Source organism: Gossypium hirsutum, chromosome A13, assembly GCF_007990345.1.
Source record: "Gossypium hirsutum isolate 1008001.06 chromosome A13, Gossypium_hirsutum_v2.1, whole genome shotgun sequence".
Classification (NCBI taxonomy): Eukaryota; Viridiplantae; Streptophyta; class Magnoliopsida; order Malvales; family Malvaceae; genus Gossypium; species Gossypium hirsutum.
The window spans coordinates 82181009-82253097 of NC_053436.1; the positions used below are offsets into that span (position 1 = coordinate 82181009).

A 72089-nucleotide genomic window follows, 5' to 3' on the forward strand; every position below is an offset into this window, starting at 1 on the left:
TTACATGCGATGTGAATCAAACATGCCTATTTCCAACTAGTCCTCCTTAAACTTAAGTGAGGTCAGTATCAAAATAAGAAAACAGAGTGAATAAACTGAATAATTCATTTCTGATCAGAAAATAACTAAATACATAAATGTCTGAAAACAAACATAAAGTAAATAAAATATAAACTCTCATTAAACCATGATGTCTTCAATTAATAAAACACTCATACAAGCAGTGTGCTCGTGAAAGACCTTGGGTGGTAAACCTTTTGTGAGCGAATTCGCTATCATGGAGTTTTTCTCAATGTGTTCTATTGATATTTATCCACTTTGCACTCTTTCTTTCACAACTAGGAAATTTAGTCAATATACTTTGACTCAAATAAGCTCCTTTTGTTGTTGGGATACAACACTGCTGACTTATTATCACAAAATAATTTGAGTGGTCTTTCTACATTCTCCAAAATGCGTAGCTCGTGACAAAATTTTGCAATCGTATTCCATTGTTGCCTCATAGTATGCTACAAGCTCTGTTTCCATACATAACTTTCAATTTAAAGCCTAGGATTACAGTCCGATTTCACCAAAACTCATTAGGGACCTTCAATTTCTATTCTTACCAACAATTCATGAAATTTTTGCATTTTATTCAATTTGGTCCCTAATGTATGAAACTAATAACTAAGCTTTACAATTTAGTCATTTTCTTATACTAAGCTTAATTTCTAACAATTTCACACTAATTTCACTCAATTTTCAATAATCACAACTTCAAAAAACTTTAACAGTTTTACAAATTGGTACATGAGTTAGCTAAATCAAGCTCCCATGACCTCAAATCTATAAAAATAATGAAAATGGCTAGGGACTTACTTGGAATTAAGGCTGAAAGCTTTAAACCTAAGTTCATCATAAACGTGATTTTTCAAATAATTATAAAAATATAGAAAATTATTTTAAAAAAATTAAGAATGAAAAGATATTGTAGAAAAATATTAAACTTATTAAAAATTAATAAAAATTATTTAAAATTAAAATAAATATTCAAATTGTAAATTCATTATAATCGAGTTACAATTTATTTAAATATTTAATAATTATTATGATGACTTACTATAAATGTAAAAAAGTTGAAATGAAAAATAACTAGAAAAATAATGTAAAATTTAATGGAAGTGAAAAGTTTTGTTTTAAGCAGTCATTTGTCCCATATCTTATCCATTGTTAAGCTACGGATGACAATAGACCGAAGCAGAAGAGGGGCAAATATTGCTAAATTCACCGTTTCACAGTTAGTACGTTCAGCTTCACTACTCGTCCTGCTCTATTATGAATGTATAATTTTGAAAATCACTACCAGTTCCATGGACGTTAGATGCATCCATCCAGGCCCTATCCTACACCACTTCAATTTATGATTTACTACTTATTTTTAATATTTTCAATATTACATTATTACATTTTTGCCTTTTTAAAAGTTTATATATATAATGATAAAATGATACTTTCATATAATGGAGTGAGTCGAGGTGGGGTAAGTAATTACCATAACTGCTTTATACTCACTATCCAAAAGAAAAAAATCCACCCCACATCCACTTTTCAAAAGAAAAAAATTTGTTTGAAGCGGATCGGTTTGGAATCTATTTATCGATTCGAGTTTTGCAATCCATATGCTAAGTGGATCAATTTGATAAAATATGTTACAGATTTGGATAAAAAAATGAACATTTAAGGAAATATGGTCAAAATAAATGAGGTGAAATATAAATACGACTCACTGAAAAATAAAAAAGTAATAGATTTTATTATTTTGGATTTGGGTTTTGTGAGTGTTATTTTAATTTTAGGTTAAGATTAAAATTTAATATAAATAAATTTTTAATAATTTAATAATTTTTCAAAAAATTATCATTCTTATTAAATTTTAAATAATTATCTAAATATAAAAGAAATAAAATACTATCAGACTCCTCCATAATATTTAAAAAAAAAACACAAACTTAAAATTAAAATTCTAAAACTAAAATTTAAATTTCAAAAAATACAAGCCTCCGTAAATTTAAACCTAATCAATTTTCTAACCAGTGTCCTGCAGCACCCACCCGACCCACAACCCAACCCTACCGACCGCCCATACTCAAAATCTCCAAAATTATCTTCCATTCTCCGTTTCTTCCTGAAACTTCAAATAACTTCTCTTTCACAATTAACAGCCCGCCCAGCATTACAACATCGAATCCTTTTTCTTTCCATGGAAGATCAATCATCACTGAACTTTAACGACCTATCAGGTTTCTTACTTGTTCTTTTATTGTTTTCTCTTTTTTGCTTCTTTTTCTTTCCCACTGCACTCCACTTTAGTTGCTACTCATCTTGAATCTGTTTAAATTTTCTTCACATTTCAGATATGAGGTACTTTCCAATTTACTTGAAAAAAGAAGAAACAACTTGGATTCCCCTTTTGTCAATTCTGCGTAATTGTAGTGCTTTCAGAAACAGCATTTTGCTTCGCTTTATCGTTCTATGATTGACTCGCCAGTCTTGGTTTTCCTTTTGGATTTAAATCATGACAGTAATGGGCCATTTGCCCATTCGGTTTATGTACTTTCTAGCAGTGTGCTTATTAGACAACTGGTCAATTGTGAAGTGGAAATTACATATCCCCTTTCACTTATAATTGAACCTTTTTTATTTGTAAATGTTTCGCTAGCAAGGGATTATGATAAATCCTAGTGAATATGCATTCAAGCTTCAATGATTCGGTAGTTTCAGACTTGAATTCACAATAGTTGATTCCATTAGGAATGCAGTAAGCTACTGGGGTGGAATATCTCTTTGTGAGCTTGGTCTTATCGGTTTGTCATTTGAATTTTGAACAAAAATATCTTGATTACCTGATGTGCTTTGTTTTGTTTATGCAGGCAAAGGGATGAAAAAAGTGACCATTTTGGCACAAAATGGAAAGGTCGAATTGGGTTAAAAATTTCCTACCCTAGTTGATTTAGGAGAGAAAAATGATCTCATTATTGCAAATGATGAAATCTAGTCAACTTCTTCAACTTCCAAGAACAAATCTATGCCGTTTTCTCTCCGTTGCCTGCAAATCTTCCAGCCTCTCTCCTTTTGCCTCTGAAATAAAAACTGAAGTTGACAGAATCACTAGAATTATCAATGACCATTCGTTTCCAGATGAACCACTTGAACCGACCCTTCTCCGGCATATCCCACCTGTTTCTCTTTCCTCATATTTTGTGGAGAGTGTTCTTGGTCGTCTTTTTGCGGCACACTCAAATGGATTGAAAGCCTTAGAGTTCTTTAAGTACTCCATCCACCATTCTCAGCATGCTCCAAGTGTGGGTGCTTTTGAAAAAACACTCCATATCCTCACACGTATGCGCTATTTTGATAAAGCTTGGGAATTGATGATGGATATGCAGTGTTCGCACCCTTCCCTGCTTAGCCTTAAATCAATGAGCATCATGTTAGCAAAAATTGCTAAATTTCAATCCTATGAAGACACCCTTGAAGCATTCAAAAGGATGGAGACTGAAGTTTTTGCTGGGAGGAATTTTAGTACTGATGAGTTCAATGTTCTGCTTCGAGCTTTTTGCTCGCAGAGGGAGATGAAAGAGGCCAGATCAGTATTCCTGAAGATGCATTCTCGATTTCCAACTAATACCAAGACCATGAATATTCTGCTTTTGGGATTCAAGGAATCGGGCAATGTTACTGCAATGGAACTTTTTTACCATGAGATGATTCGAAGAGGTTTCAAGCCTAACAGTATGACATATAACATCCGAATCGATGCTTACTGTAAGAAGGGATGCTTGGGGGATGGTCTGCGGCTTCTTGAAGAAATGGAACGGGTCCACTGCTTGCCTACACTTGAAACAATCACTACTTTGATTCATGGAGCTGGTGTTGCTCGAAATATTCCAAAGGCGAGGCAGTTGTTTGATGAAATTCCTAAAAGAAATTTACAGCTTGATGTTGGAGCTTATAATGCTATGATCAGTTCCCTTATTAGGTCCAAAGATATACATTCTGCCATTGAATTGATGGATGAGATGGAGAGAAAGCAGATTGAGTATGATGGTGTGACGTATCATACAATGTTTTTAGGAATGATGAAGTTGAGTGGCATTGAAGGAGTTAGTGAGCTTTACTGTAAAATGCTAGAGAGAAATTTCATTCCTAGGACCCGGACAGTGGTGATGCTAATGAAATTTTTTTGTGGAAACCAGCATTTGCATTTTGCTTTAAATTTATGGGATTATTTATTACAGAAAGGGCATTGTCCTCATAGCCATGCACTGGATCTTTTGGCAACAGGTTTGTGTTCTCGGGGACGGTGGCAAGAAGCATATCAATGCTGCAAACAAATCTTGGAGAGAGGAAGGCATATGAGTGAATCAGTTAATCATATGATGCAGAGAATTCTAAAGCAGTATGATGAAATGGAGAAGTTGATGGAGCTCAACAGGATGAAAATGAAACTGCAATCTGTTCTGCCATAATCTGGCAAGGAACCAATCTGCTCTACATGCTGAGTTATGGAAGTAACAATATTTCTTGCAAAATATATAGAAGCTGGATTCATTTTATCCAAGTGGATTTTGGACCTTTTTGACATTGAATTTGATGATAAAAATTTCTTTAAAGATGCTATGTGAGTCCTATTTGATAAGGTTACTCCCAAGTCCTATTATGGTAATTGGACAGGCAAGTGCCCAGACTCAGCAATGCAGAAAGGTGTGCTGGGAGAGGCAAAAAGACATCACTCCAGTGAGAAGAGCGCAAGGAGATTCACCGGACCTCCCTAATCACCAAGTTGATTTTGACATCATGTTTGGTTGGTTAGGAGGGAGAATGGGTGCAGTATAGCTTGGCAAATTCGGAGAATGGATGGCGGATTATTGTCACGAGATGCACTAGAATTGTTACTGATGATAAGCACTTCATTGAGCCTTTTATGATTAGGGAGATTCCTTTAGAGACAATTGTCAGGAATCTGTGTGTATTCTGGGGTGAGGGGAAGTGGACCCTTAGCTTGGTTAAAAGACCAATGAATAAATCAAACTGGAGGTTTGAGCCCATGATATATGACTTTAGATCACTTGCAGGAAGGATGCCAGGATTGGGGTTTAGTGAATGACAATGTTAAACGCAGAGAAGGCTTAACAACCTGGCAAGGATGATAACTTTGAATGACAAGTATCGAGTTTAAAATGGCTCTTTCTTTTACTTTTGCTTATGCTTATAAGTTGATCTGCTGTTTAGTTTCTTGTTTTCAGAGTGTGACCCAGTGAAAAAGAGTTATTGAAATTTAAAAGAAGAATTCCTATCATATGTTACTAGTTTCAAAATAATTATCATTCCCTTATCTGTTTTCCTTTCCTGCACACATTTTCACCTCATCTGCTTTAATCATGATCAACACTGAGTTCCTTTGGCCATTTGCCGTATCTAAGGATAAATTTTGTTATTGGAGGACATAAATGCAGTTCAGTTGAGTGGTGAAGTTCTTTTCACTCGAGTTCTCTTTGTTATTTTCTGTTTTTGCCCGTCTGCAAAATCACTGTAATCCTGAGTTCCATCCTCACCATTTTGGTGTTTCCTCCTACAGAGGCAAAATTTGTAGAATTGATGCTGTTTGTTTTTTTCCTTATTTGCTGATGTTTCTGTTGCTAATTTCCTATGATTTTGGAATAGGAAAGCTAACAAAATTGTTATATTAGTTGATGCTGGTTATGGAGTCAAGGCTTTTGTCATAAAATGGCTGGTGCTGACATTTCTATAGAAAATGTCAAATGCTATAAAAAATTTTTAGGATATTAATGTACCATTGCAAGAGATTTGGTTCCCAAGGATTTGTCATAGGATTAGATTTTGAGGAGTATGCAACGATGCGAATCCTGCTGTTGGAAGGACTTTTGGAGGTATTTGTTGAATGGGTGGTAGTTTATTTTATTTGAAAGACGTTTTGGTGTATAAGAATTAAGATAAATTTGCTATTGTGGATGGAAATTTGATTAAGCTATTAACTGCACTTATTTTTAATATTCAATACCTTTATTATAACCTTTAACCATATCTTAGATACGTGTATGATTGGAGGGTTTCTTTAGGGATGACAATGCATCAAATATAAATAGTACTGTCCATTAAATACCTGCAATTATTAAGTAATAAAAAATAAAAAATTTATATTCGAATTTGTAAATTTGTTTTAAGATTTGAATCCATTTTTTTCGCATTAAATCTAAATTGTATTGTACATGAAATATCTGCAATTATTAAGTAAAAAAGTAAAAAAAATTAAAAAGTATTTCAGATATTCAAATTCGAACAAATAAAGAGGATTTATATATCCATTATCTAAATTTGTATTTGTTATCTGCAAAAAAAAAAAAAAAACAAAAAACAAAATAGATTTACATAATGGATATCCAAAGGTTAATATTCATATTTTCTTTGAATCCCTTATTACTAATAATTTGAATATCTAAATCTAAATATTATCCAAATTTATAAATATATGAATTTGTACTATTTATTTCCATCCCCATGTTTTCCTTGAATTACTGTATATTGAATTGGTTAAATGCTCAAATTTAATATTAAGGTTTTCAAATAAGTACTTTTTTTTAAACAATGTTTTGTGAAAAAAATGAAATGATTAATAAAGCCTTTAGGGAGGGTAATAATGACACCCTTAATACACTTACTCCTAACATGTTTGAATTAGTTCTTTAGTACACCAAGACTTTTAGTGGCCCATGGAAATGAAACTTTATGTTGGAATCTAAATCCTATAAATAGTTTCACTATGGCTAGTGCTAACACTTCTATTGTGAATAGAAGGAATCCTAGTGTTGAAAACCACTTTAACTCTTTACCCTAGTGAAAGCTTATTGGGAAATCTAAAGTCTTTCCTAAAATACGAATCTTTCTTTGGAAATGTTTCCTTTAAATTGTCCCAACCAGAGCATTCTTTGGTAGTAGGGGAATAAATATAGAGGACAAGAGTTCATTATGCCTAACACACTAGAAACACTTAGCCACTTACTAAGAGACTATGCAGTTATAAAACAATGATAGAATTGAATTTGGCCAAGGGAGACTAACTAAAGCGTAAATAATATTATGCTTCACGAATGATTAGAGAAAAATGACAAGAATTGGCATCATCTCTATAGAATTTCTTAGAAAGTGATTTTTGCTTCTATGTTATGATAAATTTAATTGTCTCAAAATGTCGTCATTTTTCATGAAAGAGTCGAGACAAATCAAGTAGCTCCATAACTCTTTCTAAAGTTGTAGAATTTCATGCTCTATCTACACCTCTTCATAGATATAAACTACTTACAATAATAGATATCAAATAATAACCATCCCTCTCAAGATGATTTAAACTAAACACAGATAGTTTTGTTCTTGCTAATCTTGGAAAGGCAAAAACACATATGATCATTGGAGATAATATAATAAATTAGGTTATTAGAGTTTATAGTTATATCTCACATGTTATGAGTGTTCAAGCGGAGTTTTAAACTTTTAAAAGTAGTCTAATGCTTGTTAGGGACAAGAAGATAGCTAATATTATTGTAGAGCTTGATGGTTCGGTTGTTATTAGTTTGATTTGTAACAAAAATTTGATGAATCCCTTTTTGTATACCCTTAAGTAGCCTAGTTAATATCCTCTAATCGTGGACTTTTCACTTTTGTTGTCGACAGCCACCGAACTATTTATTACCCATTATGCGTGCCGAGTCCATCAGAGTTATGTTTAATTAATCTATCAATGTTCTTTATGACAATAAAAAAAGCGAAGAAAATCCTGAGCCTGAGGGGTTGGTTTACTGTTAAGTTTTAACCGACAAATCTTACCATAGCTGACGAGCATCCCGCATACCTGCCCAAGTCGTAACATAGTCTACTGTGTCTAACAAAAATAAAGGGAAAAAAGAAGAAAAAAAAAGCGTATCTGAACGCTTGTTTATGTCTTGACTCTGTGGTGATCTTGTTAGGCTCAGGCTTTACTGCACTGATCCGCCGGATCTCGTGGCCGAGTCTCTTTCTCTCTCCATCGTCCCACCGAAAACCTTTATTATCCAGTTGTAGATCAAACATTCAACGCCAAAGGGTTTCTTAAGTGAATCCGAGCAAGAAAGAAAGAGTAGATGAAAGGGCACGAGAAATTGACTCTGCTTCTATGCCTAATATGGACTGCAACCATCCTTTACGGCGAGATGTTCTCCTTTTACATGCCCTTTCTCTTCTCTTGCTCTTGGCCTCACCTTTCCTCATCCTCTTCTTCCGATTCCACTGTAATTTTCTTGTCGTCTCTTTTCACTAATTTGATCTTCATTTTTCTTTTTGTTTTATTGATATTTGAATTGATCTCATTTCCATTACTATTATTAACATGTTCCAAGCTGAGAATATGTTGATTTTAGAAGATGCAATTATAAAAGCAAATTTACTTTTGAAAGGGTTGAAATATGCAGAAATTTGAGTTCTATTTAGCCACAACAACAACAAAAAAAGACTGAAAGCAATCAGTGGTGGGGTTTAGTATCTTTTTAATAAAATTTACGTTTTAACTTTCAGCATTGGGATATTTTTGGTATTAACAATTGTGCTGTCGATTCCTGAGGCTTTTTGCTTTCAGAAGATATGTTGAAACCCAAACTTCAATGATTCAAAGCTAATTCCCTATATTTGATTAAATTTTAATTACCCTAAAAGATTACTTATTTATGTGTGAAATGCTCTACTCATTTTTATCTTTCCGAATGAAAGAAAGTAGCAAAAGCATCAAATTAACATTTGTTATCAGATCATTTTTCTTTTGGTTATTTACTTAGATAAACTGGAATGATGCTTATTTAGTGCTAATCTGTTACACCTAGTACAAAGGAATCTAGTGTTTGAACTATACTCATTATACATTTCAGGAATTCTTGGCACCTGTTTAAGTTCCTTAAAACTATAGTGTGCTCAATTAATGATTCTCTGGGTGTGATTATGGATGATAACACTGTATAACTCAAATAGAACACATTGATGCAGTTTATTGCGCATTTTATCATGCTCATGAGCGAATCAACAGAGGAACTAACAGTTTTTGTTTTGCAAGTTTAGATGAATGGAAAAGGTTATGCGGCTGATTATGTCAAAGTGGCTGTTATTGCTGATCCACAGGTACTCTTGTCCTCGTCCTGTTATTCATCCTTGTTGCATTCTAACATATATTTGTTGTCTTTAACAGATCATGGACAAAACCTCCCTTCGCCTGCCGTCTAAATCACTTGCTTTGGAGTTTGTACAATTCTATACAGATTTGTTCATGCGCAGAGCCTTTTTCTCATCCATCCTTCCTTTCAAACCAGAAGTGATTTTGTTTTTGGGTGATTATTTTGATGGAGGTCCTTATTTATCAGATGATGAGTAAGGCTTGTAACTATCTGTTTTTACTTAAAACTTCATTTTAGCTACTTTGTTTGAAGTTAAATCATCCATGGAAGTATGCCTTTTCTGGATCTGGCAAGCTTTTCCAGATGAAATTACGTAACATCTTTATTTCAAAATGAAATTCAAGGCATTAAACACATTCTGGTAAATAAAAAATTTTAAGTGTAACATCATGTTGTCTCACATGGATGCTTTACAATAAAATTTTCTTCTTCTTTTTTCCCCCAAATTTCTGTTTGGGAGTTTGAATATTTCCACCATGCTTATGCTTTTATATGCATAGTATGAGGCATTACTAGTACTACTACTAACACCATCAAGATCACCTCTTCGTATCTTTGCTTCACTATTTTCTTTGTCTAATGAGGAACAGGTTTTGCTTTGAAACTCTTCAGTTACCTTTCTAATTTAGAGTGCCCTTGACATTGTTTAGTTGATCAGATGGCAGGAATCGTTAAGCCGTCTGAAGCATATGTTTGGTCTAAATACAGAAGAAATACATTCCACTGTTAAAGTTTACCACCTTCCTGGAAACCATGATATTGGTTATGCAACTCTTCAGTCTCATAAACCAGAGGTATTTACTCGTGTTAATATTAAAAATGAGGTTTACGTTTTTAGAACTAAGCATGATTTAGTTTCAGTACTTTTATTTGCATTATGTGCATGGAATGACTGTGATATGGAAAAGAAAGAATTGAAGCAAGAAAAAGATTAAAACTAAAGGAGGGCCAAAATGATAAATTTCTGAGTAATTTTGGCAGCATTCATTTAAGTTAAAGGAATGGCTCAGAGGGTCCAAATATGATTGATGTTAAATGTATCTAGCTTACTGCTGTGATAGAATATGATAAAGAGAGAATTGGAGTGTGGAAGTGACTGAAAATGAATGGAGATCTTAGGTCAGGCTAAGTTAAGTGTTACATTTAATAGGAAGTGTACGTCTAATAGAGAGTTAAATTGTTATAGATGTGACCTTTACACTTTTCACTTTGAAATTTTCTGAATATGCAGTTCTAATTTGCTTCAAGTTGTTGGGTTAAGGGATTTCTTGGGTTCAGTTGAGTAAAATTCATTGTCTGTGACTCTTTATGTTATTCATGAAAATTATATGTTGCTTTTTTGACAAATATGGTTGCTCCACTGTCTTATGCTTTTGGTCCTTTTTTCTTCAGAAATAGATTAGCTTATAGTTTTACATCCATGTAGGTGGTTAGACGGTATGAAAAAGAATTTGGGAGCAGAAATTATCAATTCATGGTTGGAAAAGTGGAGTTTGTAGCTATTGATGCTCAAACTGTGGATGGTAAACAAGAAGGCATCTGATTCTTGCCTATCTATTGTAATTTTTTGTGCTAGGGATCTGATAGCATAAAACTTGAATTTCTTTGATCTTCTCCTCATTTTTCACTTTCTCCTTTTTTCCCTAACATATAACTATACGAATGCCTGTAATTCTACTAGGAAGTTGTTTTATCTTCCAAGTTGAACGAGACTGTTTCTCAAGACAAGAAGTAATGCTTCTGCAATATTGCATGTTTTATGCCTTAGTATGTCCGTCATAAATTGTCTTGTGTGTTCTCTTTAGTTGCTATCACTTATGAAGTAATTGAGTCATTAATATGTTATCAAATGTCTCAAATGAAATTTATAGACAAATATATTGCGTTCTAATTGAGACACTAAAAATATAGGGACATTTAATTTTCTGGGTTGATATATGTCCCCTCGTGTTTGAAAAAGGCTCTCTAACTTTGCACCCTTTGCCGCGAATCAAGAAGGAAGTGTTGCTTCAGCAACTTGGAATTTTGTTAGCAACGTCTCATCAGGTTTATGACATTGACATTTGACTTGCATTCCCATGTTTTGTCAAGTTTGGACTCAACTGTATAAATGATTTTTATCCATTTATCACATTTCTTTAGATCGTCAATTACACCCAAGAGTTTTGTTGAGCCATATTCCATTATATCGGCGGGATTGGACTGATTGTGGACCACATCGTGGCTCTCCAATTATCAATCAGGTATTCTGGTTTATTATTATCATCATCATCATCATCATCATCACCATCATCACCATATCTGCGTTTTGTTGAATGAACATTTTTTTTTTGTTGTATGCGTTTTATACAATTCAAGAGGTATTATTTGTCCCTCTGTAGTGTTTCTCAAATTTGAATCTAATTGGTATTAAAACTTACGTATTCCTACACTTTTCATTCTCAGCGAATACGGCATAATATTTATGATAAAGAAGTAAGGTAAGCCTCTTCCTCTTTTCTTCTTCCTATAACAGGAATCTACTGGCTTTTGAAGGTTATACTCTCTTGATGGTTGAAATCATAATGCAGTTATCAGAACTACATCACTGAGGAATCATCTAACCAATTGCTAAACTTAATCAGACCAGTATGTTTAATCCTTTCCTGAGCTGATCTTGTACGTGGGCATGCTCATTCATGGATATAAATTCGTATGTATGAATGCTTGCATGTATGTACATAATGCTTGCACGTATATATATATGTTTGTGTGCGCATATACATATATGTATGCATGCACACACACTTACATGCATATATGCATACATATGTACATAGAGAGAATTTTTTCGGACTTGCATTAGAAAACTAATGTTTTAAGCCATTTCCAACAACTTGCCTGAGACATTTTTGTGGTTTTGGCAGGTTATTGTTTTATCTGGTCATGATCATGATCAGTGTACAGTGACTCATGAGTCAAAGGGTGGACCTGTAACAGAGGTGAGCATATGATGTCTAACATATTTACCTTTTATTCAGGACTTGACATGTTTAGCTGATAACATGCAGCACACTTTAGGGACTATAAGCTGGCAGCAAGGGAACCTCTATCCATCTTTCATGCTGTTATCTGCTAGAAAAACTCCACTCTCAGATACATCTTTGCCAGAAGAAGCTGTACTTACTCGTCTGTGCTTTCTTCCAATGCAAACACACATTTACATATGGTAACTATTTTATAAGGAATAAATGGTTGTAGTTTCCACTTATGAGCTTTAATATAGGTCTGAGTAATATTTCTTTGAAAATTTCAAATTTCAGGTATATAGTACTATTTGTTTTGACCATCCTTTCTCTCCTTCTGTGGCCAACAAGTGGTCTGAGCTTTTGTCATCATCAATTTGATGATATGGTGGAATGTGTCAGAAAGTTGATAAACATCTATAGAGATGGGACAAAAGAGAAAAATGAAGACGAAAATTACGAGTATGAGATGATTTGGGGTGCAGATGGATCGATGCATCTTGTCAAAAAAGTTTTAGCCCAACCTGTCACACGCACAAATAATATAGGTCCAGTAGAGAGGTGCTTCAGATCAATATCTCCATATTTTTCAGTCCCATTAATAAGTACCTTTAGATGAAAACTGTAGCATTACTGTATTAGTATATTTTGGCTTTTATTCGATTAGTTTTATGTTACTCATTGCATACCGCCATTTGTAAATTTACTAGGTATTCCCTTTTGAGATTGATATTTTCAGAACTCTTATTCTTTCTGATTCCTTCTCTTTGTTTCCATTGTTACAGGGGCAATGCTGTGATGAGAGCAACTGCTAAGAAGAGTGTTAATCAGCTGACAGAGGTCTGCTTGAGTATGGAAACAAATGCAGATTCTGAGGTTGATCCAAAGAAGCTACCACCTAGAGCAAGCAAATCAAAGGCGAAGATGGTAATACAGAGGTTTGTTCGCACATTCCGAATGCTTATTCTCATTGCTGCGGTGAACGTTCCTCTATACATGATGTTCTTGTTCAAAGATTGGATTGACAAATAATCGTATCAAACATAGTGATATTCTGCAAAACTGAGTTTGTCCTTTATACAGTTAGGCATATCAGGCTAGTAGTAAGCTTCAATTTGAATTGCAAGTTGATCTTTTGTTTTTCTCTAATATTCTAACTAGTAGCTAGAAGCGAGTCCTCTTTTTTGCATTATGTGGTTTATAATTTAAAGCTTGAGAATGTGAAGATAATTTCTTAATGCTTCAATTTTATTAGGGAAAATCCCAAAATTACACATGGATTTTGGATATGCAATTTGATATAGAAATTTGATTTTGATTTAACTTTTGGATATTAACATAGTTAAATATGTGCACTTATGACATAAAAAGAAGGTTTTATTCACAATTTAGCTTTCAAAATTTACATATTTTTTCATATTGGTATTAAATTTTTTTATCCTATATTAGTATCCAAACTTTGTTTTAGTCATACATTTTGGTCCAAAATTGAAATTGGACCTTACAGAAAGGACCCAAGCAGAAATTAACATGTGGATGATATTATCCTATGTCATGATAATTATTTTGTCAATGAACAAATTAAAAATGGAAATGCTTATTTTTGGAAAAGCTTTCTTATTGGTTGGACTTCTATGGATCCACTACACCTACTTTGATTAGGCCTTCGGGCCTATTCTTTTGTCCAGTCTTACAGTTTTATTTTTGATAAGACAAAATCCATATGCCTGCTTGATTTGGATAGAGCCTCTGATCTTCTCAACAAAATGATATCCATCCAAGGTGGATATGATAGGATTTGTCTGGATATTGAATTTCAATGTCCTTTTCTCGGTTAAAAATGCTTATAAGCATTTTTATCAAATAAATTACAGTACTTTTATGCGGGATCTTCAACAAGCTCCATGGAAAATTTTTTGGCATTTCAAGATCCTCTTTAAGATGAAAAATGGAAGATATGTAAAAATAACCTTCCCACTAAAGATCCTCTACCCAGGAGGCTCTCAACCAACGACTCCTTTTGTCCCCTATGTAAAGAAAATGGAAAAATCGTTGATCATCTTTACCTAAGTTGCACCTTTGCAAGACTAGTTTGGTTCGGATCCCCACTTGTTCTCCACACGAATTCCTTGAATGGCACTTTTATTTTCAACTGGATACTTTAGTGGCTTCAAGATAATGATATTTCAACTGAGTTCTTAAGAAGTTTCTGCACGAATATGTCTTGCACCCTTTGCATTATTTGGAAGTCAAGAAACCACCTCATCCTTCAAGGTACAAGTCCTTGCCCCTTCGTTGTGACAAAAAAACTCTCATATATGTTTCAATCAATCCTCAATTTCTTGTCACAGAACGTCAGCCATTCTCAATAGCAGGGACTTCAATTAACCCACCCTTTAGATGCCATTAACATTCAATGGTCGTTTTCTCTCATCATTGTTCACAGCAGACAAAATAATTTAATTGGAGGATTAACAATTGCTTAGAATACCAATAGATTTCAACTCATATTTGTTCATAGTTTCAGATTTGCCAACAAGCTTCTTGCCCATATCCTCATCCTTTGCACTATACTCCTGCTTTTTAGAACTCATAACATCAAATCTTGTAGGTTGTTGAGTATTGACAAGAAATAGAGTAACATAATCCTTGGACGCTCTAAAGTAAGATGGAAACTTCAACCTGCCTTTAAAGATATTAATCTCTCATTTAGGACATAACATTGTTTTGCATCTAGTGAACACATGTCAATTAAAGAGCGAGGCTTTCCATTGGGCTAAGATCCGCTTCTTAATCTTTCATTAGCAATTACTTGACCTTAATTATTCTTGTCCTTATACAAAAAAAAATCCTAAACTTGTTTTCATCCATGGTAAAAACTTCTCCAAAAAAAAAAAAATCGAAGTTATTTTAGGCTAAATCATTCACCACTCAACAATTTATATTTGATTTGCCGTAATTTGGTGTAACAGATTAAATTAGTTTTCGCATTTGAAGAGCTTGAATACAAGCATTTTTATTATGTTTTAATCAAGTTTCTTAGTTTCGTTTACATTCAATAAAAAGTGTAATTTCAGTCTTTTATTGACCTTAAGGGCTGAATGAGGCCTAAAGGTGAGCTAACATACTTTGTGAGTGTGTGTAAGATCATTAGAAGGTGTACCAACTCAATATTGGTCACTATGTTGGAACACGGGGAGTTTGATGTCGCAACTTAGGGAGCAGAGAGCAAGAATTCCAAGACTGCCTTTAGTGTCGTGACACCACCAAGGGATGTCACAACATACCCCTGAAGCAACCTTGAATAAGAGCATACTACCTTCGATGTCGCGACGCAGGCACTAGGGTGTCACAACACCAGTCTTGTATGAAAAATACTTACAAGCCAAGGGCATTTTGGTCTGCACAATCAAATATTAAACACGAGAGCGTTGGCTAACCTAGGGTTGAGGACGATGACAACCCTAAATCTATAAATAGGCTCATTTAACACTTGTTATGGACAACTTTTCATACTGTATAATTTTCTTTATAGTTTCAGTTTTTAGTTTTTCCCTTTTCTTAGGTTTTAGGCTATTTTCAGTTTTGCACTTGTTGGAAGATCTGATTTGTGGAACTCAATGAACTCTTTTTGGATTTCGTGCTTCAATTAAATACAATTCAGGCTTTTCTTAAACTTTCATCTCTTGATTTTCTATTAATATTCATCTTTTATATCAAGGTTATTATGTTTTTGAGATCCATGAGGAACTAATCTTCTTATGGGCAATTAGCGAGTAGATGTATGATTAATTGATTGTTGTACAGAGTTTTCTTAGCAGATCAACTATTTGGGAGAGGAAGAAATTAAACTCTAGGTTTGATGACCCTAGGAAGTCATCTAGGTGAGAATTAACCTAAAATTGGTATGGCCTATCCGTGAACACCGTAACCCTAAATTAGTTTGGACTGTGAGGTTGAGAGATAAGTAGTTCTTGATAACTTGTAATTCTAGTGGAAGATCGAGAGATCCTGTTAGGGTAACGACTAGTTGGTTGAACAAGGAACATGAAGAAACAATTAGTTATTACTACTGAAGTGAGTTAGTCATCTATGCTTAGATTTGATTAAGTTTCCATAGCAAATTTCCCAAAGTTTTTCCATTTATATTATTTTATTTGTTTAGTTATTAAAAACTCTCTCTTTATTTAAAATACTAATTAGCTCTATTTGTGCTTAGGTTAGGATTAATTTAATGCTCGTCTCCCTTGGGTACGATCCTAAGAGTGCTCACTTACTTTGTTATAGCTATATTACAACCTGACCTGTATACTTATGTATACCACTTATTTAACAAAATTTGTGTAGGATTTCTACTCTAGATGTTGGTAGGTCCGGAGGCAGTCAAGTTGTTAGTACCGTTGCCGAGGAGGCAACATTACTAGATTAATTTTAATTTATGCAATTAATAGGATAATTAGGAAATTCTTAAATTATAGATACAATTTTATTTTTTTCTTTTCTAATTTTTGTTAACATATTGTATTCCCTCGTTAGGTTTAAAGTATGACTCACAGTAGGGGAGCACCTATAGAGCCAACCACAAATCTAGAAAGAATAATTTGTAGGAATCATCGACAACAACAACAATAACAGCAACAATAGATGCAGAACCCACCACCTGTTGTGGGCAATATACCTCGTGAGAACCCACTGTTCAACGAAGCTAACGGTAACCCACTAGACTTACCACCACTGTCACAGCTACCTACAAATATGGCGCGTAACGGAAGAACTCTAAGAGAATATATGTTACCAAATCTAGACATGGTTCTAGGGAGTATAATAAGGCCTACTATTACGACCAATAATTTTGAGATCAAATTAGCAATAATTCAAATGATTCAAAATAATCTCTAGTTTACTGGTACAATGACAAATGATCCAAACCATAATTTAAAACAACTCCTTCAACTTTGTTACACATTTAAATACAATGGGGTCACCGGTAACGCTATTCGTTTTCAATTGTTCCTCTTCTCCTTAATAGATAACTCTTTCTCATGGTTAGATTTGAAGCCATTGGGATCCATTACGAAATGGGACGAGCTCACAGTAAAATTCCTACCAAAGTTCTTCCTTATTAGCAAGACAGTCCAACTAAGGAGAGAGATTTCTATGTTTAAGCAATTAGATGGAGGAAATTTCTATGAAGCTTGAGAGTGCTTTAAAACATTGATTCAAGAATGTCCATACCACGGACTACCTAAGTAGTTATGATAGCAAATGTTTTATAATGGGTTGGATGCATATGCACGATCAGGGTTAGATGGAGCAGCATGAAGAGCTTTGATGAATAGGACATATGAGGACACATATGAACTGATAGAAAACATGGTGATGAACTCATGCCAGTAGCTAACTGAACGCTATACATATGGCCAAAGACCATTTATGGTGAAGACTGTCTAGAAGGATGACATATACCAACAATTAAAGGACAGACTCAACTACATTGAGGCTTCGAATAATGCACTATCTATATTTGGAGGAGACAAACCACTCTTCCACTATATTAACAATCCCATCGAAGATGTGAATTACATTGAGAATAGGGGTAGAAACCCTTATTTGGATACATACAATCCTGGATGGAGAAATCACCCGAACCTAAGTTGGGGAGGAAATCAAAGAGGAGGTAATAGTTCTAATCAGGTTAAAAATGCTAATTACCAACCTCTTTATTTGCAAAAACTTCAGGAGAGGGCTGTAACACCCCTACAACCTGTAACCGTCGCCGGAGAGGGTTGTGAAGAGTTACCAAACCAAAACGCTACATTTGTACATTCACATATACATAATTTTATTAGCAATTATATGCATAGTCAAACACAATTAAAGATCGAAATTCAGACTTATACCGACATTCAAAAGTTGCTATATTCACATGGCTTATATACAACAACATCTCAAAATATAAGTCACTAAGTCTATCTATACATGCCATACTAGCTCCAAAATATAGTAATACCAAAAAGATAGATAGTGTGACGAGTTGCTGACGATCCCTCTCCAGGCAGGTTACTAGAGTCAACAATCTATAAAACAGAGAAACGTAACAAACGGAGTAAGCTTTCATAAGCTTAGTAAGTTTTAAGCAATGCAACAAATGTGTGACACCCCTAAAGTGACCCTAGTCGGAAAGTGGTTTCGGGACCACTAAACCGAGTCATAAAGATAATTAACCGTCATAGTTGATGCTCATTATATGTACATATGCATGTGTGAAAATTTCGTGTTTGAATTTTGTTAATAGTAAGTGAATTTTATCAAATAGGACTTATGTGAGAAAATTTTGAAATGTGATAGGTCAAAGCATAAAGATCTATTAGTGCATGAAATAAAAAGGGGGGACTTGCATGTCAATTTCCCCCCTAATTAGTAGTGGCCGGCCATGACAAGTATGGTAGACCAAGTGTGATGGGCAAGAACATGTCATAAACATGTTCAGTTAGTGTTTCATGGGAAGTATGATAAAATAAGGAGCATGGGATACAAAATATATGCCTTTTATATTAATAAATTAAATGTTAAATGAATAAATAATATGAAATATGAACTTATATTAAAAGAAATGGGTGATAAAAACAAAGTTGGTTCATCTTTTTCTTCCTCCATTGCCGTACCTAAAGAAAGAAAAGAAGAAATTGAAGTTAAGGCATTTGGTCACCTTTAAGTGGATTAAGGTATGTTAATGCTCTATCATTGAAAATCTTTGTATATTTGGAGTGGCCATCAAGTATAGAAGCTAGCTCAGGGCAAATGTTTTTGTAAAGTTATGAAGATGACATTCGGTCATGGATGTTTGTATTTCTTTGATGTCGTTTTTTATGCTTTAGGGTATTGAGGGTTGATTATAGATGAGTTGAGCTTGGTAAAATTAAATGTTTGTGGCTAAATTGCTTAATGACAATCGGCTATGTTGAAATGCTAAATTAGTGCTAAATTGTAAGTATTTAAATGAGTGTTAGCCGAAATTGAGCCTATGATATTAATTAGAATTTGTGAAATTTATGCATTTTGTGGTCCAAGTGTGATAAGAACCATGCGGTTATGGCATGTAAGCATGAAGATTTGTGGATGATTTAGAATTGGCCTAAGTGTTTTAGTCATTAATATATATGTATATTGCCGAATGTATGCTTAAGGAATTGGTTAAGTACATTGTTGTTAAATGCTTGTTGTTTTTGTATAATTGTTGCCTAGCTACTAAATGAACTTAGGGTATTATGGATAAGTTTAAGAGTGGCATAATTGAAATGAAGTTTGCTTGGGCCAAATGTGAACCTAAGTTTTGAATTACAATTGATGCTTGTTAGTTAGTTGATGATGTCTTTTGATAGCCCTTTTGATATTCGGCCATTGTTAAGGAATTTTGAATTGGTTATAAATTTCTATGTTTTAATTAGCAAATTGAATTATTGAAGGTTGAGCTAATTATATATGTATACGTTTTATATGTACATTAATTTCTTAGTCTATGTTATTCGGCTATAATCGTCATGGTAGAATTTTTTTTGATTTGTAAATTTGTTAATCATTAGCTCAAGAGCATCAAGGACAAAAGTTGGAAAAAGGGACGACAAAACTAAGCGAATAGCCGTAGAATTATAGTCGTCGACAACTTTTAAGGTAAGTTTCTAGCATATAAGTTTAGTTATAATGAAGAATGATATGAAAAACGGCATATATGATATTATGTTTTAAATATGTGAATGAGAACTTTACAGAGTAAATTGTATAAATCTGCAAGGGACAGCAGCAGTAGCGTTTTGGAAAAATTACCATAAATTATGGGAGTCGAGTTAAAGGCTGAATAAAATATGTAATTAAAGCTTAATGAGTCTAGTTTCTTATAAAAGAAACCGTGTAAGCAAAGGAATTTCCGATAATGAGATATTTAAAGTTGTGTGAGACGGTGTCAGAATGACTCCGAAATCCCCTGTTCTGTTTTTAGAAAATCATTATAAATTTTAAAAAAATGGTTATAAGATAAAATTTATATGCTTAGACTCCTTAATGAGTCTAGTTTCAAATGAAATCAAATACAACATATTTTGAATTCTGTAAAATGAGAAATTTGATTCGTAGTGAAGAGTGGTCAGATTAGTCAAACAGTGAAACAGGGGAAACTTTAAGAAAAATCTGGTATTGATTGCCCAAACCTAAAATTCTGGAAATTTTATGGATGGAAGATATACGAGTCTATATTCAAGAAAAATTAACGGAAAGTGATTTGGAGTTTTGTAGCTCCAGTTATAAATAATTTAGTGACTATTTCTCAGGAAAAACAGCTTGTGCTGAATTTGAGATTATGTTGTGAACCTTGATAAACTTGTTTTAGTTGCTCATAAGCTATTGATTAAACCCATACTTGAATTCTAAATCGTGATATTGTAAGTTTATGAGTATTCGAATATGAAATGATAGTATGGCGTAATGGCTGATGTGATGAATGTGAAAGTGTATATATATGTGATAAGGCCTAATAGCCGATGTGATGAATGTGAAAGTGTATATATATGTGATAAGGCCTAATGGCCGATGTGATGAATGTGAAAGTGTATATATGTGATAAGGCCTAATGGCCGATGTGATGAATGTGAAAGTGTATATATATGTGATAAGGCCTAATGGCCGATGTGATGAATGTGAAAGGCCTAATGGCCGATGTGATGAATGTGAAAGTGTATATATGTGACAGGGTCGAGTGGCCAACGTGATGGATGTGAAAGTGTATAAATGTGATAAGTCCCGAAGGGCATTTGTGTCAGTACTATATCCGGGTTAAAACCCCGCAGGCTTTATGCGAGAATATTATCACTGATTAATGTCCGTAAGCTTCGTGCTCGTACTATATCCGAGCTCTAAAGACCCGATGACTACGTGTGGGGATTTTGTCCGGGTAAGACTTCGTAATAAGAATTGCTTATAAATATATTCAATGCGAAAGGTTAAACAGGTATGTACTCCAAGTTTATATGTGAGCTTGATTTGCACTAAATCATAAGGTAGTTATGTGATGCATACGAGAGCAATCTATGAGACTATTCCTATGATTATGTGACATCGGATCAGTGTGAGAGGTTATGTGAAATCATACGATATATCTATGTCACATGAGCTCACTTTTATGTGAAAGTTTATCTGCCTATTGTATATGATGAGATGTGCATATTCGGTAAAGGGATGGTATGCCCGAAGGAAGAGTGAAATAAAAATACGAACAACTATGTTATAATTTGATTGTTATCTGTTGACACTGCTTAAAACTTACTAAGCATTGTAATGCTTACTCCGTTTACTCTATTTCCTCTGTTTTATAGATCTTATTGCGAAGCTACAGGCTCGGGATCGTCAGCAACTAGTCACACTATCACTATCCACTGTTTGGTACTGCTATGTTTTGGATTATCTTATGGCATGTATAAAATAGACTAGTGGCGGAAGAATATTTTGGTTAATGTATATAAGCCATGCGAAAATGGCATCTTTTGAATGTTTACTTAGAGAAGTTTAAATTTTATCCCTGGCCGTGCTTAGTACTTATCTAAATGAATGACCTTTATTTCAAGAAAAAGTTCAAAATTTTACGGTTCTGACATGAGTTACAAGCCCGGTAATGCCCTTTACCTATTCCGGTGACGGTCACGGGATGGGGGTGTTACAAAATGCACTCAATTATACATCAATTATTCAATTTCTCAAGAGGTCATTTTCTAGATATATTACCATTTGGCCGAATATACACAAGCACATATTGCACAATTAGCATTCTAATTTCACTTAATCTGAATTCATATGGCATAAATAAATCAAATATTTTCGCATACTTTCACACCTTGACCGAATATATCATGATCATAAATATAGATATAACATTTATTCACATATGTATCACATTATACACTTATGATTCAATTCAAATCATACTCACATATAAGTACATAATACGTACCTGGCCAACTTATCATATTGAACGTATTCATTTGTCATTCTAACACGAGGTATCTTAGTTTTAGACTTTTATCAAATCAACGACATTCAGCCTGCTAGGTTTTAAACCCGAATTCATTCACCGGCATTTTGCCTGCTAGGCTCGAAGCCCGATATCATTTCACCGGCATTATAGCCTGCTAGGCTCGAAGGCCCGAATAGTATCTCACCGGCATTATAGCCTGCTAGGCTCAAATGCCCGAATAGTATATCACCGGCATTATAGCCTGCTAGGCTCGAAGGCCCGAATAGTATCTCACCGACATTATAGCCTGCTAGGCTCGAAGGCCCGAATAGTATCTCACCGACATTATAGCCTGCTAGGCTGAAAGGCCCGAATAGTATATCACCGGCATTATAGCCTGCTAGGCTCAAAGGCCCGAATAGTACTGTACGATATTCAATTCAACAAGTTTCATATAACACAATCACACCAAATTAGGTACAAGCATCATTCGAATATATCATCCTACATTTTATTCACTTTTATTTTATTTCATCACTCACATTTATCATTTGATAGTTTACACATAACATCTTACTCATATTCATCTAACATTATCATTTGATCATAAAAGCATATCACATTTTACTTCTGTTACAATTGCCATTCGGCCATATACATATATGAAAAGTAATACTTAATTCTCATAATCTATCATGTCATTATCGAATATTATTTATATTAAACTACTTAAAGCTTACCTCGAATATTTTCGAACAGTCTCGGATCGGCTATTCAACTACTTTCTCTTTTCCCCTGTCCACCCCTTGTTCTCTATGCTCTTGAGCTAATTCAAACAAAATTTAATTTATTTAGGTCCCATCAAGCTAGCTTATAGTCGAATATTCATTGTATACTTAGCTCACATACCTAAACACAAAACTCATAAGGCTCATATTTTCATATATATATCTTTACCATATAGCCGAATATATATATAGCTCATCAAATAGGTATTTATTTACATTTCCCTTTTAACACATATTGATCAACTAGTCCATGCATTAGCCATTGACACATTCGGTCATTAAAGCAATAACCTGTTAACATTCAAGCATTTTATACCAAAATTTCTCCCAAGGCCGAATTCATCTACAACCTTTAGTACATATACAAAGTTTATATTAATTTATACATACACCATTAACCTAATATCAATTAACTAAGTACTTTAAAATTTTATTTAATTAAGTAACTTATTCGGAAATGATAAGGGAAAATTTAACCGGAAATATTAAGAGAAAATTTAACCGGAATTATTAAGAGCAAATTTAACCGAAATTATTAAGAGCAAATTATCAAGCTTTAAATTCAACTATAATTTGAGCATAACTCATCCAAAGTATCCACTCCATTCCATCATTTTAAAACACAAACATTACTCAATATTATCCAAGTTCACATTCGGCAATTTCACAAATACACAAGCCAATTTTTCTATCATTCAAACCACCTATATGAACATTAAACTAGTTCAAACATCACCCATTCATAATTATTCATTAAAACATAAAGAGAACAACCATTCTCTTTAACATCTTCCATAGCTGAACACTCATATCACCACCAAATTCAAAATTTTGACATGGGCTAAGTAAGGGACTTAGTATCTAGCTTAAACTATGCTAAAATTTCAAAAACTAACATGAATTTCTTACCTTAATTCCAACTCAAAAGTGACTGAATGTAGTTTGAGTTTCTTTTCCTCTCCTAATTTCGGCTATGAAGAACCAAGATGAATAAGCTTTTTCCTTTACCTCATTTTTGTTATTTTATTTATCTTTATTTTATGATAATAAAGCCATCAAATTTAATAATGCTAATTTAAAAAGCATATTTTATTTATCACCATCATTATGGCCGGCCACTACTCATTAAAGTGGGAAATTTGACATGCAAATCCACCTATTTTACACCATAAATTATTTGGCCACTACAAAATTAACCTATCACATTTTCAAAAATTTTCACACAAGTCCTATTTAATAATTTCACTCACAAATGACAAAATCAAAGCATGAAATTTTCACACATGCACTTTCACATATAATAAGCATAGAATATAACATCTAATTATTTTTATGACTCGGTTTTGTGGTCTTGAAACCACTTTCCGACTAGGGTCAAATTAGGGCTATCACAACTCTCCCCCCCTTAGGAATTTTCGTCCTCAAAAATCTTACCAGCGAAAAGGTTAGGAAAACGTTCTTTCATTGAGTCCTCTAGCTCCCAAGTCGCTTCTTCAACCCCGTGTTTGAGCCATAGTACTTTCACTAACGAGATTTTCTTATTTCGTGGTTCTTTTACTTCACGAGCCAAAATATGAACTGGTTCTTCTTCATAACTCAAATCAGACTGAATTTCAATTTCTGATGGATTAATTACATGAGAAGGATTGGATCTGTACCGACGGAGCATCGAAACATGAAAAACATCGTGGATATTTTCAAGTTGAGGTGGCAAAAGTAGTCTATAAGCAACCGGCCCAATCCGTTCTGAAATCTCGTATGGTCCAATAAATCTCAGGCTCAATTTGCCTTTACGGCCAAATCTAAGTACTTTTTTCTACGGTGAAACTTTAAGAAACACTTTGTCTCTGACTTGATACTCTATATTTTTCTGTTTCAAGTCTGCATACGATTTCTGACGATCTGATGCTGCTTCAGACTTTCACGGATCACTTTTACTTTCTGTTCGGCCTCTTTAATCAAATCAACTCCATAAATCTTATTCTCACTGAGTTCGGTCCAAAACAAAGGTTTACGACATTTACGATCGTACAAAGCCTCGTAAGGTGCCATCTTGATGCTTGATTGATAACTACTATTATATGCGAATTCAACCAAAGGCAAGTATCGTTCCCACAAGGCACTAAACTCAAGGATGCAACATTTCAACATATCTTCGAGTATCTAAATAATTCGCTCAGATTGACCATCGGTCTGGGGATGAAAAGCGGTGCTAAAATACAACTTAGTACCCAATGCTTCTTGTAATTTCTTTCAAAACTGCGATGTGAATCTCGAATCTCTATCCAACATAATAGAAGTAGGTACCCCGTGTAACCTTACAATCTGAGAAACATACAATTCGGCTAACTTATCAAGTGAATAATCTATACGTACGGGAATAAAATGAGCCGACTTTGTCAATCTATCAACCACTACCTAGATCGCATCTTTCTTGCTCGGAGACAATGGCAACCCAGATACAAAATCCATCGTGATTCGATTCCACTTCCACTCGGGTATCATGATCGGCTGAAGTAATCCCGAAGGCACTTGATGTTCCGCTTTCACTTGTTGACATATCAAACACTTTGAAACAAAGTCAGAAATGTCTCGTTTCATACCATGCCACCAATACTGACATTTCAGATCGTTGTACATTTTCGTACTACCTGGGTGAACTGACATTCGACTATTATGAGCCTCATTCAAAATCATCGGAATAAGCTCTAAATTTCTTGGAACACATAATCGATTTCTGAACCTCAAACAATCATTGCTATCAATCAAAAACTCTGAATCCTCTTTCGAAACACATAATGCTCGCTTTGCAACTAATTCATCATCAACTTTTTGAGCTTCACGGATTTGTTGCATTAATAACGGTTTTGCTTTTAACTCCGCTATTAACACATCATCAGTGGACACAGACAGGTGCACATTCATTGCTCGCAACATAAATAGTGATTTACGGCTTAAAGCATCAGCAACCACGTTAGCCTTTCCCGGATGGTAATCAATGACAAGCTCGTAATCTTTCAATAATTCTAGCCAACGTCTTTGTCTCAACTTCAAATCTCTCTGAGTCATCAAGTACTTGAGACTTTTGTGATCGGAATACACATGGCATTTTTCCCCGAACAAATAGTGGCGCCAAATTTTCAGAGCGAAAACAATAGCAGCTACAACTCTACCCTCTTGCATCAACACACAGCCCAAACCATTCAGAGACGCATCACTGTAGATCACAAATTCTTTACCGGATTCTGGCTGAACTAACACTGGGGCTTTAGTCAAAAGAGTTTTCAATTGAGCAAAAATTTTCTGGCACTTTTCCGACCACTCAAACTTGATATCTTTCTGAAGCAGCTTTGTCATAAGTGTTGCTATCATCGAGAAACCTTTCACAAACCGTCTGTAGTACCCGGCAAGTCCCAAAAAACTTCAAACTTCTGAAACATTTCTCAGAGGCTTCCAATTGAGTATAGCTGAAATTTTACTCAGATCAACTCGGATGCCTGATGCAGATACAATATGCCCCAAAAAGCTGACTTCCCTCAACCAGAACTCAAATTTACTGAACTTCGCATATAATTGCTTGTCTCGCAAAATCTGCAACACTAACTTCAAGTGCTCGGCATGTTCAGTTTTATTGCATGAATAGATCAAAATGTCATCTATAAACACAACTACAAACTGATCCAAATACTGTCTGAAAATCTGATTCATTAAATCCATGAAAACAACAGGGGCATTAGTAAGCCCAAACGGCATCACTAGAAACTCATAATGTCTATACCTCATTCTGAAAGCAGTTTTAGGCACGTCAGAGTCTCTAACTCGCAACTGATAATAACCCGATCTCAAGTCTACCTTCAAAAATACTGAGGCTCCTTTCAATTGATCAAACAAATCATTGATTCGCGGCAACGGATATTTATTCTTTATCGTTACTTTATTAAGCTGGCGATAATCAACACACATTATCATGGTTCCGTCTTTCTTTTTCACAAACAACACTGGTGCACCCTAGGGAGGAAAACTCGGTCGAGCAAAACCTCTATCTGTCAACTCTTGCAACTGAGATTTCAATTCTTTTAATTCGGTTGGTGCCATGTGATACAGAGCTATCGAAATAGGTGTAGTCTCTAGTACTAGTTCAATACCAAACTTTACCTCCCGAACAGGTGGTAATCCAGGTAATTCCTCGGGGAACACATCCGTATATTCACAAACCACAGACACAATCTCAAGTTTCTTTTCTGATTCTTTACTATCCAGTACGTACGCAAGATATACTTCGCACCCCTTTTTCACATATTTCTGAGCTAACATTGAGGATATCACTGCCGGTAATCCATTCAAATCGGTGGACTCAACTCGAATTATCTCATTATTTGAACATCTCAAATCAATTGTCTTTCGCTTGTAATTCACTACTGCATCATGCACAGTTAACCAATCCATACCGAGAATGACATCAAACTCGTCAAACGGTAATAACATTAAATCAGCCGGAAAGCAAGAATCTCGGATCATTAGGGGACATTTCTTACATATTTTGTCAACTAGTACATAACGGCCCAAAGGATTCGACACCCGAATCACAAACTCAGTAGACTCAACAGGTAGAGTCTTACTGGATGCCAAAGTTTCACACACATACGAATGAGTAGAACCGGGATCAATCAAAGCAATAACATCAGTATCAAAAAGAGTGAAAGTACCATTAATAACATCTGGCGAAGAAGCATCCTCGCGTGCGCGTATAGCATAGGCTCTGGAATAGCAGTATCTTTGGTCCTTCTCTGATTTCCACTAGCATTACCTGCATGCCTAGGTGGTCTACCTCGTATTGCAGTGTTACTAGGTCTCCCACTCGGATCAGTACTCTGTTCAGCTAATTTTGGACAGTCTCTGATAAAGTGATCAGCCGATCCACACTTGAAACAAGAGCAGTCATGAAATTTACAACTTCCTGAATGCCATTTACCATAATGCTTGCACTCAGATCTGTCCTGACGATCATTACCGACACTAGCAACAGAGGTGGCTCGCGCACTCACAGGGGGTCTATCTCGGTCACGTCTGGAAAAACCCGAAGTATTCCTAGATCAGCCTGAGTCATCTCTAAATTTCTTCGATGACTGGTGAAAGAATTTTCCCGAAGATCTTTTACGGAACTCTCTAGCTCCATCATCAACTTTTCTTTTCTCTTTACAGAGCTCTTCGGCTTTATAAGCTCGCTCGACAAGTACTACAAACTCTTTGATTTCCAAAATACCCACCAATAGTTTGATATCTTCATTCAACCCGTCCTCAAAGCGTTTACACATGATAGCCTCAGACAAAACACATTCCTGAGCATATCTACTAAGTCTGAGAAACTTTCGCTCGTAATCGGTAACTGTCATAGAACCCTGCTTGAGCTTGAGAAATTCCTTTCGTTTCTGATCGATGAATCTTTGACTGATATATTTCCTACGGAACTCGGTTTGAAAGAATTCCCAAGTAATCCATTCTTTCGGCACAACTGAAACCAATGTATTCCACCAATAGTAGGCAGAATCACGTAACAGAGATATAACACATTTTAAGCACTTAGTAGGTGTGCATGGTAATTCATCAAACACACGAATGGTATTATCGATCCAAAACTTAGCCTGCTTGACATCATCACTGTCAGTAGCCTTGAATTCAGTAGCCCCGTGCTTTCGAATTCTATCTGCCGGGGGCTTACTCAACCTCAATGGGTCAACTACTGGAGATACCATTGGTGCAGGGGTTGTATTAGTCGGTGGTGGAGGATGTGAAACAGCCAGATTAGTCCGAATATACTGATTAAACCAATCATTCATCATAGCATAGAAGGCTTGTTTAGCCTCATTATTTTGATTACTAGCATTCGGTTGAGAGTCCAACGGTGCTGTCCCTAGCGCGGGAGCAGGCACTACGCTCTTTACATCATCAATTACTGCTCAATCGAGATCGGGATTCATTACTATACGAAAAAACATGTTTCAACTGTCAGAAATCATCACACTATCATATTAACACTTTATGGCATGCATAGCTAGACTCACATACGCTACGTTAGTCCTAGAATCGACTAAACCGTAGCTTTGATACCAATAAAATGTAACACCCCTATAACCCGTAACCGTCGCCGGAGAGGGTTATGAAGAGTTACCAAACCAAAACACTACATTTGTACATTCACATATACATAATTTCATTAGCAATTATATGCATAGTCAAACACATTCAAAGATCGAAATTCAGACTTATACCGACATTCAAAAGTTGCCATATTCAGATGGCTTATATACAACAACATCTCAAAATATAAGTCACTTAAGTCTATTTTATACATGCCATACTAGCTCCAAAATATAGTAATACCAAGAAGATAGATAGTGTGACGAGTTGTTGACGATCCCTCTCCGAGCAGGTGACTGGAGTCAACAATCTATAAAACAGAGAAACGTAACAAACGGAGTAAGCTTTCATAAGCTTAGTAAGTTTTAAGCAATGCAACAAATGAACTCAATTATACATCAATTATTCAATTTCTCAAGAGGTCATTTTCTAGATATATTACCATTTGGCCGAATATACACAAGCACATATTGCACAATTAGCATTCTAATTTCACTTAATCTAAATTCATATGGCATAAATAAATCAAATATTTTCGCATACTTTCACACCTTGACTGAATATATCATGATCATAAATATAGATATAACATTTATTCACATATGTATCACATTATACACTTATGATTCAATTCAAATCATACTCACATATAAGTACATAATACGTACCTGGCCAACTTATCATATTGAACGTATTCATTTGTCGTTCTAACACGAGGTATCTTAATTTTAGACTTTTATCAAATCACCGGCATTCAGCCTGCTAAGTTTTAAACCCGAATTTATTCACCGACATTTCGCCTGCTAGGCTCGAAGCCCGATATCATTTCACCGGCATTATAGCCTGCTAGGCTTGAAGGCCCGAATAGTATGTCACCGGCATTATAGCCTGCTAGGCTCAAATGCCTGAATAGTATATCACCGTCATTATAGCCTGCTAGGCTCGAAGGCCCAAATAGTATCTCACTGGCATTATAGCCTGCTAGGCTCAAAGGCCCGAATAGTATATCACTGGTATTATAGCCTGCTAGGCTCAAAGGCCCGAATAGTATTGTATGATATTCAATTCAACAAGTTTCATATAAGACAATCACACCAAATTAGGTACAAGCATCATTCGAATATATCATCCTACATTTTATTCACTTTTATTTTATTTTATCACTCACATTTATCATTTGATAGTTTACACATAACATCTTACTCATATTCATCTAACATTATCATTTGATCATAAAAGCATATCACATTTTACTTCCATTACAATTGCCATTCGGCCATATACATATATGACAAGTAATACTTAATTCTCATAATCTGTCATGTCATTATCGAATATTATTTATATTTAACTACTTAAAACTTACCTCGAATATTTTCGAACAGTCTTGGATCGGCTATTCAACTACTTTCTCTTTTCCCTTGTCCAACCTTGGTTCTCTATGCTCTTGAGCTAATTCAAACAAAATTTAATTTATTTAGGTCCCATCAAGCTAGCTTATAGTCGAATATTCATTGTATACTTAGCTCACATACACAAACACAAAACTCATAAGGCTTATCATATTTTCATATATATATATTTACCATATAGCCGAATATATATATAGCTCATCAAATAGGTATTTATTTACATTTCCCTTTTAACACATATTGATCAACTAGTCCATGCATTAGCCATTGACACATTCGGTCATTAAAGAAATAACCTGTTAACAGTCAAACATTTTATACCAAAATTTCTCCCAAGGCCGAATTCGTCTACAACCTTTAGTACATATACAAAGTTTATATTAGTTTATACACACACCATTAACCTAATATCAATTAACTAAGTACTTTAAAATTTTCTTTAACTAAGTAACTTATTCGGAAATGATAAGGGCAAATTTAACTGGAAATATTAAGAGAAAATTTAACCGGAATTATTAAGAGCAAATTTAACCGAAATTATTAAGAGCAAATTATCAAGCTTTAAATTCAACTATAATTTGAGCATAACTCATCCAAAGTATCCACTCCATTCCATCATTTTAAAACACAAACATTACTCAATATTATCCAAGTTCACATTCGGCAATTTCAGAAATACATAAGCCGATTTTTCTATCATTCAAACCACTTATATGAACATTAAACTAGTTCAAACATCACCCATTCACAATTATTCATTAAAACATAAAGAAAACAACCATTCTCTTTAACATCTTCCATAGCTGAATACTCATATCACCACCAAATTCAAAATTTTGACATGGGCTAAGTAAGGGACTTAGTATCTAGCTTAAACTATGCTAAAATTTCAAAAACTAACACGAATTTCTTACCTTAATTCCAACTCAAAAGTGACCGAATGTAGCTTGAGTTTCTTTTCCTCTCCTAATTTCGGCTATGAAGAACAAAGATGAACAAGCTTTTTCCTTTACCTCATTTTTGTTATTTTATTTATCTTTATTTTATGATAATAAAGCCATCAAATTTAATAATGCTAATTTAAAAAGCATATTTTATTTATCACCATCATTATGGCCGGCCACTACTCATTAAAGTGGGAAATTTTACATGCAAATCCACCTATTTTACACCATAAATTATTTGGCCACTACAAAATTAACCTATCACATTTTCAAAAAATTTCACACAAGTCCTATTTAATAATTTCACTCACAAATGACAAAATCAAAGCATGAAATTTTCACACATGCACTTTCACATATAATAAGCATAGAATATAACATCTAATTATTTTTATGACTCAGTTTTATGGTCCTGAAACCACTTTCTGACTAGGGTCAAATTAGGGCTGTCACAAGGGCCAACCTAAATGACCATACTGTATGTGCTCAACGTTTGGATTGAATCAAAGGGTAAATGTAGCCAATGATGTAACACCCCAAAATCGACCTAGATGTTATGGCTGAATCTAGTGATGTCACATGATAGTGCTTTAGAAATCGCAATGACGTTAAAACCATTTCTCCGTAGGTAACTCTTTTGTAACAACCCGATTTTGGGCCTAGTCGGAACAATGGTTTCGGGACCACTAATCCGAGGTTGGAGAAATTATTTTTAATATTATTTTATGTGTTGTGGCATGATTATATGAGAGTCTGAAAATTTTGGTGAATTAATATTTAGTGATTTCATGCTTAATTGTGAAAAAGGGCTAAATCGCATAAAATGCAAAAGTCTTATTTTGATAGCTAAGGGTGTCAAATAGCTAGAGAATCAAAATTTGGGGTCTTTAAAGGGTAAATAGACCCTTAAAATAGAGGTGGCCGGCCAAAGGGACAAAAAGGGATGAGAAAGTCAAAGTTAGGTGGCCTAATTTGATTAAAATAAAACCTAAGAAAAAGGCTATCATCTTTTTTTGTTTTTCTCCTTCTTCTTCACCAATTTTTCCTCCAATAAAATGGCCATGGAAGCTTGAAATATTTTAGAAACTTAAATCCTTTGCAAATAAGTGATTTTGAAGGCTTTCTTGAATATTTTTGTACTTTTAGAACTCTTGTAGCATGAGCTTTCAAATAAGGCGACTTTTGCAAAATGATTGAAAGTCTAGGGTTTTACCATGAGAGTGTTGATTTTTTTTTTTTGAAATTTTATGAAAGAAAATGGATCATGGTTGTGAAATAAACAACTTTTGTGAAGTAGTTTTCATGGAAACCCTAACCAAGGACCATTTTGCATAAGTTGTAAAATAGTTGATAAATGTGTGAAATAATGAGAATTGTGGGATGCTCCTAGTATAAAAAGTATTCGACTAGGCTTGAGTAATGAGAAAATGCGATAAAAATCAATTTTTGGACCTAGGGATAAAATGATCATTTTGCCCAATTATGTGTCTAAATTAATATGCTGATGAAATGAATGAATTTCTATCATTTTAGATCAAGAATTACATAATCTGGGCTTAGATCGGGGAAAAACAAAGCTAGTGGACTAAGCCAAACTAGTTGCATGCATTTTGTATACCAAGGTATGTTATATGTAAATAATACAACTATATTATTATTATATGTGTTTGAATTGATATAGCATAAATTGCTTGTTTTTGGAAATGATTATGTATGATGAATATTGAGATAGTAGAACTCCTGCTTGAACTTTAGGAAATAAATCATATATTCATGCCATGACATTTGGGTTAATTGTGTGCCAATGTAAGACATGTCTGGGGCATGCATTGGCCACATTATAAGAGCCAATGTAAGACCATGTTTGGGACATGGCATCGGCATTGAGATGAGAGCTAGTGTAAGACATGTCTGGGACATGCATCGACCTAGGGATGTAAGCCAGTGTAAGACATGTCTGGGACATGCATCAGCTACGAGATGTGCCAGTGTAAGACCAAGTCTGGGACATGGCATCGGCACGTATAGAGGTGTCAGTGTAAGACCATGTCTGGGACATGGCATTGGCCTCAATTTCGATAGTCAGTGTAAGACCATGTTTGGGACATGCCATTGACTTGATGGATGAGCCCGTGTAAGACCATGTCTGGGACATGGCATCAACATTATACCCTATGTTTAAGGTTTAGTGAATATCTGATAGCATTCCAAATGGTTCAATGGTGAGAGTTACAGTTTGAGTTAAACAAGAAAAGTATAACCATGTTGTGAGTGGTACATGTACCTATTTGAAATGTATGAGATGTGAGCTCAATATATGCTATGTGAATTGTATTGGATAGTGATGAGTAAGTTGTGCTTATGCCTACTTTTGTATTATGAGCATGATGATGAATGGTAAAGTTGTTGTTATATTTATTTGCATGCAACTTACTATGCTTTATGCTTACTCCCTCTCCTTTCCATTTCTTCTAGTGTCGCCAAAGTAGCTCGAGGATCATTGCCTACATTGGGGAAGCCAGTCACACTATCATCTGAAGCACTTGGTATAGTTAGATCTTTTATTTTGATTATTACATGTATAGGACCCTGACTTTTGAGTTTTGCGTCATTGTTAATTGGCCAAATGTGTTGGCTTACTTTAGCATTTGATTCATTTTGTATAAGGCCTTAGAAGATGGCTAATATTGAAAGTTTATATATGAATGCAAGATAGTCTTTCATGAATGTGAAATTGTTGGCATGGTTGAATATAAGAAATGTATAATTGTCTTAGCTATAGTTGTTTGGTTGAGTAATCATATTAAGTTAGACTTTGATATGTTGGTTGTCATTAGATGGTGTTTCAGGGTGGCAAAAGGCTTAGTAGATAGCCTTATATGGTCCATACGGTAGACACACAGGGCATTTGTCTAGGCCGTATGTGACACACGTTAGCCCCGTGGGCGTGTTGTTCGACCGTGTGTCCCCTGTACGTTAATTTTACAAGTCAGTATGCATGGTAGTAAACACATGGGCAGAGACACGGCCGTGTGTCTCAGCCATGTGGAAGACACGAATCTGGCCACGGGCGTGTGCCTTGGCTGTGTGCCCCTTATTGGATGCTAACCTCAAAAAAAATGTCAAGGTTTTTAGACACAGGCTAGGACACGGGCTTGTTATGGCCGTGTGAGGGACACGAGTCATAGACACGGGCGTGTGTCAGGCCGTGTGAAAACCCCTGTAGGTTCAAATTTAGAATTTAATTCACACGGGCATGGGACACGGGCGTGTCCCTAGATGCTTAGGCCGTGTGTGTCATATAGGCCATCAGAACGGCCATGTTATAATGACCACACGGGCGTGTTGCCTTCCACACGAGCGTGTGCCCTGTCTCAAGTGTTATTTTCCTAAAGTTAGTTAAAGGACCTGGGCTGGTCTCGATTTGTTTCTAATGGATGTTTGGAGCCTCGTATATAACAGTTCGATTTTGACCCTAGTCAGAACAGTGGTTTCGCGAGCACATATCCGAGTCAGAAAAATAGTTCAATATTATTTTCCATGCTTATGATGTGTGAATTAGCATATGTGAAAGTTTCTTCTAAAAATTTGAATGTTTGTGTGCTTAATTGAAAAAGGACCTAATCGCGTAAAATGTAAAAGCAACCTTCTATTTGTTAAAGTACTTATTTGATTTGGCTTTCGAAAGCAAGGGCCCTCATATTGCAATTGGACCATTAATATGGTTAATGGACATTTAAGGACAACCATTATAAGGCTTTATTATTATTTCATTAATGGAAAAATTGGAATTTGGTTATTTAAGTTAATAATAAGTAAATAAAACATAAAATTTGGCCATTTTGTGTTCATCCACAACTAAAAATACAAAGTAAAAGAAAAGAAAAGAGTTAGCTAGGGTTCGGCCATACTAAAGCTCAATTGAAGATTCTTTTTGCTCCATTTTCGATAATTTCTATGTTTTTGTGATTGTTGCTTGTGTTTTACTAAGCCCATGCCTCAATTTCTGATTTTGATGATGAATTTGAAATGTGCCATGGATAAATTCATGAGCTTTATATTGTTATATGATGAAATATGAAAGTTTGATGTTGGGTTTATATGTTTTGTCTTTGGATTTTTGATGATTTTGAGTAAAATGGGCTAAATTGTGAAATTTGTAAATTGAAGGAGTAAAATGTGAAATAAATGAAATGTGTGGACTTGTATGAGTGCTATGAATATTCGGCCAAGCATGAGGATATGCAAATTTTGTGTATTTTGTGATTTTGTGAATTAGGGACTAAAGTGTCAAAATGTGAAAATGTGAGGGCTAGTATGGAAATTGCCCTAAATATGTATCTATGGATTTTTTTGAATGAATTTGTTATTGAATAAGTTAAATTTGAATTTATTTAGATCAAGAATTAAAGAAAACAGAGTTAGGTCGAGGAAAGTCAAAAGTTGTCGAGTAATCGATTTCATTCATCCGAATCCGTACGAGGTAAGTCAATATACAATAAACATGTTTAAATTGAATTATTATTGTTCATATGATATTGAATTGTGATGAATGAATATTCAAGCTCAAAATGCGCTAATTAAGAAAGTATCGACAAAATTCCGATGTCTAAAAAGCCCTGTATGAACCTTAGGAATAGTTAGGATACATATGTCATGACATAGGATTCCGTTATGTGATTTCGTGTAAGACCACGTCTGGGATGTTGGCATCGACTTCTGTTTTACGTGTAAGACCATGTCTAGGACATTGGCATCGTATTTGATTTCATGTAAGACCCTGTTTGGGACAGTGGCATCGATGTTTGATTACATGTAAGACCATGTCTAAGAAAATGAATGAATAAGTGAATATGTATCCGATTCAGGTACGTTCAAATTGTGTACTATATTTAAAAATGAAAGGTAAGTATATGTGTAAATGATGATCTATGATCCAAGTATATGGATATGAGGTTTGTGTTGGTATTTGGCTCCAAAGAATAAATAATTTGATGATGTTTATATGCTTTAAATGATAAGTTTAATTGTATATGGCTTACTAAGCTTTTGAAAGCTTACTTTGTGTGTGTTTACATTGTTTTATAGATATGAAGCTGCTATGAGCTCGGGGATCGTCGAGGACCGTCACCACACTATCAAACCTTATTTTGGTACTTTGAAAATGTATATATTAAAGTATGACATGTATAGGCTAGAAGTTGTGGGATTATGTTTTGTGATGTATATATTTAGCCATGTGATACGGCTAGTTTGTGTTTGAACTTATAGTTTGATAATGGTATATGATATGTGATGCTAATGTGAAATTGTGGTATGTTTTGGTTGGCCAAAAGAAATGGTCAATGTTGAGAAGTTTAGGTAAGTTTTAAGCATTTGATTAAATGATGTATGAATCATATGTTTAGGTATGATTTTAGTTTAAGTTTTGGTATGAATTTATTTATGAATTGAGATTTGAAATGATTGGTAATGTTATAGCATGAATTATGTATGGTTTAGTATAGATATTGGTTGAAATGATTATGCATATATGCTTGGTTTGGTGCTTGTAGGCTGACCCAAATTGGGGTGGCAAATTGGCTATTCAAATGGCCTATTTTTGTCCACATGGACAAAGACACGGGCGTGTGTCTCAGCCGTGTGTGACACACGATCATGTTACACGGCCGTGTGTCCCCTGGGGTACCCTACGAATTAAAGTCAATATACCCTCCAGTTTTGACACGGCCTAGACACATGGGGTGTCTATTGGTCGTGTGTGACACATGGGCTGGCACACGGGCTTGTGGTCGGTCGTGTGACCAAGTCAGTAGCCTCCTTAATTTTCATATGGCTTGAAACACGGGCGTGTCTTGTGGCCGTGTGGATAAGTCAGTATGTATGCCCATATTTTCACATTTTAGCACTTTAGTCCTTCATTCATAAAATCACAAAATAACCGAAATTTCCTTATACATATGCTTAGCCGAATTTTTATATAGTTCATAGAAGTCCACATATTTCATTTATTTCACATTTTAGTCTCTCAATTTCTCATTTTCACCATTTAGCCCAAATTACTCAAATTCATCAAAAATTCAAAGAAAAAATATATTAACCCAACATCAAGCTTCCATATACTATCATAAAACTTCATAAAACTCATAATTTCATCAATGGCATAACTCAAAATCATCAACAAAATCAGAAATTGAGACATGGGCTTGATAGAACACTAAGCAACAATCACAAAAACATAGAAATCATCAAAAACCGAACAAAACATATACCTTAATCAAGCCAAACCATAGTCGAACCCTAGCAAGCTTTTATCTTTTCTCTTTCCTTTGATTTTCGACAAAACAAGATGATAATGGCCTTATTTTATGTTTTTTTTATTCAATTAACATTAATACATCAATTATCATTTTACGCTTGGCTTAATAACTTATAAAACATTAAAGGCCATAAATGTCCACTTACCATGTAAATGGCATATTAACAACATAAGGACCTCTCTTTTAAAAAGACATAGTGAATAGGCACTTTTAACATATGGAACCTCACTTTTGCATTTTCTGCGATTAGGTCTTATTTATCAAATCGGTGCACAAACAATAAAATTTTTACCCGAAACTTTCACAGATATTAATTCACATATTTTAAGTACAAAAATAATATTAAAATATTTTTTAGACTCGAATTTGTGGTCCCAAAACCCTATTCTAACTAGGGTCTAAATTGGATTGTTACAACTCTTCCCCCTTAGGGATTTTCCTCCCCAAAAATCTTACCGTTGAACAGGTTCGGATATTGTTGTCTCATAGCATCTTCGGGCTCCCACGTAGCCTCTTCAACACTGTGTCGATGCCATAATATTTTAACTAACGAAATTTTCTTATTTCACAATTCTTTAACCTTACGAGCTAAGATACGGATCGGTTCTTCTTCATAAGTCATATCAGACTGGATCTCAATCTCAAATGGAGAAATTACATGCGAGGGATCAGTTCAGTATCGTCGAAGCATCGATACATGAAACACATTATGATTCTTTTCTAACTCATGTGGCAACAATAATCTATATGCAACCGGCCTGATACACGTGATAATCTCATATGACCCGATGAACCTCGGACTCAATTTACCTTTTCTGCTAAATCGGAGTAGTTTCTTCCACGGGGACACTTTCAAAAACACTTTATCACCGATCTCAAATTCTATATCTTTTTGTTTCAAATCTACGTAAGATTTCTGATGATCGGAAGCTGCTTTTAGACTATTTCAGATCACTTTTACTATCTGCTCAGTCTCTTGTATCAAGTCAACCCCATGAATCTTATTCTCGCTGAGCTCAGTCCAATACAAAGGTGTTCTGCATTTTCTACCATATAAGGCTTCGTATGGTGCCATTTTAATGCTCGATTGAAAACTGTTATTGTATGCAAATTCAATCAATGGAAAATACTGTTCCCACGTAGCTTCAAACTCAAGGATGCAACATCTTAACATATCCTCGAGTATCTGAATAATCCGCTCGGATTGACCATCTGTTTGCGGGTGAAAAGCAGTACTGAAATGCAATTTTATACCTAAAGCCTATTGCAGTTTCTTCCAAAATCGCGAAATAAATCTCGGATCTCTATCTAACATAATAGACAATGACTCACCGTGCAATCTCACAATATCAGAAATATATAACTCAGCTAATTTATCAAGCGAGTAATTAGATTGTACCAGAATAAAATGAGCTGATTTCATCAATCGGTCAACTGCAACCCAAATCGCATCTTTCTTTCTCAGAGATAGGGGCAAACTCAAAACAAAATCCATTGTCACTTGATTCTACTTCCACTTTGGAATCATAACTAGTTGTAACAAACTGGATGGCACTTGATCTTCAACTTTAACTTGCTGACAGATTAAACATTTCGAAACAAAATCAGAGATATCCTTTTTCATTCCAAACCACCAGTAATGTTATTTCAAATCATTATACGTTTTCATACTGCCCGAATGTACAGATAATCGACTGTTGTGAGCTTCATTCAAAATTATCTGAATCAACTCTGAATTTATATGAACACAAATCTGATCTCGAAATTTCAAACAGTCATTATCATCAACTCTAAATTCTGAATCAGAATTCGATTCACACTGAGCTTGATTTGCTATAATCTCATTATCAACTTTTTGAGCATTAATAATCTATTGTAAAAAAAACAGTCTCAATTTCAATTTAGCTAAAATTGAACCATCATCAAACAGAACCAAATGAGTATTCATTGCACATAATGCAAACAGTGACTTTTGACTCAAAGCATCAGCAACAACATTTGCTTTTCCTGGATGATAATCAATAACAAGCTCGTAGTCTTTCATAAACTCTAACCATCTTGTCTATCGCAGATTCAAATCTTTCTAAGTCATTAGATATTCAAACTTTTATGATCAGAATATACGTGACATTTCTCACCAAACAGATAATGTCGCCAGATTTTCAAAGTGAACATAAAAGCTGCTAGTTTAGGGTTGTGTGTCGGATAATTCCTTTCATGTGGCTTTAACTGTCTCGAGCCATAAGCTATGACTTTACCTTTTTGCATCAAAACACATCTCAGACCGTTCAACGAAGCATCACTGTAGGTCACAAATTCTTTACCCGATTCTGGTTGTACTAACACCGGAGCTTCAGTCAATAGGGCTTTCAACTGATCAAAGCTTTTCTGACACTTTTCAAACCATTCAAATTTCACATCTTTCTAAAGAAATTTCATTAACAGAATAGCAATCATTGAAAGCCTTTTACGAATCTTTGGTAATAACCAGCAAGACCCAGAAAACTGCGGACTTCAGAAACATTTCTCGGAGGCTTCCAGTCTAGAATATCTGAAATCTTCTCGGATCAACTTGGATACCTAATGCTGACGCAATATGGCCTAAAAAACTAACTTCTTGTAACCAAGATTCACATTTTCTAAACTTCACATACATTTGCTTATCTTGCAAAGTCTGTAGCACCAATCTCAAATGCTCGACATGTTCAGTTTCATCGCATGAATAAATCAAAATGTCATCAATGAATACAACAAAAAATCGATCTAAATATAGTCTAAAAGTTCTATTAATCAAATCCATAAAGATAGCAGGTGCATTAGTCAATTTGAAAGGCAAAACTAAAATCTCATAGTGTCAGTATCTCGTTTAGAAAGCAGTTTTCGAAATGTTTGAATCTTTTACTCGCAACTGATAGTAACCTGATCTCTGATCTATCTTTGAAAACAAAGTACCTCCGTTCAATTGATCAAAAAAATCATCAATTCGAGGCAGAGGATATTTGTTCTTGATAGTTACTTTGTTCAATTGATGATTATCAATAACAATCTCATTGTGCCGTCTTTTTTTTCATAAACAAAATAGGTGCACCCCAAGGTGAAAAACTCGGTCTTGTGAACCTTCTATCGGTTAACTCTTGCAATTGAGACTTTAATTCTTTTAATTCAATTAGAGCCATTCTATATGGAGATATTAAAATCGGAGTAGTTCCCGGTACTAACTCAATGCTGAATTCAACTTCTCAAATCGGAGGTAATCCTAAAAAATCTTTAGGAAACACATCAAGGAATTCACAGAAAACAGACACTGATTCGACTTTCTTTTTAGATACTTTCGAATCAATCACATAAGCAAATTAGGTTTCACAACCCTTTTTCACCAAACTCAGAGCTTTCATCGAAGATCTCACAGCCGGTAATCCATTCAAATCACTAGATTCAATTCAGACTATTTCATCATTCTTGCATCTTAAATAAATTGTTTTCCATTTGCAATTCACAATAGCATCGTGCAAAGTTAGCCAATCCATACCCAGAATTATATCAAATCCATCAAATGGTAATAACATTAGATCGGCTGGAAAACAAATATCTCGAAACATTAATGGACAATTCTTGCACACCTTGTCTACCAAAACACACTGACCTAGGGGGTTCGATACTTTAACTACAAATTCAGTAGACTCTACAGGCAAAGTCTTATTGGATACTAAATTCATGCATATATACGAATGTGTTGATCCTAGATCTATCAATGCAATCACAAAAGTATCATGAAGAGTAAAAGTACCAGTTATAACATTAGGAGATGAAGCTTCCTCACGTGAGCGAATAGCATAGGCTCTGGCAGGTGCACGAGCCTCCGATCTAACAGCCATGTCTATAGTTCCCCTCTGATTGCTACTCACATTTCCCGTATTTCTGGGAGATATACCTCGAGCTGAGGTGTTACTCGGTCTCGGATTTTGCACAATCTCTTGTTCAACAGATTCAGGACAATCATGGATAAAATGATCTAAAGATCCACATTTGAAACAAGCTCGATCATACAATCTAAAATTGTTGAGATGTCTTTTACCACAGTGTTTACACTCGGGTCGATCAGATCAAACATTTCCAACACTTGCAAAAGAAGTAGTTGGAGTTCTAAAGCTCGAATGCGATCTAGTACGATCTCTGCTTGACTGCCCACATTAGCCTTTGAATGGCTATAATCATCGCGAAATTTCTTTGCCCAGACTGAAATGATTTACTTGTAGATCTCTTTCTCTCATCTCTAGCTTCTGAGTCAGCTTTTCTTTTCTCTTTCCTGAGCTCTTCAGCTTTACATGACCGCTCAACAAGTACAACAAACTCTTTTATTTCTAGAATCCTGACTAATAATTTGATGCCTTCATTCAAACCATTCTCGAATCTCTTGCACATAATTGCTTCAGTTAAGACACATTCCCATGCATACTGGCTCAATCTCACAAATTCTTGCTCGTATTCCATAACAGACATACGACCTTGTTTAAACTCAAGAAATTATTTGCATTTCTGATCAATGAATCTCTGACTGATGTATTTCTTTTAGAATTCGGCTTGAAAGAAATTCCAGGTAACTCATTCTCTCGAAACCACAGATATTAATGTTTTCCACCAATGATATGCCATATCTATCAAAAGTGAAACGACACACTTAAGGTATTCATCCTGAGTCAATAACAATTCATCGAACACTCTTATCGTATTCTCTAGCCAAAATTTAGCTCTCTCAGCATCATGATTAGTGGCACGGAACTCTTCGGCCCCATATTTTCTAATTTTATCGACCGGAGGTTTATTCAACAGAATCGGATTAGCTTGTGGCATAACAGGGACTTGCGGAGGGTTGAGCGGAGGTGAAGGTTGTGGCACAGTTGGATTAGTTCAGATATGTTGGGTGAACCAATTGTCCATCATTTGGTAAAAGGCTTGCTTAGCCTCTTTGTCATGACTACTAGTAGCAGGTCTAGAGTCAGATGGTGCTATCCTTGCGCGGGACCTGGCGCATTACTCTCAACACCGTCGGCTACGGCTAGTTCGGGATCCATTTACTATATAAAAACACATTTTCATTGTCAGGATTCATCACACTATCGCAGTTCATAAATATGGCATGTATAGCTAGACTCACATACGCTATGTTAGTCCTAAAATCGACCAAACTGTAGCTCTGATACCAACCAAATATAACACCCCTAACTCGTATCCTTCACCGGACTAGGGTTAAGAGGCATTACCGGACATATCCAACATTTAGCATTCAATTCACAATCATCATAGCATCATAGGTCATACATCAATACCGACTCCCTTACATAGGTCAACGAGACCTTAAACATGATTTAGAAAGGGGTCGGGACTAAACCAAACGTATACAAATTTTTTCGAAACTTAAACATTTTTTAAAGTTATAAAGATCACACGCCTGTGTGAACAGGTCGTGTGCCTCACACGGCATTAGACACGCCCGTTGTTTAGGCCATGACAAAATAGGGCATACATACTGACTTGTCTACAAGGCCATAAGACACGCCCGTGTGCCAGGCCGATGAAAATTAGGGAGGCTATTGACTTGGGTCACACGGTCAGTCACACGCCCTTGTGTCTAGCCCGTGCTCGAAACTGACTTGGCTACGCGGCCTAGCACACGCCCGTGTGTGTGACCATGTGGTCTGCCTAGGCTCATTTTGAAATGGCCCTCGAGCAACATGGCTGAGACACGCGCCCGTGCCCTTGACTGTGTGGGCAAAAATAGGCCATTTATAAGGCCAAAATGCCACCCTTTAAGGGTCCTCCCTACAAGTATCAAAACCAATTCATTTCATACCAAATTTTCAACCAATTCATAACCAAAACATACACCATTCATGACATATCATTATCAACAATTTCATGCTTGTAATCCATACCAAATCATGCCAAATCCTAAGCTAAAAATCATACCAAAATATATAATTCATAATCTCAATTTACTTCATTCATTCTCATGCTAAAATATTACCAAATTCTAAAATAGGTACATACCAAAACTTACCAAATTGACCAATTCACTTAGCCATTCAAGAATGCATCAAAAGATACCATTTTTGAACACAAAACATATACCAAAATTCATTCATAATCATATCCATAACCAAGCCATAGCACATGGATAGGTATACACATTACAAAACATATTCAAATACTTCTAGCCTATACATGCCATACTTTATATATACATTTTCAAAAGGTACCAAAATAGAGTTCGATAGTGTGGTGATGATCCTCGACAATCCCTGAGCTCCCAGTAGCTTTGATATCTATAAAATAGTTAAAAACACACACAAAGTAAGATTTCAAAAGCTTATTAAGCCATATACAAATAAACTTAACACATAACATCAATCTAGATCAATTCATTCATATAACTCAAGACAAAATACATTCACATAGTCATATATCTCTTATAGTTCATTTGATCATGACTCACATATATATACACATCATATCTCATTCTTCTAGCAACTCATACTTATATCATATGTTCACAAAGGTACATGTACTTACCTTTCATTCTTAATCATAATGTACATTTCAAACGTACTTGAATTTGGATACACATTCTCATATTCATTCATTTCTACAAATGCCCGTTGAACCGTTCAGAATCAATAAGGATACTCAGATAGGATGAAAAGCTCGTACAATGCCAACGTCCCAGACGTGGTCTTACATGTAATCAAATATCGATGCCATTGTCCCAGATAGGGTCTTACACGAAATCAAATACGATGTCGATGTCTCAGACATGGTCTTACACATAAATCATAGGTCGATGCCAATATCCCAGACATGGTCTTACACGAAAACACATATCGGATCCTATGTCATGACATATGTATCCTAACTATTCCTATGGTTCGTACGGGACTTTTCGACCGTCAAAAATTTGTTGATACTTTCTCGGATATAGCATACTCAACTCATATAATCATTCATCATTTTTCAAGAGCATATAAACAATAATAATTCAATTCAAAACACATTTATTTGTATATTAAATTACCTCGTACGGATTCGAACGAACGAAATCGACTACTCGACGACTTTCGACTTTCCCCGATCTAATTCAGTTTTCTTTGGTTCTTGATCTAATCATATTCAAATTTAACTCTTTTATTCACCAAACCATTCAATTCAATCTATATATACATATTTATGGCATTTTACAAATTAGCCCTCACATTTTCACATTTTAACACTTTAGTTCTTAATTCATAAAATCACAAAATACACAAAATTTCCTTATACATATGCTTAGCCAAATTTTTATAAAGTTCATAGAAGTCCACATATTTCATTTATTTCATATTTTAGTCCCATAATTTCTCATTTTCATAGTTTAGCCCAAATTACTCAAATTCATCAAAAATTCAAAGACAAAACATATTAACCCAACATCAAGCTTCCATATATTATCATAAAACTTTATAAAACTCATAATTTCATCAATTGAATAACTCAAAGTCATTAACAAAATTAGAAACTGAGACATGGGCTTGAAAGAACACTAAGCAACAATCACAAAAACTAGAAATCATCAAAAATTGAACAAAACACATACCTTAATCAAGCCAAACCATAGCCGAACCTTAGAAAGCTTTTATCTTTTCTTTTTCCTTTTATTTTTGGCAAAAAAAGATGATAATGGCCTTATTTTATGTTTTTTTTACTTAACATTCATACATCAATAACCATTTTACGCTTGGCTTAATAACTTATAAAACATTAATATTAAGGCCATAAATGTCCACTTACCATGTAAATGGTATATTAACAACATAAGGACCTGTGTTTTAAAAAGACATAGCGAATAGGCACTTTTAACATATGGAACCTCACTTTTGCATTTTCTGCGATTAGGTCATTTTTATCAAATTGGCACACAAACAATAAAATTTTCACACGAAAATTTCACAGGTATTAATTCACATATTTTAAGCATGGAAAATAATATTAAAATATTTTTAGATTCATATTTATAGTCCCGAAACCACTATTCCAACTAGGGTCTAAACCGGGTTGTTAATGTGCATATGGCAATGTTTTGTGATGTGATTTATATTTGCTTGATATATATAATGGATATGAATTTTTTCATATTTTAATGCCTTTTGAATGTGAATTTAGCATGAAGTGATTTGGTAAGGCATGATGTTATAATGCATGATAGATGATGGAGTGAAAATGATATGTTATTGCCTGATGGTAGTTTATTTATGCCATGAAATGTACTATTGTAGTTGTGTTTAAGTATGTGAAAATAAGGGTGAAAATTGGCTCGGTAAATAGCCTTTTTCTTTGTAAAATGGGCAAAGAAACGACCGTGTATCTCAGCCTGGTGGAGGACATGGCCTAGCACACAGGCAAGTGACTTGGTCGTATGACCCTTATTTGTTGATGACGTTATAAACAGAGAGTTACACGGGCTGAGGACACGAGCGTGTCCCAAGCCACATGGGTGTGTGACTCTCCAAACATGGAAAATTTCTTAAGTGTTGTAAAATTTTTAGAAATTCTCGATTTAGTCCCGAATCACCTCCGATTTTGGGCCTCGTAGGCCCGTATAAGGGACAATGTACATGTGTTTGATTCATTTTAAATTGAATGAAATTTTATCGCCTGATTTTATGAAATTGTGTATGTTTAAGTTAGGTAATGCCTCGTATCCTATCCCGGCCTCGGGTACGGATAAGGGGTGTTACAAAAACAAAAGGAAGAGCTTTATCTAATCAAGTATGAATTCCAAAAGAATGAAGAAATGCTCTAAATCTATTTTAGACCTAAAGCATAGGAAAGATTATTTAATGAATATCTTGTAATTGCAGTTCAAAATTATGGATATTAGAGATAGAGGTTTTTGTCGAGTATGACTCATATTTAAGTCAAATTTGAGAGATACTCTCCCAGTTAAACTCTATTTATTTATTTCAGTCAAACTCTGATTAGTTAAGGTTATTTTATTATTATTTGAACTACGAATTTAGCCTATAAATAAGCTCTTTTAGAACCAAAGAAAATACTTACATTAAAAAGATTAAAACTCATAACACTTTTGGAGAATTTTGTGTTTATGTTTTGGGGGTTATTTGTTTTCAGGTTTCGGGATTTAGTTTTTATCTTCATTTTTTGTACTATTTGTTCTTTTTCCATTATAGTAAAATTATCTTTGCTCATGGTTTTTTTATCCTCTTTAGAGGAGTTTTTCCATGTTAAATTTGTGTGTTCAGTTTTTCAATTTCTTCTGCTATTTTTTACTTTTTCATTGTTTAATCAGTCGACCCCCAACAAGTGGTATTAAGATTTAGTTCAATTTTCGTAGATCAACCCGTTCAGAGATGGTAGCAACAAGGTTTGACATTGAGAAGTTCGATGGTGTCATAAGTTTCAATCTGTGGCAAGTTTGGATGATGACAATTCTAGTTCAAATCTGCTTAGAAAAGGTCGTTACCAGGAAAAAGCCTGAGAATCTAGATTAGATGAAATGGGAAGAACTTGATGAAAAGGCCCTGTTCGCAATCCAGTTGTGCCTCGCAAATAGAGTATTGTAGGATGTATTGATGGAGAAAACCTCATCTGCCTTATGGAAATGGTTAGAAATTATTTATGTAACTAAGTCTCTGGCTAACCATCTAGTGTTGAAATAATGTCCATTTACGTTTTGCATGAACGAATGCGAGTTTCCTAGATATCATATTAGTTAATCTATTACTATTTTGAATGATTTAAAGAATGTTGAGATTAAGATTGACGATGAAGATCAAGCTATGTTATTATTGTACTCTTTACACTTTTTATACAAGTCTTTTAGGGAGACCCTGATTTATGTCAGAGAAAAACTCTCATTTAAGGATATGAAGGGTCATTTGTTGAGTAAAGACAAACTTGACAATGAGTTGGTTTGGATAGCAAGGCATATATGTAAGTTTCTGTTTTGGTGGCATTAAAGAAGCGAGACAAAATGTGTTGCTATTGTAAGAAGTTAGGTCACGTCAAAGCAGATTGTTATAACCTGCGAAATAAAAAGGATGCTGAGAGTAACGAGGAAGATGCAGCTGGTGCTAATTTGGCTAATGAAATCGGTGATGATATCTTGTTAGTGTCAATGAGCGATAGCTCTGAGCTTACATCCGAGTAGATCCTAGATTTGGGATGTTCTGTCCACATGTGTCCCAACAGAGAATGGTTCTCTACATATTGTTCGATTAAATGTGAAGTTGTGCGCATGGAAAATGATTCATACAATAAGGTAATCATATTGGTACTGTTCAAATTAAGATGCACGACGGGACGATTAGGACACTTTCAGATGTCAGGTATGTGCCTGATTTACAAAAGAATCTCATATCCTTGAGTATTTTAGACTCTTGCAGAATCAACATCAATTCGAGCAGCATTAAGGTGTCTTTAGGGCTCTCATTTTGTTAAAAGGTAAAATGATTGATAGTCTTTATATTTTGAAAGGTTCTACAGTGACCGGTGAAATCGAATGTCCCTCATCTGTTACAGAGTCGAAGTCAACTCGTTTAGAGTGGAGGCAACTTGGTCATAGGAGGTATGACTATTTTGTTGAAGAGAGGTTCTCTTTAGGATGTAGGTTTGAAAAATTAGGGCACTGCATTCGTGAAAATAAGATTCGGATTAGTTTTGCTTTGGCAGTGCACAAGACAGAGGCTAGAAGTCTTCCAGTTTCTAAGCATAGATTCGACTTAGTTAATTCCTTGCATAGTTCAAGATAGGCTCGTGGAAGGCTTTGGTAATGATGGTGTTGTGAAAATACGAGTTAAGGTGGAGATTTGTTGAGTATGACTCATATTTTAGTCAAATTTGAGAGATAATCTCCTAGTTAAACTTTTTTTATTTATTTCAGTCGAACTCTGATTAGTCTAGATTATTTTATTATTATTTGACATACGAATTTAGCCTATAAATAGACTTTTTAACAACCTTAGAAAATACACCTATTAAAAAGATTAGAACTCATAACACTTTTGGAGAATTTTGTGTTTACATTTTGAGGGTTCTTTGTTTTCAGGTTTCGGGGTTTAGTTTTTATCTCCATCTTTTGTACTCTTCATTCTTTTGCCATTTTAGTAAAATTATTTTTATTCGTGGTTTTTTATCCTCTTTAGAAGGGTTTTTCCACGTTAAATTTGTGTGTTAAATTTCTCAATTTCTTCTACTATTTTTTAATTGTTCGTTGTTTAACCATGTTGATCCTTAACAGTTTTAAATATGATGAATAAATTATTGTCAGTTTATTGATCGATTAAAACTTCAATATTTATACATCAGTAAAAGCTAATGAATCTTAACTAATGTAGTGAATTTTAATGAATCTCAATAAAAGTCCTAATAGATAAATGACTAATTTAAAACAAAACAAAGTTTATTCAGTAATTAATGTTGGGAAATGTGTCCATATTTTAGTAAACATGTAATTGATCTCTATGTATCTGAATGATGAATAAATAAATAAAGTTAATTTCACATTTCACTATTATATCTTTTGTGTTTTTGTCTTTCATGTTTTGCATACATAGTGGAATTGTGACAAGCAAATGTTAGATCATTAATTGTCTAAATTCAAACTAATGATAAGTAGCATTGTAAGAATATTTATAGTGCGAGAAAAATAGCTTACTTTAGTAGATAATCTAAATGAACCTGTAACTGCGCAAAAGAATCAAATTGAGCATTTTATTGAAATACTTAGAAGGATTATTATGTCATCTACAATTTTAATTAGGGAGATGGCTAGTCATGGCTATTAGAGCAGTTGACTCCCTAGTTAGAGGCATAGATGTACTCATTGGAAGAATAATACATTGGACCATACCCAAGTTAAATTAATTTGGAATCTATTTGTGAATTAATTCACTTGTGACGTTCATGTTGTGACTTACCTAAATCTTGAGTTAGTCATTGACCATGCGTTTGTTACTCATGTGCTTTTATATAAGTGGAGACTTATGCTATAAAGATGATCGAATGGATAGCCGGTATGTTGGGTACATGACTTGTGTATGATATGAATTTACTAGCAAAAATGGAATTCATAAATTGATTAAAGAGTTAACAATATCCTCTTATTGACATTGTGTTGATTGATAGATATGGAATGTAACCACGAGTTTTTGGTTCTCGAATGAGTATTTATCATAGTAATTAGTTTTCAGTGATCATATTAATTATTAAAAAGACTCAATGGTGACAATTAGATAAAATATGATTATATTGAGTAAACAGGTTTAACTCATAGGAACAAATGATATCATATGAGGGTAACACACACATGGCGAGGTCATTAGACAAGATAGTTGGATGAATTACTTTCGTAATGAGTACAAAATAATGAGTTTTTAATCATGATACTTCTTATGGACTGACTCCATGATTAAGTGAATTGCAAATTATTAGAATGATGCTTCTAGACATAATTGCAATTACTTAAGCCTAATTGTATATTTTTTATTGGTCCCTCTGCTAACTCAATAAAAACTCGATCGGACTACATTTGATTAGAAGAAAATTCTGTAACAGCCTGTTTTCAGTGAAATTGGAACAGTGATTTTGGGACCACAAATCCGATGCAAAATATTGATTTTATTATTATTTTAATGTCTATGGTATGTTAGAAGTGTCGTAAAAAAATTTCGTTAAAAAATTTTGTTGTTCGCATGCTTTTCGATAAAAGGTGCAAAAGTAGAGTTCTAGTAGCTAAAGATATCAAATAGCTATGAAACTTTAAAGTTAAAGGGTTAAAAGGTAATTAGACCAGTCATATAGTTAGTGGACATTCATGGATTGGTTTTATTGAAATTATTAAAATTTTTAAATGTTATTTTGGTAATTAGGTAATTAAGGTTAAAATTAATAAAACAAATTCTATTTTCTTTCATTCATCTTCTACCTCCACCGATTGTGAAGATTAAGAACACCATTTTAGGGTTCAAAGCATTCAACCAACTCTTTAGCTTGCATGCAAGTGGTTTTGTCCAATTTCTAATGATTTCTATGTTTTTGAAATCGTTGTAGCTTAATCTAGTTAGCCTATGGACTAATTTGCAAAATTGTTAAAGGTTTAGGGTTTTTCCATGAATGTTCTTGCGTGATTTATGATGTTTGATGAAAGATTATGAGTCTTTGTTGTTAAATAAATTTTTTTTGATGAAATTATCATTTAGGGAATATATGTAAAAATAGTAAAATACCACGATAAAATTGTGAAATGTTGAGTTGTATGAGGTTGTATAAGTCCCTCGGTAATTTGGCTAGCTTGTAATGTGGTTGAATTTGCATAAATGTTAATTTACGAGCTTAAGGAGTAATTTATAAATAAGTTAAAACATTAGGGGAAAATGTAAATTTACAAAAGTATGAAATTTGGATTGAATTGAATAGAATATATATTAAATGGCTTGAATTTTCTTATTTAGATCAAGTTAAGCATCAGATTAGTTAAACCTATTTCGGCATCTTTAAAATCGAGGTAAGTTTGTATGTTTAAATAGTGTTTTAATGTTATTTGATTTATATGCTATTATGCTATTTATCATATCATGTTATGATGAAAACCCAATGACATTTCAACAACTATCAAATCCCGTTTGAACCTTAGGAATATATAGATACAAATGACATGTCATTAGGGTTACCATGTTTCGGGTGCTGGTCCTGAATGTCCTACCGATGGCTGAGTTTTGACATTTGTTGCGAATACTCATCAGCTTGTGTGATTGGTATCGTGTAGCTATATTCTGACCATTAGCTTGTGTGAGCATCGATGTAAAGGAAAAGGAAATGGAATGGTTTCAACCATTTGTTAGCACACTTTGTGTGAGCTTCCAGCGTATCCAATATTATTCTAAGTAGTTCAACGGGCATGAAAAGGGAAGGAATGGTAAGTGTTCCAATGGCTAAGTTATGAACTTATGGAAAGATATGAATTGATGATGATCAAAGTATGTATAACCATGTTTATAGAAAGTATGAATTTAAATGTGCTATGTTCATGAAATCTATCTTACCATGTGACGATTTTGTTAATTTATGTGTTTAAGCACTAACTTGTCTTGTTGATGATGCTTAGGCTTGTGTCAAGCTTATGTTGGATTGGTTCATGTTTAATTTTAAAGTTATGCATTGAGATGGTATGTTATGTTCATGTTATACGAATAATAAGCTTACGTAGTTTTCTATAGATTATCAGAAGCTTGATCGGTTTGGAAGCTTGTTAAAGACCTATCACAATATCCAGTGATTATATCGGTAGTTTTTGGTTTTTTGGCCAAGTTTATAATGGCATGTATAGGTGGACTTGTGTTTAATGATCTAGTTGTTATGTTTTTCATGTATATATGGTATTATGGTTGATGTGCTTTTGGCATTTTAATGCCTTGGTGGTTGGTGTTATTATGGCTAAGTTGATACATGATGGAATGACCAATTTGGTATGTGATAGTATGCTTATAATGTGGCTAAGTTTGGTTATGCTTTGAGATGGTTATGAATTATATGTATTGGTATGAATATGGTCAATTATGCTTATAATGAGGTATATTTGAATGATTGTGTTTGAGGTGCCTATATGGCATATTGGTTGGATGGTTAAATGGCTTATTGAATTGGTCTTATTATGCATGGTTTGGGCATGTTTTAAGGTCTTAGTTATATGTGCAAGTTGCTTGTATGTTCATGCTTGAAAGGGTGAAAGAAATGGCTTGATTTTGGCCATTTTCTTGTCCACACGGCCTAAGACATGGGTGTGTGTCTTAGTCTTGTGTGACACACGGCCACGCGAAATGACCATGTGTCCCCTGTAGGTTTTAAAGGTTGCACTTCGAATGTTACACAGCCTAGCACACAGGCGTGTGAGGCCATTTCGAGTGTTACACGACTTGGCACACGAGCATGTGGCTTGGCCGTGTGATCCAAGTCAGAGAGTTACACGGGCACAGACACGGGCTGGGACATGGCCATGTACCCTTATTTCGAGTGTTACATGGCCTAAGACACGAGTGTGTGTCTCAGCCGTGTGAGTTACACGGCCTGGCCACACAGCCGTGTGACCCCTGCAGTGTGAATTTTTCTAACTTTTTCCTCAATGTTTCAAATGTTCTTGATTTAGTCCCGAATTGTTTCTAAACTGTTTCTAAGGCATTGAGAACTCGAATAAGGGATTATTTGCATGTGTATCAATGGATTATACTATGATTATTGAAATGTTTGGAAATGTATGTTTTTAAGTTATGTTTATGCAGTAATACTCCGTAACCCTATTTCGACCATGAATTAGGGTTAGGGGTGTTACAAATTCTACGACTTTGGAAACAATTTAATCGAGTCAATTTATTTTATGTGAAATTAAATTAGGAGGTCAAGTGAATTGTTCAATTAGAGAATTTGATTAAAGAGTTTTCTTGAAAAATTAATTCGAAAAATCTTAGTGATTTCTATAAAAATTAATTTTGACAAAGTAAAATTAAATTGATCAAATTAATTAAAATAAATATGATATTTTTGAAAAATAATTTTCAATTCAGAAAATTGGCCCAATGAGTAATTGAACTAGAAAATTGAACCTGAGATCGAAAACAGAACTACAGTACCAAAACCGAAAAACTAGTTGAATCGGACATTGTGTATGAAACTGGGTTGACGGTGCAACTGGTGGCTAGACTCGACCGATCAGACCGTCACTGGCCTGGACCAAACTAACGACAGTTGAATCGGCCAGGCCCATTTGGGAAAAACAACGACGATTTGGGGTGTTGAGGGAGTAGTGTTAGTGATGGCACTGTCGGGCATGGCGGCTGCGAGGGTAGCAATCCAGTGGCCAAAGGATGGTCAACGATGGTGGTAGAGTAGTGGAAAAATTAGATTCCTAGTAGGAATCTATTGGGTAACTTGATTTCAAATTAACTTTTTCAAAGATAATATTGTTTTAATGAATTTAATATTAAATTAAATTTAATATTTATCTAGATATTAATATGAGATATTAAATTAAATTTAATATTTATCTAGATAATATTTTATTAATTTAATATTAATGTGATTAATTCTATTCTTAGTTGAACTCTCTCTAAACTCTCCCTATATAAAGAGAGCATGAGTCATTATTTGCATACACTTGAATTCAAGAAAAGCTTTAAAGATAAAATTCTATAAATAAGTTATTTTAGAAAATTTCTAGAGATATTCTTGTTATTTACAACTTAGCCCCAAAATTCTTTTGAAAAATCTAATGGTTCGAAGCAAGCCCACACTCTACAAACGTGAGCTTGAGGATAGTAGAGAAGACTACTCTGTCGAAACGTTCATCCTAGACAAATAAAAAAGGTACGATTTTGATCAAGTGTTTATTACTCTAGATAACACAAACAAGTTCCCTTTTTTTGAAAAAAAATTAAACTCTGATTTTTCCTTTAAACCTATATTTTGTTGCGTTTTTCGAACCTGATTTTCCAACAATTAAAGACTAAGTCAAAACCAAATGTTACTCTAATATTCCCCTGTAACACCCTTTACCCGTATTCGACGCCGGAATAGGGTACAAGGCGTTACCGGATGTAATTGAAATCAAACACACAAAACAAGACCATAAAATTTCGTTCCAATTAAGGTCATTCAAACATATACGCAACATCCCATATACGGGCCTACAATGCCTATGACATGCATTGGAAAGGATTTAGGACTAAACTGGAAACTTCTGAAATTTTTACAACACTTAGAAAATTTTCTGATGTGTTGGAGAGTCACATGGCCGTATGGGTAGGCTGTGTGGTCACACACGCCCGTGTGGCTTGGGACACGCCTGTGTCCTCATCCCGTGTAACTCTCTGACTATGACATCATCAACCAAATAAAGTCACAGGGCCAAGGCACATGCCCGTGTCCTTAGGCCGTGTGGCAGATTAAATTCCAAAGTTAGGCGCAGACTTCACACGGCCTGAGCACACGCCCATGTACTAAGGCCGTGCCTCTCACACGGTCGACACACATGGCCGTGTCTCTACCTGTGTGTTTACTACTGGGCATTCTGTTTGGCATTAATTAGAGTGCAGGGAACACATAGCGGGATCACACACCCATGGGAAAAGCTGTGTGTCACACATAGTCTAGACAAATGCCCGTATGTCTACCCGTGTGGACAACTCTAAGGCTATTTTCCAAGCCAATTGCCACCCTTATTTAAAGAAACACATATGAATAAATACAAAATATCTCTTAGACTTGTATGCATCCATTCCCATATCATTTATCAACATTCAATCATACATAACCATAGGCCATATCCTAATGAAATTGGCACATACATACATAGATGAATAGGTTTACAACTCAACAATTGTCATGAACCATATCTCATGGCCATACAAAAAAATGATTCAACTATTATTATAAGCCAACGCTTTTGGCTAGACCAATATATCATATGACAAAAAGACCATGTCCCTATACGTGCCATACTCAAAATATTGAGACTAACTATACCCAAAAGATCCAGTCGATAGTGTGAACGAGTCCCCGATGTCCCTTGATCCCTGCTAGCTTGGCAATACTAAAAGGAAATGGAAAAAAAAGAGAGGGTAAGCATAAACCTTAGTAAGCTTGCGTGTAATTAATAAGCAATAAAAATATGCATTTTCATACACATACATAACAAACTTAAATCATCTTGTTTTCAACAATCATGGTAGTTATCTCCTATCTCATTCAAGTTACATAAGGTTCAATAGAACATCAAGATCATAATGCCTTCATTGTCATCTTACCACATCCTTATCATTTCATAATCTCAATAACTACAAGCTTGGCGTACATACCTGTACCCTTTCAACATGATTATACGTCATCATTTCTTTAACACATCCTTGGGCTACCCGTTGAACCAGTTGGATTACTAAGGATACTCGGGATTATCATACACACAATAAGATGCCAACGCCATGTCCTAGACTTGGTCTTATATGGGATCTCACATCGATTTCATATCCTAGATATGGTCTTATACGAATTCTCATTTTGACCCTATGTCCCAGACGTAGTCTTACACGAAATCTCATATCAACGCCATATCCCAGAGATGGTCTTACATGATAACTCATACTGATGCCGATGCCATATCCCAGATATGGCCTTATATGGGGATCTCATCAACCCAATGTCATAATATTTGTACCTTAAGTATTCTTAAGGTTCAACAGGCTTTTATCACCTCAAATCTTTATCGAACTACATCAATAATATTCATGAGACAATTATACAATTCATATAACATTAAATGCTAAATTCATAATAAAAATTTGTATCAACCACACACAAACTTACCTCGGTATACAAAAAGTGGGCGATTGGATTGAATTAGTTTACTAGCTTGGTCTTCCCCCGATTTGGGTTCAGACTCCATTTTTCTAGATCTATAATGACAAATTCACTTATTTAATCACTACATTAATCAAGACAATCTATAATTCATACCTGGGAAAAATTACCATTTTACCCCTAGACTTTCACATAATTACAATTTTGCCCCTAGACTCGTAAAACAATTTAAATCAAATTTCCTCCTCGAACAAGCCTAGCCAAAACTTTATTACTCTTATAAAAACTCAAAATTTTCAATTATTTCACACATTTACAACCTATTTTATAAATTTCACAAAATGGTCCTTTTAGGTGTTTTCATGAAAATCCCTTTCATAAAAGTTGTTTATTTAACAACCAAGATTCATTTTCTTCCGTAAATACTCAGAAAATATCACAAATCCTCTCATGGTAAATCTCTAGACTATCAACCAATTTTCAAAATAGTCCCCACTTCAGTTAGCTTATGCTACAAGGGTTCCAAAAGTACAAAAATTATCAAGAATGGCCATTAAAACCACTTCCTTGAAAGGTTGAAGAGTTGCTGAAATTTCAAGCTTCCAAAACTCTTATTTTTGCTGATATTTTTGGTGGAGAGGAGGAACATTGAAAGGTGATATCTTTTTCTCTTTATTTTACTTTATTTCTATTCAAATTTGTCACCAAAACCTCACCTAACCTTTGACAATTTCATTTCCTTGTCTCTATGGCAGGCCATCACTCTCTTAAAGGCCTATTTGCACATCAAGGACCTCTAATTTAAGGTTCTCTAGCTATGTGACACTTCTAATTAATAGAACACAACTTTCGCCTTTTATGCTATTTAGTCCCTTTTCAAAATTAAGCATAAAATCGCTAAAATTATTTCACCAAAATTTTCTTGCACTTATATAATCATGCTATAACACATAAAATAATATTAAAAATAATTTCTACGACCTCAGATTAGTGGTTCCGAAACCACTATTTTGACTAGCCCCAAAATCAGGCTGTTACATCCCCCTTCAAGTTTGGGGTTGAATTTCAACACCTAACTTTGAGAGATTACGATGAAAGACTGTCTTAGGAAGTGCCTTGGTAAGTATGTAGCAACTTGATAAATGACATGGACATGTCAATCGTTCAATTCCTTACGATTAACTAGCAAAAAACAAAGTGAACATCAACTTCTAAATGTTTCATCTTGTTGTGCAATGTAGGATGTTGACAACACAAAATGACACCTAAATTATCTCAAAATATTTTAGGTGGATTTAAAAGAGGAATCCTTAGCTCTTTAGGAAGATGTTTGACTTAGAGAGTTTCAGAAGCAATAGTTGCAAGAGCATGATACTTGGCATCTGTAACACCCTGGGCCTAACTTGATCATTGGGTCCGGGTCCCGAGTGATGCAAGACCTAAATAAATGGCTATCATTTTAGAATTTAATATTGATGTTATTCTGATTGCTTAATGTACACATTATCTTATATTATCGTATACATCTTTTGTAAGAGCTCGGTTTAGACCTTAGTTAGAAAAGTGGTTTAGGGACCACAAATTCAAGTCAAAAAAATATTTTAATATTATATTCTATGATTAAAGTATGTGAATTGATATGTGTGAAATTTTCGTATGAAAATTTTATCGTTTGAGTGCCGATTTGTGAAAAAGGACTTAATTGCGTAAAATACAAAAATGGCTTGCTAATTGTTAAAGTGCTATATTGCTATGACTTTTATTATGTAGGGCCTTATGTTGTAATTTAGCCATTGAACATAAGCATGGACGGTTATGGACATTGATTATAAAGTTTTCATATTAATTTATAAAGGTTAAATAGGTAAATTATGAATAATATGTATTATAATAAAACAAAACATCATTTGTTCATCTTTTTAATCACTATTGCTGAAAATTGAGAAAAAAAAGGGGTTTTCAACTTTCAAATATTCGACCATGCTCCAAGCTTGATTCAAGGTTCGTTTTTACTCAGTTTTTGATAATTTTTATGTTTTTGAGATCGTTGCTTCGTGTTTTATCAAGTCCATACCTCAATTTTAGAATTTGATGATGATTTTGAGTTATGCCATTGTTTATTTTTTGAGTTTTGAATTGTTAATTGATGAAATATGGAAGCTTGATGATAGATAAATATGTTTTGTATTTGAATTTTTGATGAATTTGAGTAATTTGAGCTAAATTGTGAATTTTGTAAATTGAGGGGTTAAAATGTGAAATTAATGAAAGAAATGGTTGCTAGGGACCTTAGTAAAATTCGGACAGCATGGGTGTGGTCAAATTTTGAATATTTTGTGTTTTGTGAGGTAGGGACTAAATTGTGAAAAAAGTGAAATGTTAGGGGCAAAAGTGTAATTAGCCTATTTATGTGTTTTTAGATGAATTTGATTGAATATATGATTAAATAAGTCAAATTTGTATTGAACTAGATGAAGAAATGAGGAAATTGGATTTGGATTGGGGAAAGTTGAAAATTATCGAATAGTCGTTCCGGTCCGTTTGTGTTAGTATGAGGTAAGTTCATAAGTAAACAAATGTTGTTAAATTTAAATGTATGTGCATTATATGTGCTGAATTGAGTTGTAAAGAAATATATATATATGTGATGCTGAATTGAATCGAGCTTTGGAGAATCTGTTCCGATTATGGATTGTTCGAATAGGTGAAATTGAGAAAGTTCCGACAATGTGACAACGTATGAAAAGCCCAGTACAAACCATAAGAATAGTTAGGATACATATGTCATGTCATAGGATTCTGATATGTGTTATCGAGTAAAACCACGTCTGGGACATTGGCATCGATATTTGATTACATGTAAGACCACGTCTGGGACGTTGGCATTGTACAAGCTTATGAGTTATTCGTGTATCCTTATTAATTCCGAACGGTTCAACGAACATTCCGAGAAATGAATAACCATGTGAAATTGTATCCGATTCAGGTAGGTGTGATTTATTATGAAATTCAGAAACGAAAGGTGAGTATGTATCAGATGACCATATGTTAAATATATGACAACAAATGATATGAATGTATATAAAAGAATGATGTGTTATACATGATGGTATATGAAATTGTGGTTCTATGTTTTAGACATGAGATATATGAAATATGTAACATGGCTTTGATGTATGATTTCTTGGTTTGAAAACTTGAATAGTTAATGAAATTAAAATGGTTAAGTTTGCTATATGGTTCATATATGCAAATTTGGTTTATGTGAATAAGGGAATTTTGGATGTTCGAGTTTGGAAGTGTTTATAAAGAAGCTGATATAACCTTATGTATGATTTGTAATAAATGAGCATAGTTTGATTGGCGATGTAATGAATATGTGCGAGCTTGACTTATATGATTGAGTTAGCTATTGTTATTCGAATTTGAAAGCATGGTTATACGGACATTAATAAATAAGATAAATGAAGTTATTTATTGTGGTTATATGAATTTACGAGTACAATAAATGTTTATGTGATTGAGATTTGATAAATTTGGTTTAGTGATATTGGTTTATATATATTATTGAAATGATTTATTTTCTTATGGCTTACTAAGCTTTCAAAGCTTACTCTGTGTGTTTTTCCTATGTCTATAAAGTTTCAGAGACTTGCTTGGGTTGGAGTCATAGGAGATGTCATCACGCTATCCAGTTATCGCTTTGGTAAAAGCTTTGAGTTTTGGTAATGTGACATGTATAGGCTAGTTTTTGAGATGGTTCTTTTTTATTTGTGTATATCTATAGCCATGTGAAAATGGCTTAATCATGATGCTAATATTGTGTATATTTGGTTATGTTTTAAGCTCATTTTGGGAAGTATGTTTCATGGTTTATATGTATGGTGTAATTTATTATATGATTCGGCTTGAAATTTGAGTTAAATAATGTGATATGTTTTGTGATATGTATGTGGCCAAGTGAAATGGTCATTTTGGCATGTTCATAGTTGAGAATTTGGTAATGTTTGACATATGATTTTAGTATGTTTCGGTATAGAAAATGAATATGAAATTGGTCGATGATATTATGAATTGATTGATACATGTTTGGAGTTGAATTTGGCTGAAAATGTTGCATATATGATGCTTGATTTTGGAATTGCAGGGAGGATCCAAATGGGTAGTATATTGGCCTTGTAAATGGCCTATTTTGCCCACACAGGCAGGGACACGGGCGTGTGTTTTTGCCGTGTTGCTCGAGGGCCATTTCGAAATAAGCCTGGGCAGACCACAAGGTCGCGTACACACGGGCGTGTGTCAGGCCGTGTGCCCAAGTCAGTTTCGACCACGAGCTAGACACAAAGTTAGTATGTATGCCCTGTTTTTCCACGGCCTAGGCACACGGACGTGTCTAATGCCGTGTGAGGCATACGGTTTACTCACACGAGCATGTGACCTTTGAAACTTAGAAAAATTGTTAAGTTTTAGAAAATTTTTTTATGTATTCGGTTTAGTTCCAACCTCTTCCTAATGCATGTTTATGGTCTCATTGACCTAAGAAAGGGACTTAATGTTGATGCTTGACTATGATATGACGATACATGACTTTTGATTGTGAAGTAATTGCGAAATGCTCCGATATGTCCGGTAATGCCTCTTAACCCTAGTCCGGCAATGGATATGGGTTAAGGGTGTTACATCCTTTGCAGTTGGGGCCTTACAAATTTAATTCAAAATTTGATAATAGACTTGATTATTCTATGACTTGTCTAAACCCCGAGGCGTGGCTTCTAGGAGTGCTCCTTTATATGCATGTTACGACTATTGTCCATTGTTTTTTAAATTGACGACGTCTAGCGAGCCCTCCACTCTATTTTCTAGGTGACAACTTTATCTTGCAATAAAGGAGACCATTGGTAAGTTCAATAGAACTTAGCGAGATTTTCCGTAGTAGTCATATAACAAAATTAAAATCTAAGGGATTGAAGTTTTGGAAGAATTTTTCCACTCCCTAGTCACTAGTAGACTGTAATAATGTGGTCTTGTCTTCCCCTTTTTCACTGGAAGTCCACTACGAACTAACTTCTCCTCTATCTGTACAATAGAAAAATTTTCTTTAGGATATGGGTTCTCTAGGAAAACAGACCTAAACGCACCTCAACCAGAATTTCTTTGTCCTCGCAACCTTGGATGGGAGACCCAGTGTCGGTCATTGTTTACCTGACATTTATTTTCTTGGGTTTCAAATTCTTGTCCTTCTTATTTCCTAGTCGATTGCCCGCCCCAGGCTAGTCCTTGGTCGGCCCTTCTTTTTCTAGTACGAGTGTCTTATCCTCCGTATGAACTCGGTGGGCTTAGCTGCCTCTAGTTTCCTCTTAACTGCAGACCCTTAGTTTTGTTCCTTCATCTGGAACATCCTCCATAATAGGATTATTCGTCAAGATCTATAACCTCATACCCGAGTGTACTTCATAATTTACATGGTAAATCTTTGTAAAAATGTTTACTTTGTTTTGTTAGCCTTAGGGTTCATTCGAATTTGGCAATCTTTTCCAATCCATCATCGAGCTAAGATCTTACACCATATGATTCTCGTGTTTACCTCACTGGTTAAGTCTTCATGATGCTATGGCTGAGCTATGGTATTTTAGTGCTTTTCCCCATATTAAATGTCGTCATGGCAGACATTCCTCTGTCTTCTGTCCTGGTGAATGTTACCACATCTTTTGTCCTAGTGGACGACTCCCACGTTTACTATTCTGATAGACTACCCTATGTTTACTGTCCCAATGGACTAACCCGTTTTTAGTGTCCCAATGAACTACTCGACATTTTCTGTCCCAACAAACTTTCCCGTGTTTACTAAACTACCCCGTGTTTACTATCCTGACGAACTACCTTAGTTTCCATAATTGAGCTATGGTTTTACATGTTAGACCTCTTTTGAGGTGTTGCCTCTAAGGACATTATTGTCGTCGCAGTGTCACCCCATAGAGCCTTCTAACCACCGTCGTGGTGTTGCTTTATGGAACCTAATAGCTGTTAATATTATCTTATCTTATCTCTACCTTGATGCTTGAACATCGAAGTGTCCCCTTCGCAAGGCCCGGAGCTTTGCACATCACGGTTTGCTCCCATAAATCCTATATGAAAGAATTCCAATTTCCTTTTTCCCTATTCCTCTGCCCATTCCTCCATTCACCATCCTAGAGTTTGATGCTTAAACACCTCAGTGTCCCCTCCGTAATGCCCAAAGCTTCGCACATTATGGTTTACACACAGAAACACCGTATGGCAGTATCTAACAAGATTTCCTTGTCCAAAATCCTAACTTCATCTAAAACCTTCAAAAATCCCCTCCATATTCCACCATAATTAAACAGACATTACAAGAAAATTATAACATCCTTTCATATTAAAATCTTGGCGGATACTCATAACTTACTCATTCTTAAGTAAACACAAATTCTTATCCAACAAAGGTCATGGAACATATTGGAATATATTTTACAATTAACCTCTAATCATACTAAATACACAGCATTCTAGAGAAGGGGTATAGAAACTTACCTTGCCTCCTTATCCTTAGCATCTTCACTTGTCCTAATGCCAGAGCCTCCTTTGCCTTGGCAGCTAAGCATAACAACCCTTTATCAATTATCTTGAAGACAATCAATCCTTAAAACCTAGAATTCATATTTATAAAAAAGCTTAGAAGGGTCTTACTCTACTCCTCTTCTTCAATCTACTAGTTCGGAGGTATAAGGAGACTCACCATTTTCCAAACTTTCTATTTCTAGACTCCAAATCATATGATGGCTACACACCATTACTACCATTAAATCCTAATCATTTTGTTCTCCACTAAGGAACCAGCCAGTTCCAATCTAACTAAACTAGTATTGAAATCTAATCATTGCCAACTAGCCACTCAAGTTCCTAAATATCTCACCAGAGTCCATAAATTTCTGTTTCTGTAAAATTGTCTCCCAGACTTTTCTTTCAGTTCGGGAACTCAAGAGAACTGGGTGCGTCAATATTGATAAAAAATAATGCAATAGAAACTTTTTTTTATGCCTAACTGATGGGAGTGAGACCATAAAATAGAATATAACCTGATGTGGACACACGATCATTAAGATTGTAACACCCCTTTCCTGACTCAATCACCAAGTCCGAGCAGCAAGATGTTACAATTGTTGCTGCAGAAACTACAACAAATTATACAATATTATAATTATTCAAATATGAAATTGAAAATTTAAAACATTTATTTAAGGTTACACAATCAAATCCAAGCCTTAATTGAACTCACAAAAGCTCTTTTGTTGTCCTGAACATGAAACGATACCAAATTCCAAAGTTTTGAAAATTTCAGGGCTAACGTTGAGATGTCACCACCTCCACATTGAGACATTGCCAAACTGTTTGTCATGTCACGACATCAGGTCACTCGACGTCGCGATGTCACTTACTGTCAATCGATGTTGCGATGAAGAAGGTTGCTCGTTGGGATGTGGACCTTGTTTTTGGTAAAATTTGAGTCATTTGGTACATATTTCAAGTTTCCAAACAATTCAACCAATTTACACATTTATGAATCATAACCACTTATACTAAAACATGTATACAAAACTTAGAACAAGGTAATAAGATACCAAATACATATTCAATCAATAACATTACATGTATAGCCAAATTTATATCATAATCAATCCACCATCTAATTTAACTTACCATTCCATCTAATCACCATACTTTGCATATCAAAGTAAGATTTCAAGTTTAGGATCATTAATTAAACATCTTCAAACATAACATTCACTACCATATGAGCATACTAAACAATTTCATTCCATTTCTTAACATTACCTATGCCAAACCATTTAACTGGCATTACAAATGCCAAATCATGCATTTTCAAGCCATATGCAAATACCAACATCTAGATCATATATATATACATATCAAGTTCAATACCATGGATCAAAATGACTTTCAAACATCATCAATAATTCATACATTAAAGTTTGTACCAAAACACCTATGTACATGCCACAAACCCAAGGTTCAAAATGATTAAACATCTACCAAATAGGTTATAGGATAGTGTGAGCTTTGAGTTGATCTGACCTGACGAGTTCAACAAGGCGATCTACATGGGAAAGGGAAAATAAACAGGGTAAGCATTTATGATGCTTAATAAGTTCATAAGTATCTAAACAAGACTTACCACATTTTAAAATTTAACATAACAAACTAACTAACTTGACAAAGTTGCCTAACATGGCAAAGCACAACAACAATGTGAGCTTATCATGTAATCAACCATTGTAACACCCAAACACGGCCTAGACGCTATGGCCGAATCTGGTGTGTCACATTGAAGTGTTTTAGTAAAAACCATGTTTTCATCGAAAACCCTTCTTAAAATAAAAGAAACCCTAATTAACAAAAAAAAAACTTTCAGTTATGAAAGCCTTGTTTATAACATTTGTTTTTTTTAAAAAAAACTTAGTTGCGGAAATGTAGAAAACATACTATAGTTTAAGAAATCCATGTTCAACTTCTCATAATTACAATGAAAATAATAATAATTCAAGTAATAATAACATAATGAAAACCTTATTACAATCTGATCTGAACACACTTAAAAAGAAATAAAAACTTAAATGCTTAAAAAAACCAAGTCCGAATTGTCTTGCTAGCAGGCCACCTAGAGTCCCTTCAAACATCGAACCTCCTACTGAGCATCACCTGAAAATAAAATAAAAGAGGGGGGGTGAGTTTTCGCAAACTCAGTGTGTACAACCCTCGCTGAAAAACAAGTATTCAAAGAGAAATCATCAAACATGCAATGCAATCCCATCCAAATTATCCACTCGCTACACACTAGCTCTGTCCCTCGTCACACCATGTGGGGATATAAATATCGACCCACCCAGCCCACACACCAATGGTAGCCCGGTTGCGGAACTACCTTCATTTACATATTGGGCTTTAAAAGCTGTTGGTGGATCCATGATTGTCAGGCAACCATGCGATCCTCATATACTTCCTCCGTTCCATAGATCCCACCCCATATGCAACCTAAGCAGAACATCATATGTATGCATGTCACATCCATAAAACTTACATTCAACACCTAGGGGTATTTTGGTCGTTTCCGCCCTTAGGGGCATTTTGATAATTTTCCCTTAATTATGGTTTTCACTTACCTTGACCCATTAACGAATCCCGCGAACTAAGATGAATGAATACTATGCACCAGGTAAGATTCCAGAGAAGAGGAGGTGGGTCATTAAGACCGCTTAAGTACCAAGTTCTCCCTAGACCCAGTTCTAAACATGCATATACCCGTTGCCACATCTTAACCCTTTGACTTGTCAACGGTCGCAATATATTAATTAAGTCTTATGTAATTATCATATACTAGGCCCAAAACCCCTTACAACGCCCAAACAAATTCACATACCTGTATCTGGCCCATTAAGCGCAATCATATTCATATGGCCCATTAGACCCAAATCACCGGTATATGGCCCATTAGGCCCAATCACATTTATATGGCCCGTTAGGCCCAGTCACATTCATATTCATGCTCACATACAAATTCCTATCACATAGCATCAATATTCAGTTTTTGCCTATTATGGGCCCAACAGCCCATCGGGCCGTTTTAGGCCATTCTGGCCCGTATGGCCAAATCAGAACCCAAGTCCACGGAATCGCCCGTGGGTCTCAGGTAACCTATTGGTCTCCCCCTTATGAGTTTTTGTGCACTCGCAAGACTATCGTAGCCAAACTGTCGGCTTTTCGGCATTTCGGCATTTTAGCATTTCGGCATTTTGGCTTTTGCCGATTCATAATGTGTGTGCAGTGTATGTACACATATGGTAAGCAAGTGTGTTGCAATTCCCTTAGTCACCAACCTACAATGATATCACCCTTCCATTAATCGTATGTTTAATCCATATTTTACCCAAAAACCGAAACCTCACTTAACCTTACCTTGAACACCAATCCTTAATAGCTTTCCTTGATCATGTACTCCCTAGATCTGCGTTAATCTTACTTATTAGAACCAGAATAATAGATGACTCGTATCCAACACAAGTCCCCTTACCTTAGCTATAAACATTCGACCACCTTAACCAATGGGAGAGGAATACTTACCAATACCGCAACACCTAAGGAGCAATTTAGCAATGAGCTAAGATCCGAGATCCGATACTAATTCCCTACCATAGTTGATTAGAAAGAGTGACGGACAATATTCAATACTTAGAAAAGAAAACTGATTGGAAGAGTAACACTTACACTACATTCGATCAAAGAGTATTCGGCTCTAGAGATTTGAATGGAAACAATTGCTTATTCGGCACCAAGGGAGAGAGGAAGAAGAATCAGCTAAACCCAAAAATGACAAAAGAAATTAGCACAAGGAAAATAAAAAGGAGAACAAAGGTTTTCGGCTTTTGGAGAAATCGTCAGAAAGAAAAGGATAGAAACAAAAGGGTTTTCGGCTTTTAGGGAAGAGGGTTTCTAGCAACAAGGTGAGAAAAAGATTTCGGCATTAGCCTCATACCCTTGCATTTGAGACCTATTTATAACCCTTATGGCCGAACTCCTCAAGCCCAAGTTCCCATTTCGGCTCCACTTGCTCCTCACTTCTTATCTCCTCGTTTTTCTCCCTAATAACCTCTTGATCTTTTCCTCATATTTCTCTCCTGAACACTTCCTTTGGAGTCCATTTCCACGCCACTTCCAACCTTCTAGAAGGCCAAAATTAAACTTCTAAAAACACTAAGCTAAGATTCGAACCTTGGACCTCCTTGCTAGCTATTAATGCCTCCTCCCTACACTCTAAGTGGCGTCACTTAGCCACTCCTCCATAAGGCTTTTTGATGTTATTTTCCCCTATCTTTATTTAAAAGCCCAACTACTTGCCAACCCTGATTATTTTAATAATTAAATTATAATTTCTTCTACCCCTTAATTCAAACTCAAACCTTGACCAAGACCTACCCTTGCGTAATTAACACTTAACCAAAATTGCTAAGTACAAAAAAAAAGAAAATTCAAAATTTTAGGATTTTTGGGGCGTTACAACCATAATGTCATATAAACATATACCAATTCAGTTCATCTCAATATCATGATCATACTTAATATAACATGTATACATATATACATCAAGCTCATATCACTCCATTGCCATTTAAAATTTTCATTAACTTTTATCCCGATGAACTCAAGTGAAAAGATTTGGATACATGAGTAACTACACCACACCAAATTGCTCGTCATAGTAACTACACCACACTAGGGCACCAAAATGCAAAGCCTGTAGGCAAATATACGTACAATAGTATAAGAATATGTCCTCCCACCAAACTAGGGTATTCGTAGAGACATGCAATAATAGTACTCGATGATCCGTAACAAATGTTGGATCCCAATATAATCAGTACTAATCTCCGTACAGTTACATATCCCTTACAAGTGTGCATAGAACCTTTTTGGCATATTAGCCGTATCCTATTCTTTAATATGTTCACTCGGGCATCTTTAACACATAATTATTTATTTACAAGTTAGCCTAAATCTCACCTTAATTAATCATAAATTCGGCAAAATTACTGGACCGAACTTTAAAAAACTTTAATACTAATGTCGTAAATATTAATGTTTAATATTTACAGGCTTGATTTATGGAAATGAGGTTTTAAACTATCATTTCTGACACCATTGAAAATAGAGCTCTTACAAGGATCACTAGCCTAATCAACAACACTGTATTTGTAGAAATTAGAGTCGCAAAAATAAGATATTCAAAGACTAATTTTTTTGTTTGTTTTAAGTAACCTAATAGCCATTTAATGCTCTCCAGTGTGATTTATATGGCTTCTACATGAATTGTGATCATTTATTGTTAAAATAAAGAATTAATGGAAAAAAGAGTTTTAAAGAGAATTAAACTTCTCTTATGTATAAAATTTAGAATTTACATGCTATTTATACAAGTGATAGTCTTATTAGGGAACTATCTAAGATATTTACATAATTAAATCCCTAAAAATCAGTAATTAAATATTGCAAACAACTTGTAACAGCCCAATTTTGGGTCTAGTCAAAACAGTGATTTCGAGACCACGAATATGACGTAGAAAGATTTATTTTTCTTCTATTTTTATGGTCTACAGTTTTATGGAATGATTCTGTAAAAATTTCGTTCAAAAATTTTGACGTTTGAGCACTCAATTTACCAAAAAGGACTAAATTGTTAAAAGGAAAAAACTTGAGTTCTAGAAGCTAGAGGTGTCTAATTACTATGAAATTTTAACTTAGAGGTCCTTAGATGGTAATTAGACCATTACTTAAGTTGGTCGACAAAAATGGACATGGAGTAAGAGAAATTTTAGTGTTTTAAGAAAAGGGCATTTTGGTCATTTGGTAATTAAATGAATTAAAAAGCAAAAATCAAGACAAAATCTTGTCCATATTCTTCTCCCATGGCCAAAATTCTCAAGAGAGGACATAGATAGGGTTTTTTCACTTCCAAGCTCGATTGTAAGTCCGTTCTAGCCCCGTTTTTAATGATTTTCATGTTTTTGAGATCCTTGCAACCTAATCTAGCTTATTCAAGCACTAATTTGAAATAAAGATGAAGTTAAAATTTTTAACCATGTTAGATATTTGTGTATTTTGATGTCTAATAATAGAAAATGCATGTTTGGTGTTAGATAAACAACATTTAATAGGTGAATTTTGATGAAAATGTAAAAAATGGCCTATTTGTAAAAGTTACAAAAATGAGTAGTAAAACTGTGATTAAATGAAAAATGTGGGCTGTTATGATTATGAAAATGTTTGTCTAGGCTTGGGTTTTGAAGAAATTGAATACATTTCTTTTTACGAGCCTAAGGAATAGATTGTAGAAATGTGAAACATTAGGGGAAAAATGTAATTTTTCAATAATATGATTTTTGGATTGAATTGAACAATGTGAGTATTAAATGAGTTAAAGTTTTTATTATAGGTTAAGAAAAACGAGGTTCGAACCTAGATCGGGGAAAAACAAAGTGTTTGACGATTAGGTCAAATTCTACTAATTTTTGTACCGAGGTAAGTTCGTATGTAAATAATGCATTGTTATATTTATGTTTTAAATGCTTTAACATTGTACGAATTGTGTGATTGACTCTTTGGACGTATTCGACAAACTTTCGACAAGCGAGAGTTCTTGGTTGAGCCTTAGGAATAGAGTAGGATACGAGTGACATGTAACTTGGAACCTATGTGTTTATATGATTCGGGTGCTGGTCTTGTACGTTCTACGTGTGGGTGGGTATGCCGACATATGTTGCAGATACCTAACAGCTTGTGTGAGCAGTACTGTGTAGCTGCACCCTGACTAATAGCTTGTATGACCAGGGCCGTGAATAGCTCGAAAACGAGACCTTATGTATTATGAGATATGAAGTAGCTTTGGCTACATATATGGATCTTGTGTACAAGATTTCTGAGTATCCGTTAATATTTTGAGTGTTCAACGGGAATGTCAATGTTGTGAAAGACCATGGTTATGTTGCGAGTTGGTATAGGTATGCACGTAAAACTCATAGTAATGAGGTCAATATGTGATGAAACCTTGGTAAGGTGGTGATTGAGAAGTTATGACTATAAGATTTTAATAACATTCATTCTAATTTTCATCTTGTTAATTGTATGTTAAATGTGTGGTTATGATGCTTATTTTTTGCATAGGAACTTACTAAGCTTTATAGCTTACTCCATTCCTTTCTTTTGTCTTATATTGTCACCAAGCTAGGTCAGGGATCAGAGACTGTCAGAGATCCACTCACACTATCAACAATTATTTTGGTTTCAACATTTTGAGTTATGACATGTATAAGGGACTTGGTTATTTTGTTATGTGTCATAATTTATTTGGCCAAATGTGTTGGCTTATATTGGTTGAAAGTTCATTTTGTATAAGGCCATTTGAAATTGGCTACTATTGGTATAAGTAATTTATATGATGATGCCTTTCATGGATGTGGGATTTTACTTGATTTGAGTTGATAAGTATGTGATGTTTGTGTATGATAGATGGTAGCATGTGAATAATGTGTTGATGTCTTGGTTGTGGCTGATTAGGTTGTGTGTAAATGCTTGAATTGATGCTATGTTGTGTTGTGTTGATGTGTGCATCAAAAAGTGGCAAAATGGCCTGGTAAATAGCCTTATTTTTGTCTACACGGGTAGGCACACGGGCGTGTGTCTAGGCCGTGTGTGACACACGGTCTGCCCTATGGGCATGTGTTTAGGCCGTGTTTCCCCTGCACCCTAATTTTTGCAAAACAAAATAGTCAAAATTGAGCACACGGGCAGAGACATGGGTGTGTGTCTCAGCCATGTGGATGACACAGCATTAGGCATGAGCGTATGTCCTGGGCGTGTGAAGTCTGTACCTATTTTATAAAAAATCATAATTTTTAAATCGACCACACGGCCTAGCACACGGGCGTGTGACTTGGCCGTGTGTCTTCAATTTGTTCTTGGGTGAAAGCTAGAGAGTTACATGGGTTGAGACACGGGCGTGTGTGACCACACGGCCTTCCTACATGGGCGTGTCCCATATCTACACGGGCGTGTGACCCCAATTTAGTGAAAAATTTTCTAAGTTTTGTAAAATTTTCTAAAGTTCTCGGTTTAGTCTCGAACCACTTCCAAAGCATGTTTTGGGCCTCGTAGTCTCGTAGTAGGGACAGTGTGATTGAATATGAAAGGTTTTAATTTGGACACAAGTTGATAACTCAAAATTGTATGAAAGTTTGTGTGATAAGTTCGGTTATACCTCATACCCTGTTCTAGCGTCAAATACGGGTAAGGGGAGTTACATTTAGTGATATCAGAGCCACAGTTTAGTCGATTCTCGGACTAACATAGCGTGTCTATGAGTCTAGCTATACATGCCATATATGAACTGTGATAGTGTGATGACTCTTGACAATTTTAAACTGTGTTTTCATATAGTAAATGAATCTCAACCGAGCTGTAGCTGATGATGTGGAAAATAATGCGCCAGCTCCCGTTCAAGGGGCAGCGTCATCTAAAAATAGAATTTCCACTATCAGTCAAGGAGGAGGGGCTAGGGAAGCCTTCCTCCACAAGATGAATGAGTGGTTTTTGGAGTTGTTCGAACAAGTCCGAATGCTCAACATCCTCCACCCCCTTCTTATCCCTAACTGATTCCTTTAGTTCCTTAAGATGTGGATATGGTAAGACAAAATAAGCCTCCGATTGATAAGATTTGAATGTAAAGGGCTGAGAAATTCAGGGCTAATGTAGATGATGACCCGAGAGAATCGAGTTCTGGCTTTAGAATACTATCAGGGTATTTGATGAGTTATCATGTACACCCGAAGAATATTTAAAATGTGCTATATCATTATTGAGAGACATATCATATCACTGGTAGAAGACGCTAGTATCTTTGGTACTGAGAGAGAGGGTTACAGGGGAATTCATTCAAGAGGAATTCTGAAAGAAATATATTAGTCAGCGGTTCATCGATCAGAAACGTAAAGAATTTTTTGAGCTGAAACAGGGTCGAATGTCGGTGACAGAGTATGAGTGAGAATTTGTCAGGCTCAGTAAGTACACACGAGAGTGTGTTTCCTCCGAGGCTATTATGTGTAAAAGGTTCGAAGATGGGTTGAATAAGGACATCTGACTATTAGTTGGAATCTTGGAATTAAAAGAATTTGTTGTATTGGTTGAACAAGCTTGCAAAGCCAAAGAGATAAGCAAAGAGAAAAGAAAGGACGAGGGTGAGGCTAGA

General features: G+C 34.9%; 2 protein-coding genes and 1 non-coding gene across 8 annotated transcripts; 2 read left to right on the forward strand and 1 right to left on the reverse strand.

Moving 5' to 3' along the window:
- The first annotated feature begins 2084 nt into the window (after nt 1-2084).
- On the forward strand, nt 2085-5525 carry LOC107890461 (pentatricopeptide repeat-containing protein At3g61360). Of its 2 annotated transcripts, XM_016814900.2 has the most exons (3): nt 2085-2282; nt 2397-2403; nt 2913-5525. In XM_016814900.2, the coding sequence occupies exon 3, from the start codon at nt 3006-3008 to the stop codon at nt 4509-4511; it is 1506 nt and encodes a 501-aa protein (XP_016670389.1). In that variant the 5' UTR covers nt 2085-2282; nt 2397-2403; nt 2913-3005; the 3' UTR covers nt 4512-5525. The 2 variants fall into 2 exon arrangements, with proteins under 2 accessions (XP_016670389.1, XP_016670380.1); XM_016814891.2 differs by lacking the exon at nt 2397-2403.
- A 2254-nt stretch (nt 5526-7779) lies between these two features.
- LOC107890468 (uncharacterized protein C630.12) lies at nt 7780-13531 on the forward strand. 5 transcript variants are annotated; one of them, XM_041084704.1, is made up of 13 exons: nt 7780-8324; nt 9142-9201; nt 9269-9447; nt 9913-10048; nt 10681-10776; nt 11240-11300; nt 11397-11497; nt 11700-11734; nt 11825-11882; nt 12161-12235; nt 12305-12462; nt 12557-12820; nt 13045-13531. In XM_041084704.1, the coding sequence occupies exons 1-13, from the start codon at nt 8178-8180 to the stop codon at nt 13289-13291; spliced, it is 1617 nt and encodes a 538-aa protein (XP_040940638.1). In that variant the 5' UTR covers nt 7780-8177; the 3' UTR covers nt 13292-13531. The 5 variants fall into 5 exon arrangements, with proteins under 5 accessions (XP_040940638.1, XP_040940641.1, XP_040940642.1 ...); XM_041084707.1 differs by having other exon boundaries at nt 12557-12807; XM_041084706.1 differs by having other exon boundaries at nt 8189-8324; nt 9137-9201.
- Nucleotides 13532-17395: 3864 nt separating this feature from the next.
- LOC121212805 (small nucleolar RNA R71) lies at nt 17396-17502 on the reverse strand. The gene has a single exon (XR_005908179.1). It is a non-coding gene; the product is annotated as a small nucleolar RNA R71 (small nucleolar RNA).
- Between the last annotated feature and the right edge of the window lie 54587 nt (nt 17503-72089).

What these genes read in the sequence shown, in the direction of transcription:
- LOC107890468 (XM_041084704.1), top strand. Translation starts at nt 8,178, where the DNA reads ATGAAAGGGCACGAGAAATTGACTCTGCTTCTATGCCTAATATGGACT. An exon ending in AGGGTGGACCTGTAACAGAG is followed by an intron (nt 12,236 to 12,304) that starts GTGAGCATATGA and finishes GATAACATGCAG; the next exon opens with CACACTTTAGGGACTATAAG. An exon ending in CAAACACACATTTACATATG is followed by an intron (nt 12,463 to 12,556) that starts GTAACTATTTTA and finishes TTCAAATTTCAG; the next exon opens with GTATATAGTACTATTTGTTT.
- LOC107890461 (XM_016814900.2), top strand. Translation starts at nt 3,006, where the DNA reads ATGATCTCATTATTGCAAATGATGAAATCTAGTCAACTTCTTCAACTT.